Source organism: Marmota flaviventris, chromosome 9 (assembly GCF_047511675.1).
Source record: "Marmota flaviventris isolate mMarFla1 chromosome 9, mMarFla1.hap1, whole genome shotgun sequence".
In the NCBI taxonomy this organism is placed as follows: domain Eukaryota; kingdom Metazoa; phylum Chordata; class Mammalia; order Rodentia; family Sciuridae; genus Marmota; species Marmota flaviventris.
Genome location: NC_092506.1, coordinates 59,588,172 through 59,660,260, shown reverse-complemented (window position 1 = coordinate 59,660,260; position 72,089 = coordinate 59,588,172). Strand labels below are relative to the sequence as shown.

Below are 72,089 nucleotides of genomic sequence, written 5' to 3'. Positions count from 1 at the left end.
TGCTCTATTGTTATTTAGTATGTGAGTTCCTAGCAGACCTGCACATTTAGAAATTATAGGGCTGGATACTGTCTTTTTAATTTATTTTTAATCGGCACATTGTAGATACACATAAAGTGGGCTTCATTGTGATCATTTCACACATGCACCTGACATAGGTTGATTTCATTCTGTTGTTTCCTCCCCTTTTCTGTTCTTCCTCTCTCCCCCTTCTTCTACTCATCTGTTCTCCCTTCCATTTTCTTGAGACACTTGCCCTCCACTTTTAAAAATTCCTTATTTCTCTCTAGCTTCTTCACATAAGAGAAAACATTTGACCTTTGACTTTCTGCATCTGACTTATTTCACTCAGCATGGAGTCCTCCATTTTCACTCATTCACCGGTAAAAGACATAATTTCATTCTTATTAGTAGGTTGTTATAGTAGAGGACTGCTTAAGATTGCTGTGAAAGAGCTATTTGCATTTTATATTTAGACAAAATATCTAATTGAAGAATGATAGCTTCTAATTTGAAGTGTGAGGATGTTGAATATAAATAAGTAATGGTAGAGATTGCTGTGTCTCTGTGTGCACTCTGTCAAGTTTTAAATAAAAATGATTTCATGGATGTGTATATGTAGGTATGTATGCTTCTGAAGCCTCTTTCTCTTCCACGTGTCATATTAGGTTGAATGAAGTACTCATGCTTTATTCCTCTCTGAAGATGCAATGCATCTGGGGTCTTTGCTACCATATTCTTAGTACATCTCCCTTGAAGATGCTAGTAGAAAACTACTAATTATATTCTGATTTTTTGACCTGGAATAAATCTATAAAAAATAGGTTAATATAGATTTTCTTAGTATACAAATTGACATTTTAGGGGAAGGCATCTTTTATTGAAGGTAAAAATATGCCTTTGTAAAGAAGAGAAATTCACACTTGATGTGTTTCCTAGGTTCAATCAAGATTTATTGAGCCTACATTGTGTACTACTTACAGGTTTAAAATTGCACTCAATGTTGAGAAATATTTAAGAAGATTGCATATGTAGCAAAACAACTTGCCCTATAGAATATGTAATAATCCTACACAGCTATTTCAATAGGTGAATGTATAAATATTGAAAATTAAAATGTACAGCTATGCTTAAGAAACAATCAATGGTAAGGTAGTTATATTTGAGAGTTTGGGGGGATTATCAAAATGTTTGTTGGGTCCTCCTGCTTCACTTTGGAATTCAATATTTTTCACAATAGTTCATACATTGAAATGACCTCTCATTCTATCTTCTTTTTTCCAGAAGAAGGGATGCCATTAATTTTGGGTGGAAGATATAAGCAATGATTATCATATGGTACCAAACAAGGCCATGGTTCTCTTCCTTAAAATGGGGGCTATGTATGAGTGAAGACAAGGATGATAATCCCCAACGAGAACACAAATCAGCTTTTAGAATATCTCTCCCTCTACCTACCATCTCTGCTCCTACCACAAATGAACCATGCACTTTTTTTCCATGTGCTGCTAGAGGATCTCTACTAATTTTGGTTCACTATTCTAGAATATCCATGCCCATTGTATGCTGATTCAGAGACCATACACCATGGTCATTATGATCACCATATTTAATAGTTACTGACGTTCAAAAACAATTATGCTAAAGTATCAAAACAATGTAACTCATAAGGAGGTCTCCCTTCAGAACTTTGCATGGAAATTTCTCTTCTGGTTCTAATTGTAGTTGAACCGCCACCTTCCAGTCATAATATTATAGTGGGTGCAGAAGTCATGGATATATTTATTTACATTTATGTTTTCGTTCATTTATATATATTTAGTGGTACTAGAGATTGAGCCCAGGGCCTTGTGCATATTAGGCATATGCTGGGCCACTTCCCCCCAACCCCTTTTTATTTATTTTGAGACAAGGTCTTGCTAAGTAGCCCACACTGGTCTTGAACTTGCCGTCCACATGCCTCTGCCTTTCAAGTTGCTGGGATTTCAGTTGGGCACCACTTTACTTTGCTAAATCTACATTTTGAAAACTAAGACTCCAACATCTAGGTTGTTTTCTAGCTATTCTCAATCTTTGCATCTCAAAATTCAGCAACTATTTCTTGAACATCTACTATGTGCCTAGCCCTGATGAAACTAGGGAATGCATAAATAAATAAGGCACATCTTATGCCCTCTGGAAGCTTGGAATCTATCATAGAAAGCAACAGAGATGCAAATGCTGAAATTTTCAAGTGAGAATGATAATGAAGTTGATATGAGGTACACTGGAGATACAAGTGTGGGGTTGACAACATCCAAGCCTATGCAGTTTTGGTCACTCTTAGATTGCTACCAGCAGACCTAAAATGGATGGGTTTCTGGGATTAATTTTCTTTCTGATAAAGGGCTTCATAACTCAGAATTTAAGAGTTTTTCTTACTTAGCTGGGGTCAACCCTTAATGCCTTGGCAGAATACTTGAATTCTTGCTTTTATTGTTTCCATTCAAGCTTCTGCCAGGTATCTTATGTCCACTAAAAAGCAGCTACATTACTTCTCTGAACATAGCCATTCTCTTCAATCATTACCTTTTAAATATTCTCCTGAAAGTGCTCTTGCCTAAATACAAAAAATATTTACTAAATGTTGTGTAAATGAAAACATGAAAAGTAATATTAAATAGGCAGTGCCCTACTAGGGTTTCTTTCCTATAGTGTAAGTAAATTATATCAGGTTTTTCTCAAAAGTAATAATCCATTTTACTTTGTAGGGAGCAGACAAAATATAGCCTTGCGAATCTGTTTTGCTTTTACACTGTAGATAATAGGATTGAGCACAGGGGGCAGAAGCAAGCATATATTGGCCATCATTGAATGGACCATTTTGGGGGCTGACCCACCATAGCGATGTACCAAGGACAGGCTCATCAGGGGGATATAGAAAATAGCTACTGCTCCAATGTGGGAGACACAGGTGCTTAAAGCCTTCTGCTGTTCCTCAGGTGAGGCAATATTGAGGACAGAGCGAATTATCAAAATATAAGACAGAACAATGCATGGCATGTCTATCCCTGTGGACAGGATGAGAGCAAGCAATCCACAGATACTATTGGCTTGAGTGTCTGAACGTGCTAATTTAATCACATCTGGATGGTAGCAATAGGAGTGGGAAAGGGTATTTATTCTACAGAAAGAGAGAGGCTTAAGGAGCAATTGTAGTGGTAATATTAATATTATAGCACGCATAATTACCAGGAGACTCATCTGAATGATCCTGGAATTAGTGAGAACTGTAGTATATCTGAGAGGGTCACAGATGGCCACATAGTGGTCAAAAGCCATAGATACCAGCACCCCAGACTCCATGACAGAAAATCCATGAAGAAAAAACATCTGGACAATGCAGCTGTCCAGACTGACTTCAATTGCGTCAAACCAGAGGGTACCCAATGTAGTGGACATTGTGGAAAGAGTCAAGCCCAGATCTGTGGCTGACAGCATAGAGAGGAAATAGTACATGGGCTCATGAAGACTGTGCTGGGTGCTGATGACTAACAGGATCATGCTGTTCCCAGACAGGGCAATGGCATAAAGGCAACAGAAAGGAATGGAGATCCAGGCCTGGGCAGACTCTAGGCCAGGAATACCAGTCAGTAAGAATGTTGGAAATCTGGATGTCAAATTACTGAGGATGTCCATGTTGTCCTGGATTTGTAGCATTTCTCTTTACAAGGCTCACATCCTGTAGAAGTAATAAATTGCATTGTTATGTAGAAATATTTAGGATTATTTGCATTAAGGGAGTTATCCATAGTCATAGATAATGTCTCTGTCATTGAAAATACATTAAAATTATATTATAATTTCACATAGCTTTTATAAATAGGGACATTTAGGAAAGATATCAGGATTTTTATTTTTAAGTCTAATAAAATATGTTCACATAACTACACATTTTGATGATAATTATTGTAATATTTATAGCCTTTTAAGATCCTTCTGATTCTACAGATAGAGACAGTTAAGAAATATCAGTGCATTAAAATTTTAACATATTGCATTGTGTAATGAGTGAGAGAAATCCCCTAAAAAATGTCCATGGGTCTTAAATGGCCCTGTAGGTGTGAATATGCACAGATCTCTGGATTTTATAAGGAATATATAATATAGAAGTTATCCTTTAATTGTATGATTTCCATCCAACAGTGTGGGTGGACAACCTCAGATAGTAGACTCAAAAGAAATATAATGATGACAGAGCTTGGTGGCAGTTTTTGAAAATGATTGTATTCCTTAACGTTAGAAGAGAAAGACAACTTATGAGAAACTTAAAAACCAAGGGAACAAGATGCTGAGACTGATTTTGAATAAACAACAATGTCAACTTGTTGAAGCAGTCAAGTCTGGAAAAATTTTGAAAAATCAAAAGCAGCTTAGAGCACATTAGCAACCATGGAAAAAACAGTTGAACTTAAAGGGTAAAAATAGACATCCTGACACAGTGTCTTGAGGAATGGGTGGAAAAGTAAGTAGTGGGGTTTTGATGCGTTTTACTTCTAGTAACTTGGCAGTGAGAGCAAGGAGAGAAATAGACCATGACTAATGAAGCCGGGAAGGATGGAGGGTTTTTGAAAGACTGGAAAAACTTAGTGATGTGCATACATTTACAAGGTAAGATTAAAGTTACAGTAGAGGGTGGCAGAATAAGAATATAGAATGAGAGGGATTCATTGACATGTGGGTCCTTGAGGAAAGTAGTAGGTGACTGAATGTACAGCATGATAATAAAACACATTAAAAAGATGAGGATTAGAATTTCCATTTGAGTAATTTGTAAATGTGTAATTTGGTGGAGAGTTATGCAAAACAATTATCATCTGAGATGTCTACCTTTTTCTCTCTGAATAAATACAGAGACATTTCCCGCTATCCATGAAGTGTGGAATGATAGATGCTGGCTTAAAATAGGGCAGAGATCTGTAATTTACAGACAAAGAATTGTTATAGAAACTTGATCAATTATAATTCTACAAATATTTTTAAAGGTATATATTTATATAACTAATATTTAGCAAGATTTGAAATGAAATAATAGCAATTTTAGTTACTTATAATTCTAGTACTTTTAAATCAAGCTTTTCAAAATATAAACTTTATTTCATAAATCCTTTGTAATAAGTATACACATTATAATTTTTTAAGTGTCAGTTTTCAGTATTTTTGGTTAAATCTCTTATTCCCTGGGATTTAATTCTGATAAAAATCTTCCAAATTTTTAGTTATAAATCATTAGATAATGTTATATTATTGTGTGCCCTACTGGTTTTGAACTTTTCTGTAAGACTATTGGCATATTTGATAAGAAGCAATCAAAGCACAAAGTCAATACAATGAACATTTTTCTCTACCTTTTTTTTTTTTTATCAGCTACATGTGCAAAGAGGATCCTTCTCTGTCTTTGCTAGCAGATGGACTAAAACTCTGAAGCCATGGACTTTATACCCAGCTGGGATTGAACTGCGGGATCATCAGAAAGATGTGGATCTTCCTTGGGCCATGATCCAAGAAATGCTGAAATCCCTCTCCCCTATCTATAAACATAGCACAGTGCTGTGAAATCTCAGAAGGATTTTAGTTACTAATTCAAGTGAAGAGAGTCTCCAGGGACTTTTAAAATGCAAAGCAAAAGAAATAGTTCTCCATATGTATGTGTTCTCTGTCTGTAAATTCAACCAACCACAGGTGGAAAATATTTGGAAAAAAAATGACATCTTTTCTGAACAGATTTTTTTTCTTGTCATTATTCCCTAAACACTATAGTATAATGACTATTTATGTTAGCATGTTCATTGTAGTAGAGATTCTAAATAATCTAGAGACACTTTAAAATGTACAGTGGAATGTGCATAGGCTATATGCAAGTACAACACCATTTTATACAAGATATTAAAGCATCTGTGCCTTCTGTTGTGTGTGTGTGTGTTTGTGCGTGCGTGCATGTGTGTGTGTGTGTGTGTGTGTAGTAGAAGGGTCCTATAACATATTTCCCACTTACATTGAGTGATGAAAATAAATGGAAGGTATATTGAGTTCTTTATATTCTGGACATTAATCCTGCATCAGAAAACTAGCTAGCAAAGATTTTATAACATCCTGTAGGCTGTTTTCAGTCTTGTTTCCTTTACTGTCCAGAAGTTTTCAATTTAATTCCATCCCATTTATTAAGTTTTGGGGGGAGGGAGATGCTGCTGGGGATTGAACTCAGAGCCACTCAAACACTTAACCACATCCCCAATGCTATTTTGTATTTTATTTAGAGACAGGGTCTCACTGAGTTGCTAAGTGAGTGCCTCATTTTTGCTGGGGCTGGCTTCGAACTCATGATCCTCCTGCCTCAGCCTACCCAGCTGCTGGGATTACAGGCATGTGCCACCATGCCCGGCTCCATTTATTAATTCTTGATGCTATTTCCTGAGCCTTTTGGAGTCCTATTGACGAAGTCGTTGCCTAAACCTGTAGGTTGGAGTGCTGACCCTGTTTTCTTTTAGGAGTCACAAAATTGTTGGTTTAATTACTAGACTTTGATCCATTTTGGAAAATTTAGATTTGTTCTCACCACTGGGAAATAGGAGTATGCTTGCTATTGTCTTTGGATTTTAAGTATGCCAGGAAGATAGGAAAACAAACTACTGTTGATTGGGATACTTATGGTGATAATGAAGAGAGAGGAAAAGTTGTATCCCAGTCCCCAGGAGTCCTAGGCCTACACAATCATATTGACCTGTAAAGAGGATAATATGTCCATTCTCAAAGCCATCTCTCTTCAGCAACCTACAAGCTTTCCCCCCCAAAATGAGTCAGTTCCTGATCTTATCACAGGAAAGCAGGCAACTGAAACTCCAAACCTAGGCCCTTGAGTTCCTATGAAAGAAGATTTAGTCAGACACTAAGAGTCATGCAGGAGAACTTTATTAGAAGTGAAAGTAAGGTGAAAATAAAGTAAAAGGAAAGTGAGGCTTAAGCTAAAAGCACTCTCAAGGGAGAGAGTGGGCCATCTCCAAGCAGAGAATGACAGAGGAGACAATACTGTCCCCAACTTTATTACTATTTGATGTTTTACCAGGATAACTGGGGATCACCTTCTGTACTCTTTGCCAATCAGATGTTCAACTCCTCCTTCACCTTGAGCTGTGGAGTTTTTGACCTTAGTTTGTCCTATGGGGAAGTGTCATGGTGGCCATCCTATTTAGGGGGTTTCATCTACAAGTCAATGCCATGTTAATGTGGGCACTGGGGTCAATTAGCTGGTCAGAAGTTACCTTAGTGTGCCTGCGCTATTAAAGGAATTTTCCTTACCAGACAAATGGAGATACCTTTAGCCATAATCCCTAGCTTCACACCAACCTCAGTGGACATTGTCAAGATTTAGTCCCATCAACCCTTTTATCTTGATGTGTCTTCCCATTAGCTCCTTTTTCTTCTTGTTTATTTTCTACAAATTAACTACCACCTCTTGCTTTCTCATTTACTTTGGAAGTCATTTAAAGAAGGATCCTAAAGTAATTTAAAGAATATTTGTGACCTTGCCTGCATTTCATTGCTCATTGCTAGCTATTACCTAACAGTGTGATATATTATTTCAGCCCCATTGTACTCCTGTCTGGAGACACTGAGGTGTATGGACAATACTCATGTACATGTGTACTTGTTCTGTTACTTAATATTTTAGTGAAGTAGTAAGTTCAAGTTTCTGGACTTGGAGTGTAATGCCAGATTCATGGGACCCCAATAGACCTCCAGGAGCCGAATCCTATGCAATCACACAAGAGTTTTTATTGCAAGCTCGAGCCTGGACTCACAACCATTCCTGACACAGCAGTCCCAGGGAGTGAGTCCTAGTCCTTTGTTCAGTGAGATTTTATAGGTTTTCTTGGGGATACTCTATGCATCACAACATCACACAGCAAATCATTCCATACCACAGGAAAATCAAACAACAACTCTTAACATTGATTAGCACATTCGCTGGAGGTGAAGCCAGATTTAAAGTTAGGTAGTCAGTGTAGTTAGGTAAATCGGGTCTAATATCAAGTAAGATCCAAAATGGAGGCCATGTTAAGAATGAATTCCGGGAAAAGCAGAACAACTCTTGGAATGTTAATGAAGTCTGAGAAAAGCCGGAGCCCATCCCAAAGAAATGTTAATGAAGATTACTTCTTTGCCCCACCTGTGCCCCACCCTTTCGGGCCTTCCCACCTACATCCCATCACTGAAAGAACTATAAAAAGGGGAAACAACCGCACTTCCACGGATTCCATCTCTTGGGTCCCCTTCTTCCTCCGGGAGAAGTCTTTTCTGCTGTCCTTTAATAAAGCCTCTACTTTCCACTCTGACCTTGACTCGGCGTGCTTCTCTGGTGTTATTCTTCAACATTGGGGAAGCAAGGACTCACACCCGTCAACAGTGGTAACAGCGGGAACAAGTTGGGTAGGGGTGATTGGTTAGTACAAGAGGGGGATTTGTTTGAACTGATTGGTTTAAGCCATGAGGGGAGTAGGAGCTAAACTACATGGTTTACCAACATGTTATCAACCACCATAAATTACTGGGGGTTATCTGGCATCCCAGGTATTTTCCCTGTCTCAAGCTAGTTGGTGGTTGCTAGGGGGTTGCTATGGGTCTTCACCTAGCCTAACTGAGTCAGGGACACCTGGCACTGCAGATCTCTCCAGTTTTTTGTAGACAAACAACTCAGCAGGGTGGGTATGTGCCTTGGAGTGCTCTGTGGGTTTTTCCAAGGACAAGGGTCATGCCCCCTTCCTTAGGACAGGTCTTGAGGTAGAAGCTGCTGTTATTTATTTATTTTCAAAAATGGAGTTACATCAGTTTCTCTGGAGGAATTTGACCTCCCTTGTCAATGTAGGCTGTTGAGTAATGGAGGTAGACTTCTTTTTTTTAAAATTTATTTTTTAAAAATTATTAGTTGTTCAAAACATTACAAAGCTCTTGACATATCATATTTCATACATTTGATTCAAGCAGATTATGAACTTCTTGACATCCCAGCTATTCTAGGTCCACAGGAAAGGAGAAGATCCACACCTGAACATTGTGCTTCTCCTTTATAGAGAAGACACACATGGGGAAATATTATTGTGTTTCTTAGGTATCAATATCAATTTGATCCTCATTTAGCTATTTTTGTGTGATTATTATACACATGTTTTCTTATTTTAGAAATTTTAATGACAGAAAGCCTGAGGGGTTCAATTCAAGCACTGTAACTACATAGGCCTCCTATTGAGCATTTTCACAGATAAATATCAATAACAAAAATGGACTGTGAGCAAATCATTGTGAGCATTTTTGAGTGATTGTTAAAGAATCAGAAGGGTAACGACCCTTGCTTTCAAGGATCTAATAATCTCAATAAAGTTTATACCCAATTCTTTCTATACTGGTTTGATCAGGAAATAATGAAATGGTTTCTGATTATCTCTGCCTTCTTGTACTCAAGCCCCTGTGTAATCCTCTCATGAGATAGGAACTGTGACTGTCTTGTAACCAATAGGATATGGTGATGGTGATGGTTCTCACGTGCATGCTTCACATCCTGACTGGGGTGAAACAAGCTGCAAGTTGGGCATGTTCATATAGCAAAGCCTAAGGGCAGGCTCCAGCCATCAATCAGCCAGGAACTAAATGTGGCCTTCTACAGACATATAGTGAGAAATTGAGTCCTTCAGTTCAACAGTCCACAAGTACCCATGAGATTCTGCTCAGGACCATGAAAATTTTGAAGCATATTGAAATTGGTCTTGAAAATTAGGGTCGGGTCCTATTTCTTGGTGTTGAAGACTGAACACCCAGAAAATACCAAGGCAAGAGCAATAAGTTTTATTTAAAGGAGATGGAGGAAGGGAGGTAGAGAGGGAGAGAAACTCCTCCAGAGAGGAGGGGGTCCAGAGCTGGTGCCCCAGGGAGTGGGGGTGGCTTGCCCCTTTTATAGATCTTAGGTTTCCTTTGTTTTCATGCCACCTCCTCTCACCTTGCCCAAAAGGTGGAGTCAAGGGTGGGAATGTAGCTACCCAGGGGATACTCATTAACAACTCCTAGCTGGGAGGAGCAATTCCCTGGAAGCAGATGACCTTGACCATAAGTGAGGAAGAGCTCGGGGAAGTGACTTAAAAGTATCAACATTCCAATTCCTTTGAATCTGCGTCCATCTTCCTGACCTGACTTTCTGATCAAAACTGACCTTTGTTCTTACTTTCAAATCCTTCTTCAGCTAAGGCTGAAGTAAGATACCAGCCTTATTTTGAGGATTAAGCTGTGTTGTACTAGACTCCTGACTTAAAGAAACTGAGAGATAAAATGTTCCTGTTGTTTTGAGGCACTACTTAATGGCTTAAAGAAATGCAATTTGATTGTTCTTTGATACCCTACAATGTGTAGTTGCTAATGAGCATAGAAACATTAATATATAGAGTGACATTTATTGCAATATATGTTATATTTTCATTTTAATTAAATAATTACTCAAAGCAACCTATCTTCCTAAATCTGTGTCTTTGCAGCATCCCTGGGAAAATTAGCCCAAATCTAATCTATTCATACTGGATGAAAATGGCCCCCTATACACTTGGGATTTATTCTTAGATATTTTATACATCTAAATAATTCTTGATCACAGATAGGGAAGGTAAATTAACACATAGACCTTGGGCTATAATTTGCTTCATTTTTCATTAGCCCCACCATCTTTCTCTCAAGTTACTTTTCATTGCATCATTACTAAATTGCTTTTCTCCTATTTTGAAATGGGCTCTGAAAACTGAGTAGTTTATTCTCCCCAAGAGCACAGGAACTGGACATTTGGGAAGAGTGTGAGATAGGGGGATGGCAAAAATTGCAGTTGTCAGAGCATGGCTTACACTTGGAAAGTAGTGAGACTTTTATACCCAGATAAGGACTTAAAAGCCACACGCAGAGACAAAAGTCAGATATTATACTAAGAACATTGTTTTTTTGGCACCTACTTTTTGGTTATTAATGTGAGGTCATGAGAGTGTTCTTTGCTTGTAATTGATAGTATTTTGTAGCTTTGCCCACTTGTGCATGTATAGTTTAGTGTTTCTTAAAATTTAATTTTATAGATTTTAAACTTTATTTTGACATGTAATAATAGTACATATTTATGGGGGGTACAGTGTGATATTTTAATATGTAAACACAATGTACTAATCATATCACCTCAAACATTTATCATTTCTTTATTTTAGGGACATTAAAAAGTCTACCAGCTATTTTGAAGTTCAGTGTTTTTGAATAAAGAGCAAAAGAAATAGAAGAATCACTTGACTCTGAGAAAGGAGTATCCATTCACATTCACTCACATAGCTATGTTTTTAAAATATGTGTGCACACACCCAGACAGCTCAGTGCACAGATACAGACTTAGGGAAAGCACAAATAATAAATAATGAAAACTATGGAATTATTTTATTCAGATGATTTTTCTCTTAAAGAAGAAGAGATTTTAAATGGTTCCAATATGGCCTTCCTCCAGCCCCTCACCAACCTTCAGTAGTATACTTTAGTGAAGCTTTTTTTTTCATCAGTGCATTTTAATTATACAGACTAATGGGTTTCACTGTGGCATATTTGTATATGCATATAATATATTTTGATCAGGGAAGGTTTTTTTGATAAATGCTCTCTCAATAGGCAGATAGGTTGCTGCAAAGACTGGTGTGCTCATCTCTTGCAACATCTAGGAGGAAGGACCTGGCTGTGTGTTATGAATTTTCTGTTGCCCTAAGGGATGAATGAAAGAAGCAATGACCACTCTCACTCTGTCTGATCAGAATAAGAAGGTGCTTACAGTGGGCTTGTTTTCATTAATACTTGCATTATTAGGAAATATAAGAAAATCAGATGGAGATTTAAAAACCAATAAACCAAAAGAAATTTTGGTGTCTTGAATGAACATAAATTTCTGTTATCACATACATGATGTATTCTTGGATAAGGGATGATTTTTTAACTGCCTGAGATGGGGCTACAGATTTTTAGGTGGCCACACACAGAAAAAAAGGAATGGGGATTACATATATTGCTGTTTATGTGTTGTATGAGAATGTACTGGATACTCGTTAAAAGTCAGGTGCTTGATAGTTCATTTAGATGTTTCATTTCATTATAACCCTATTAAATGAGCATGCTGTCTTACATTAGTAACAGTAACAACAAAAGGATAAAATAAAAGAAGTAGAGTGATTATCTCAAATAAAACAGTTCATGAATTGCTGAGCTAGTTTGAGTTTCCTATCTTCCTGATAGCTAAGCCTATGGATTTTCCAGTAATCAATTTCCATAGGCCAGTGTGTGAAAATAGTATAAATGTCATGACTATTTGCATTTCTATTTTTACACAAGTTATTACATTTAATTTTTCCAATTACTCTTGGGTATAAATACAGGTGTTATTCTTTCCGGGTATGGTAACTAAATTGAATCTCATCTACCCTGAAATGTCAGTGGAGATTGCCTCTAGGGCCCTTACTGTGAGAACTAACTTTCAGATAAAAATGTTCTTAGGAATGCAAAAATGACCAAACCCTTCAATATTTCCTTCTTTCTCATATAAAACGAATTTATGGCTTTTACATCTTGATTCAAAAGTTATATGTTTGGTTGTGTATTTTTAAGTTTTATTTTTCTTCAATTAATATAAGGAAGAGTAAAAATAGTAAAAATATTCTAGCATGCAATTATTCTGTCAGTTGACCTAAGAACAGTTCTAAGTCTATGTAAAATCATGATAGATTAAATATTTTAAATCTAACGGTGAACCATTATATTTTTCATGACAAAGATTCCTGAATCCTTGCTCTTCAAGAGCATATTGAATATTTCCTCACTTAGATATGCTTATAAAATTTTTTTCTTAGATGAAATTTGATGATAGATAATGATTTTGATGAATTTGAGGAATATGGTTATGTATACCTCTTTGGCCCTTGTCTGACAAGAATGAGGAAAACCAAGTAGATGCTTCTATTATAGGAAAAATTTCCCACAACATTTCTCTACCATGGTTTCCTGGGTATGCTTAAACTTCACTCCAAAGATAAAGATTAAAGACATGGTTTTGGACATAGAAGGCACCAGTAGGCAGACTTTAAGCAGAGTGACAGAAACCACTTTGAGCTTAGGGCAGATAAAGCACTGGGAGAATAAAAAACAGAGCCTCAAGATACACTGGGACAGGATGACACAAATGTACAGACGTGTGCTAAATACAGTGGGCAGAAGTTTTCCAGAAGATAGCTACAGCACTGCCTGCACTAACTAATGATAGATATTGATAGCTATTATAATTGTATTGATAGCTATTGTAATTGTATTAATAGCTATTGTAATCCAACCACGGGAAGACTACAGGAGACCATAGGTATGATTTGGTGTGCGCATGCACCAGCAGAAGTCGAGGGGATGCCCTGGTTGAAACAGAACATAAAAAGGGGTTTATTCACAGAACACTTTATTGCCATCACTCTTCTTCATTCCAATAATTGGAACGAAATGATATGGTGGGGTAGAAGGTAGATGGCTGCCTCTATTGACCACCTGTGACTAGCAGAAGACAAACCATGGATGAAGCAATCCTAGAATGATCGAGGCAGGTATAGTGTTCAATTTTATAGGCTTAGAACCAATCAAATGGATAATGTCTTAGATGAAATGGACCTGAGAACACCTCCCCCATGTAAACTAGAAGGCACAGGAAGAATTGCATAGGTTCACAGAAGTAGTTAGTGCAGGCCACATAGAAAACGGCAATATTTCTCTCAACAGTCATGGCATAACTATAAAGATTGGAAAGCAGACCCAGAATTGGGAATCCTCCTACAATGGAAAGACACACAGGCAAGTGTGAGTGTGTGTGTGTGTGTGTGTGTGTGTGTGTATGTGTGTAGGGAGGTACAGGGTGCTTAATCCCTAGTGCTGGCATCAGAAGATGATGGTGCACTAGTATTTCAGGGAGATAAATACGCTTTACAGAGATTAACCAAGTAATAAGCACATTTTAGGAGGGCTGGAAACTATAAATATAAAGTGATTATAAAATGATCTAAACAAGAAACCACTTATCATATGCCAATAAAAATTTTTTTTTCTAAATTGAACCTAAAAATGTTGGGATATATCTAATTTCACCTAATAAATCACAGGCTCAGATTTATGAATGAAGAATAAAAATTTCAAACCATGAATCTTCGACAGAAATGAGTCACATGTGATAATGTCAGGGTGTAATCCTGGTGTTGTGTCATTACTAACAAGAATTTAAAAAATAAATTATGTATAAAGAAATAAATTACATTTACATTAGGCCTGTGTGCAGTTATGAACACTCTTACCTTTTATAAACATGAAATTAAATGAAATTGGAAAAATCAAAAAGAGGAGGGCTAGGTGCGGTGGCACACATCTGTAATTCCAGTGGCTCAGGAGGTTGAGGCAGGAGGTTCTCGAGTTCAAAGCCAGCCTCAGCAAAAGTGAGGTGCTAAGCAACTCAGTGGGACCCTGTCCCTAAGTAAAATACAAAATAGGGCCGGGAGTGTGTCTCAGTTGTGCCCTTGAGTTCAATCCCCGATACTCCTCTATCCACCAAAACAACAACAACAAAAACAAAAACAAGATGAGAGGGAGGGAGAAACAGGTGCTGTCAGAATTTTGCCTGTTCTCCTGATGCTCATTTGATTCCTTATAGCATCCTAAAAACTGATGCTGTGATTTGGTTCCTTGATCTGAGGCATGTTCAGGGTCTTTTTTTTTTTTTCTCTTGGAACTCAACTTTTCCCCTAAGCATTCCAAAAGAACAAATCCCCACTCAGAATTTGCTGAGGATTCTTTGGTCAAAACATGCAATGAGTAATCTCTGTCCTGTAAGCTGAAACCTAAGCTCTTCAGAAAGACAGAACCTGTGTTTTGCTCCACAGCCTTATTTGTCTCTGCAGCCACTTCCTTTGTCTTGATCTCTCTTGGTTCATGTCTACAGATGGTTAATTCCTCTGCCTCGAATTTCCTTTCCATTTTCATTCATTTGATGAATTCAAACTACTCATTTGGGACACAGAAAACTTATTACCTTTCTAGTGATGTCTTCTGATTCTCAGATCATTTTAACACATTTCTACCTTAAATTCATTTCACCCTAATTTCAAAGTCATTGTATTACTTGGAACACATACTTCCTATTTATTTATTAATTTATTTTTTAAAGCTCTATTTAGTTTTTTAAAAAATATCTTTATCTATTTATTTTTTATGTGGTGCTGAGGATCGAACCCAGAGCCTCACACATGTGAGACAAGCACTCTACCACTGAGCTACAACCCCAGCCCCTATTTATTTTTTTTAAGGTCTCTCTTTCATGACTGAATTGTAAGCTCTGATTTCAATACTAGGCTCTGTCTTTCCCATGCTCAGCATGAGGACTTGATACTTTCTTCCTAATCGGTAAAATATTCCAGCTTTTGAGTAAAGCATTATAGGTATTTCTGAATAATTGTCATTAAGTCCCTGCCCTCAAGTGGGGGAATTCATAAGTAGATAGACTCCTTGTGTATACATAAATGCTTTGTTCTAGTCAGCTTTCCATTTCTTTGATGAAATATTCGAGATAATCAGTATAAAAGGGGAAAGGTTTATTTTGGCCCGAAGATTCAGAGGTTTCACTACGTGGTTGCTTGGTTCTGTTGTTTTTGGCCTGTGACAGCACCCTGCATCATTGCAGGAGTGCATGGTGGAGTGTTGAGAGCCACAGCCGAAGGGGCCCCAGCAAACTTCCAGCTGCCGGCTGATGATTGGCTCACAGCGGCCCCAGCAACATCTAGCTGATTGGCTCCTCTGCGGTGATGCTCATTGGACTGTTTCCCTGCCCTTTCAGACCACGGAGCTGCTCATTGGGGGACTTTTTTGGCTCCGCCCATGTGACCCAGCCAATCGGCCTCAAGAGCAGGAGGATTGTGGGAGGTGGAGAGAAGCTTGTGTGGGAGAGAGAGGCTTGTGGAAAGCCGGTGGTGGCAGTTGAGGCTCTGAGGGTTTTTCCTGAGATGTTGTTTTGTTTGGCGTGTGTGGTTCTAAAAATAAAGTTAGTTTCTTTTGACAAGTGGCTCCTGATTGTGCCCAGCCAGACTGCGGCAGTGGAGACCTATTTACCTCAAGGCTATGAGAAAGCAGAGAGGGAGGAATGGGGTGGTTCCATTATTTTCTTCAAGGGTAAGCTCCTACTGACCTTCCACTAGGTCTACCTCCTAAAGGTTCTAATACCTCCTAATAGTGTCACAAGTTGGGGACCCAAGCTTCAACACATGGGTCTTTGGAGAATATTCAAGATCCAAACTGTAGCATACTTTCTGTTTGAGGGGAAGAAGGCAACGATTATGGTTTCACTCTGAGAGGTGAGGAAATGATGACTAAGGTATTGGTACTGAACAAAAGACCTGAACTAGGACTAGACCCCAGGTGACCTAACTCTATAGCTTTCTGCTCACTCACAACTACACCACGGGCAATCCTAGGCCTAACTTCTGGGAACTTTGGGGAAAAGGATGATGTTTCAGGGCCAGTTTCCTCAGTAGCTGCTGCTTGAAGCATGGCAGGACTAGTAGGTAAATAAACCAGCAATGCTGTTTAGATTTATGTACTTATGTATAGGCTGGTAAAAGTGAATGTCCACAGAGAATCTATAAAATGGATAGTTATATTTTAAAATCCTACACAAGACCTCTTTAGAACACACTATTTATCATTCAAGTAAAATTTGTCATTTAACAAATAAACTTTTCCTGCTTACACATTTACCCTATTCCAGGCTACCATTGAACTGTTAAACCTACACCAAAAAGAATAATTTGATGGTTTCCCTCAAAAAACCTCAGTGAGTTGAGAAACAAACAAAAAAGAAGGAAAATATTACTGTTGATGGAAAACAATACATAGAAATGTTCATTGAAGTTATGGGATATGTGACATAATTAATAGTCCTCCACGTGGATTTAATAAAATTAGTTTCGTTAATAAATTCTCTTGCATCTTCTGTGTATAGGGTCATGCCATCTGTAAACAGACATGATTTGACTTCCTTTTTTTTTTAAATACACGACAACAGTGGAATGCATTATAATTCTTATTACACATATAGAGCACAATTTTTTGTATCTCTGTATATAAAGTATGTTCATGCCAATATATGTCTTTATACATGTACTTATTTTTATTTTTTAATTTTTTTTTTTATTTTTGGTGGAGTGCTTGCCTCACATGCACAAGGCCCTGGGTTCAATCCCCAGCACCACAAAAAAAGAGAAAAGATTTGACTTCTTTATTTCCTATTTATATCCCTTTAATTTTCTTTTCTTGCATGATCACTCTGGCTAGAGTTTTAAGAACTATATTGAATAGGAATGTTGAGAGTGAACATCCTGGATTCATTTCTGATTTTACAGAAAATGCTTTCAGATTTTCTGTATTCATGATGTTGGCTTTAGAATTGCCATATTAGACTTTATGATATTGAGGTAAGTTCCTTTTCTTTCTAGTTTTTTTAGTGTTTTTAAAGAGAATGAATGTTGGATTTTGTTAAGGGCTTTTTCTGCATCTATCAAGATGATTATATGATTTTTGTCTTTGATTTCATTTTATATGTTGAATTTCATTTATTGGCTTTTATATGTTGAGCCAACTTTGCATTCCTGAGATGAATCCAACTTGATCATGGTATTCAGTCATCTTAATGTGAAAATTGATTGCAGATTGTTAATTCTGTATTTAAGATTTTTATATCTATGTTCATCAGGATATTGTTCTGTAGTTTTCTTTCTTTAATGTGTTTCTTTATGTGGTTTTGGTATCAGGGTGCTTCTGGCTTCATAGAATGAATGTGGGAGTATTCCTTCCATTTACATTTTATGTAAAAGTTTGAAAAGATTGACATTATTTCTTCTTTAAAAGTTTGGTATAACTCAGCTAAGAATCCATCTGGTCCTTGGTTTTTCATTTTTGGAAGGTGTTTTATTACTGTTTCAGTCTGTTACTGATCTGTTTAGGTTTTCTATATGCTCTTAGTTCAATTGGGAGGGTCATATGGTCTAGAAATATGTCATATCTTCTAGATTTTAAAATTTATTGGATTATAAGTTTACAAAACAGCTCCTAGTGATCTTGTGGGTTTTATAAATGCTATGGTAATATCTTCTTTTTTATCTCTAATTTTGTTGATTTGGGTATTTTTCTTTCTTTTGGTCAGTTCGGCTAACAAAATCAATCTTGTTTATTTTTTCAAAGAACCAAATCTTTGTTATGTTGATAACCAAGTTATGGAACAAGCCTAGGGGCTCATCAACAGATGAATAGATTAAAATATGTGGTTTATATATACAATGGAGTTTTACTCTATTATAAAAAATAATGAAATTGTCATTTGCTGGCAAACTGATGAATTAGAGAGCATTATGCTAAGTAAAATAAGACAAACTTAGAACAAACTTAGAAAGTCAAAGGTCAAATATTTTCCCTCACAGAGAGAAAAATAAAACTGGATTTCACAAAAATATAATGAAGCCCAATAAAGTAAAGGAAGAGGATTGAGAGAGAGGAAGGAGTGGAGGACATGGGGAAGTAATGGGAAATGAAATCTACTGAATTATGGTATCTCCAGGTATGACCATGATCATATATACATGTACATGTATATCATATGTATGCATATAATGTGGTATGACAACAGCAACAACAGAATGAAGATCAATAGGAAGAACAAGCAGATTGAGAGAGGAAAAGGGAAGGTACTGGAGATAAGATTAATCAAATTATGTTATGTGCATCTATAAATATGGCACAATAAATCCCACTATTATGTACAATTATAACACACCAAAAAAGTCCAAAGAAAGTTCTATTGGTAATTCAAGTCATCATCCCATTTCATCTGGAGTCTATATCACTGCATTTTAGACATCTATATTTTGTTCCAGAGAAAAATTATTCTTCCTTTGGTAGAACTTCCCTTTATACCATCTTTCCCAGAGCAGCCTGTTGCAGGTACTATGTTTTTGGTAGTAAGAAAACTGTTGCTGAAAGTCTAGTTTACAATATCCACTGACCCCTTTCCACTTCAGTCAAAAGACAATTAAAATGAAAATATCTGTTGAGGAGGTATCCTGTCCCTGAGCCCTTGATCTTCTTATCAAAGCATTAAGTTTCAAATAGTACTGGCACACTCAGGACACAAACATTGGTATAAATAAAGTGTAACTTTAAATTTCTTCCTAAGGCATCATTTTGCACACCTCTAGGAGCATCACTAGTATGAATTACAACGTGGATTTCTTCTCAGAGATAAGCAATCCATAGCCCTTTACTTATATCTCACTAAGACTTCTAGATGATTTCTCAGAAAGAGCCAATTTCTGCCTAGGAACTTGTTTTTTTATTTGTTTGTTTATTTTTTCCATTTCTGGTTCTCCTCTATGTTCTATCTCAGAAGTGAGGCCAAGGACATTGCTTAAATTCCTTGATTTCTGTATCCTTATCTAAAAAATATAATTAGATTATCACATTTGCTTGCCTGTGCCAACCTTCAGTGATGAGAACCTGTAGGAAATATTAGGGCTGCCATTTAGACTTCCAGAAACTAGAGAATTCCAACTCTGGAGAATTCTATGATGGCGGACACTTACGATAGATATACTGAGAACTGGAAACTGAAGACTTGAGACTCTAGCTTCATCTGGTTTGGGGTGGGTTTCAGGAAAGGGCCATCCTCTGAAAAATCAGGCATTGACCTCTGTTTCTTTCATTCCCCCTCTGATCTCAGAATTTCTGGCCTCGGAATATACCATAGGAGTAGCCAGGGTCTTCAACATCAGCACTCATCCTTCTATCAATCATGTAAAATAATGTTTTTGCCTTAATAATAAGTAGATAACATTCTTTGAAGTATCCACTGATTTAATACATGAAACAGTTTTCTTGCAATGGTAAACTTAGGTCAACTAAATTTTCATTATCCATCAAATCACTCAGATCTCAAGTTTTGGATATCCTGAGACTTGTGCCTATTTCTTCAGGAGGATTGCTAACTTCTGGGTTGGCTGTCCAGGACACGACTTTGTGATTATGCATAATGGCCTGTTAAAGTTTAATCATTATGTCCCCAGATCAATGGGGCAGCTGAGAGTATGAGGACATTGTGATCCTTGGCTCAGGGCTCTTTTCCACAGCACCCTCTGACAACTCTGTCCCTAATTTGTTTGGTTCTTACTCCATAGATGATGGGGTTGAGCATGGGAGGTACCAGAAGATAGACATTAGCAAATATGATGTGTACTAAATGGGGCACTTGATGGCCAAACCGGTGGGTGAGGAAGGTAAAAAGGGCTGGAACATATAAGGCAAGAATAACACAGATGTGAGAAGCACAGGTACCAAAAGCCTTGAGACGGGCTTCGCCTGAGGGCAACTGAAGAACAGCTCTCAAAATCATCACATAGGATATGCCAATGACAATGATATCGAAACCAACCACAGAGAAGGCCACAAAGAGCCCATATCCACGATTGACTCTGGTATCAGTGCACACCAACTTCAGCACAGCCATATGCTCACAGTAGGACTGTGGAATGATCTTGTTGGGGCAGAAGGGCATCCTGGAGATCATGAAGCAGAAGGGGCTCACCCACAGCAGCCCTCTCACCATCACAACTGACCCCAGTTTGATCACCACAGATGTGGTGAGGATACTAGAGTGCCTCAGTGGGAAGCAGATGGCCACATAGCGGTCCAAGGCCATAGCCATGAGCACCCCAGACTCCACAGAAGAAAAGGCATGGATGAAGAACACCTGGATGAGGCAGGCATGGTATTCAATCTCATGAGCATGGAACCAGAGTATGGCCAGCATTTTAGGCTGTGTGGAGGAGGAGAGGACCAGGTCCGTGAGAGCCAGCATGGCCAGGAAGAGGTACATGGGCTGGTGCAGGGTGTGGTCGGTCCTGATTACATGTAGGATGATGATATTGCCAGCTACAGCCACGACATACATGACACAGAATGGGAAGGCAATCCAAAAGTGGGAACTCTCCAGTCCTGGGATTCCAAGCAGGATGAAGGACACGGGATGAGAAGAGCTGTTCCCTGAAGCCAACATCAGGGGATGGATAATATTTTCTCTGGTGCAAAAGTTATTTATTCTCTGCAGATGATAATAATCAAAGCAATTATTATTATTTATTGGTCTTTTGATTCCACAATTCGTTGATAGGGCAGGTAGGCTCCCTAATACCTGGAATAATTTCAACTCTTACAAGAAATAAAATTTTGTAATGTAAAATGATGCTATTCATTATTTAAAGTGAGTTTAGGACATAGTAGCTGAAAGTATAATTATTTCTTGCATAATCAATACTTTCTTAAATGTAGAGTCTGCTAAATGAAAATTATAATGATAGATAATGTCATGATAATTTTTGCACTTGTATTCTTTACAACTAACTGATCACTCAGCCTTTCCCATAAGTCCTTTTTTATCCCTCTGTTGAATCTCTTAAGTTCCATTTCAGGGTCAGAAGTCAGCCTGGCTTAAAGGACCATAGGAATTTACATAATGATGTTAATTGAACTTGGACTCAAAGACAATTCATAAGGATTTGAGATTGAAGATAAATGATGGACAAATTGTACACATGCAATTACATGTAGTGTCTTTAGTCTATGTCACTTTCTAGATTTAAAGTTGGAAAACTTCTGTAAAAGTTCAGAATATAATTTTTTAGGGATTCTAGGCTATATAGTGTCTATTGAAACCAGTTAATTTAGCTGTTGTAATGCAAAAGCCGCCATAATCATTACATATTCATATGTGTGGCTGTATTCAAATAAAACTTTATGTATGGAAACAGGCTGGAACCCAGGTTTGTGCAGGCTGTTATTTTCTAAGGGCTATCCTAGATCATACATTTTCCATGAGGTCAACCTTGAATTCTGTAGTAGCTAGGACCTCTGTGCTCAGAACAGATTAGGGGTTTCATAAACTCTTGCTGAAGGAAATAACAAATGCCATTATTCAGTTGAAAAAAATTATTACCTGATTAACAATATCATAGCAATATCAAGATAGAGCCATCTTGCCTCTACTTTGAGTATAAGACAGTTATGTACTTTCATCAAATGGAGGTGGCCTGCTGCCAGTGAGCACACTATTTGTACCATACTCTGTCTGCCCTTGCCTTATGTGCGTTGTCTCTACCATTTGATCCCTATGTTGGATGCAATCCATAAGGACAGAGGTGACTTTTTTCATTCCCAATACCTTTTCACTTCTTAATCTTAGTGTTTTATGCCTTGATTTGAAAGACTTAGTTGTTACTCTATTCAAAATAGAAATACTGATGAAAGAAGAATACCATTTCCAAACCCCTTTAATACATCATCTGTGGGAACTAACAAAATTTCATTTCCCTAAACTGAATTGTTTCCCACAACTGTTTCTTTAATATCATAGTTAGGCCAAGCCTCTTTTAAATATTTCCTAGATTATAATAGTATGAGAGAAATGGGGATCAGGGTTTATAAGTTTTGCTCTATACCAGAAACTATACTATCCTGTCTTGAAAAAGGCTGTAGGTTAGCTCAAGACAGATGTTCTTTAGAGCATGGTGACAATTCATATATACACATTGTCTAGAGCCTAGAACCTCACTTTTATTTTCTTTTGCCTGACCTATCTTCCCAGCATTAGATTTTCTGTTGGAGTCAGAGATATTTTTTTCTTTTTCTTTTTCCTCCAGACCTGCCTTTTGCCACCTGCATTTCACTCTCGCATTGTGGGGACATAGTCACTGAGGCTAAGTGAATTGGAAAATCATACTTATACCATCCTCATTCCTTCACCAGATCCTGGAAAAGGTATCACCTAAAGGTCCACTTTCTCACTGTCTTTGATCAGCTGTGGAATGGGTTGTTATTTTTTGAGACACGGCACTGCAGGTTCTTAAATATTTATTATTTCTAATTAAAATAAAACCTCTGCATCCTCATTTTACAATGATAAAATAGAGTTGAGAGTCATTAGATCATTTTCCCATGAAATACCAAATTACTGTCAGGGCTCATGGTTCTATTGTCAGGGCTCCTAGTGGTGGACACTGCTGCCATTGCTACATAGTGAGTGGTTGGGACTCCCATCCTGGCTTGGTGTGGCAGAGATGGCTGACTTATCATGACAGAAGCAGACATGAAGGGGGTTGTACAATTGTCTACTGAATTGGAGAAAGATCTGCATTTGGATCCTGGATCACCGCTTCTTCAATGAACTGCTGACTCTGGACCAGGCTGTAGCAATGCCTGCTGGCATCTGTGTCTCAGATGACATCTTCATTGGTTTTTGCCCATGAGCCTTAAGGGAAAATTAAATTTTCCTACCCTCCTTGTGAGCAGTGACTCCTTCACCACCATATTTCAACTGCTTACATGGTAAGCCCCTTTCCAAATCCACTTTCTGTCTTCCCCTCCATTCATACCCATGCTTTTTCAAATTATTATTTTAGAGGCCAGAACTCCCCTGTTAAGAGGTGTCTGTTAGTTTTCCTCATTGATTTTGTGGGCTCTATCTTCCTTCTGACTTTCTTGCTTGGGCTGGTGATGTAGGAACAGGGAGGATCTTAGAACTGCATCTGAAATGGGAGACAGGGCCCTTAACAAATGGCTTTATTTTCTCTCTGGCTGTTTCCCTATTGTTCCCTGGAATCTAGAGTCTTCACTCTTAGAAATTCCTGTGCCTTTTCCTTTCAGACTTAAGAACTGAACACAGACAGATTTAAGGCTACAAGTCATGTTTAGTAGATACCATGTTGACCAATTATTAGTCATTTTTGTCTAGCATGTGAGGTTTCCAAATAAGAAAATCACAGCTTTATTAGTTTGCTGTTGGGTTTAGAGAGGGAACTATGAATTTCCTAAACTATAAGAAAAGAACAATATAATTTCCCTTCTTGCCTAAAACTTCTGTTTCAAAACAGAAGGAAAATATTAATTCTCACAGTGCAGATCAGTCAGCCTTCAGAAGACATGGCTTATCCAATACAAACCCCAACATAACCCCTGTTTGATCTACTCTATCCTGCTATTAAATTTTTTTTCTCCCTCATCCCAGCAAGAACTCTTATTAGCACAATACATATTGAAAGATTAAATTATGTTACATACCTTTTTTTTTTTCCAAAAAATATTTATTTATTTATTTATTTTTATGTGGCTGAGGATTGAACCCAGCGCTTTGCACACGCTAGGCGAGCGCTCTACCGCTGAGCCACAACTCCAGCCCCTCTAATGTTTGCTTTTCAAACATTAGAGCTAGAATGATTTAACTTTTGATTCCATGTTTTTCTGTTCCTCAAACTATAACTTGCAAAACCTGTATGTAGCTGTTATTTGAGGAAATTTGGTTATACAGCATTGTTCTCACACTGAGTAGCTTTCATCTATGCATATGGCTTGACTCCAGCTCTGGTACCCTTGGCTTAATTACTTCTCCCTTGTATGGAAGTAGTTGTACCCATCAGTCAGCTGTGTTTCTGAAGGTAGCGAAGTGACAGAGGTAAATGGGCTGAGATCTTGCTGAAGAATAACTTTGGGGACCTAGACAGTGTTTTCTCACTGTAGGGCATTTGAAACTGAGGTGTAGAGCAGATGGGGTTCAGATGGCACCTCCTTCACAGAGAGTTTGAGTGTAGCAGCAGCCTTCCTACCTTTCTAGGTCTCCTTGGAGGACAGAATGGGAATCCCGATTCATCTCCCCATCTCAGAATGAAGTCCAAAGGTCGTGGCTATCAGGATCTGGGGTTCTCAGTGAGTCAGGCCTTTCTGCACAGTACATCTCTTTGCCTTCCATATTCTCGGAGATAGTGAATTCCACTGTTGTCTGGGAAGGGAGGAGGTACCTATGGCACAGGTAATCACTCACTCTGAGCTCTGCTCTTTGGCAAAGCTGAGCATAGCCACAAGCATATCTAAAGAGGTCCTAGGACATAGTCTTTGGCAAAAACCTTAGATCATTGTCTATTTAAAGGACTATGACTAGTCTGTCCCTTCCCCAAGCATTGGTTTCCTCCCTCCCTCTAATTCCCACTGCTTTGTATTCATACTGGCTCCCTCTGAGAGTAGAAGATAAAACTGGAAACATTAACCCCTAACTTTCCTCTCTTCTCTGTTTACAGGAATGCAAAGAGGAGATTTGAGTGCATGTGCAAGAAGGCACATTGTTGGGATTATATATGTGTGAAATTATCTGTACAATTGTATTTTTTGTTAGTGAGTTTCTATGTATCTATAAATAAAATAATATTTCATGCAATTTGAATATGTATTATTTCATGTATATTAATGCATGTATTTGAGAGGTGTAACAATAAATAGGTATGTAAGGAACTGAATTTACATGTAAATGTATATGTGTCTAAGGTTGCATATATGTGAAAGAATGGGGAATTATTTGTTTTAAGTATGTATAATTAGCAATATCATCATTTTAGGATGAGCAGTCACTAAAAGCACATGATTTGTGAAAGCACTTGCCCTGCTACATACCTGAAAGTGTGAGATGGCTCATGAGCATACATATATATGGGTATGTATATGTAAGAGGTGTGGGCTTGATGAGGATGTTGATAATCTATTCATGCTTCACTGTAACAAGGCAGCCAAGGATGCAAGTTCCCTCACTTCTGAATGGGTGATTATCCAGCGAGGGAATTCTGATGAAGTGTTGTGGTTTGGATGTGTTGGGTTCCCCAAAACTCATGGGTAAGACAATGCAAGAAAGTTTAGAGGTGATGATTGGGTTAGGAGAGTTATAACATAATCAGTGGTTGAATCCATTGATGGATTAGTTAGGTGGTAACTGTAGGCAGATTGGGTACAGCTGGAGGCAGGCCACTGGGGTCATGCCATTGGGAGTTATATTTTGACCTTCACTAGCAGAGCTCTCTCAGCTTCCTGTTGTCATGTCCTGAGCAACTTTCCTTTGCCAAGTCGTTCTGCCATAATTTTCTGCCTCACCTTAGACCCAGAGATATGGAGTCAGCTGACCATGGACTGAGACCTTTGAAACTGAGTCAAAATAAACTTTTCTTTCTCGACATTGTTCTTGTCAAGTCTTTTGGTCACAGCAATGAAAAAAACAACTAAAGCATAAAGATTCTTCCATATTTATATTTGAAAATGTCTGAGTCTTGAAGGCCCTCCACTAAACATGGATAGTTGAAGTCTTCACAGAGCTCCCTGTCTTTGTCAATCCCTATGTAGGACTGTTGGTGTTTTCTAGTTTATTTTTTAAACATTCCCTGATTTCTTTTATTTCATCTTTGATGAATGTCAAAGGGATATTTGAGAAAGAAGTCTTTACAAACAGAAAGAATAGATTAATTCTCAGAGTGAAGATCCATCAGACTTTAGGGAATACACCTCACAAAATACAAAACCCAACATACACTTTTAGGAAAATAACACAAAAGCTGACAAGGTTATCAAGTTAACATTAATAGTCATATGGTAGATTGAGATAATCATATGTAGATATTAAACATCCAACAAAATAAAATTAGTGGTATAATTAATGTTTTTAAGAAGTTCATGCTTACAGAAGACATTTAAGCTTTTCTGTATCAAGAATAAAGATGCCATTACAATTGGAATTTTAATTTTTTATCTGTGATTGCATATTACTTTTCATTGTTGTTTCATTTAACTTTAGTAATATTAACTCTCAGTATAATGAAGACAAAATAAAATTCATGTCTCATTCCTCCTTTTTTTTTTCCTCCTTCAAAGGTCTTTTGCCTCCCAATATAATGGAACTTATGGGGTTAGGTACAGCGTTTTTCTCATCTCCTGGTTTTTCCATAATCCTGATTGGCACAATGACTCTTAGAAAAAAAGACACATAACTAAGGAAGGTACTTCTTAAATCAACCACATTATTTTTCAATTTGAGGTGGGAATAGCTTGCTGTGAGGAGTGTGGAGCAGAAATCTCAATCTTTCCACACTGACCATCTTACAGGGTCTATATCATTTATGTCTTTCAAAAACTGGTAATTCTGGGGCTGGGGATGTGGCTCAAGCAGTAGCGCGCTCCCCTGGCATGCATGCGGTCCGGGTTCGATCCTCAGCACCACATACAAAGAAAGATGTTTGTTGTGTCCGCCGAAAACTAAAAAATAAATATTAAAAAAAAATTCTCTCTCTCTTTCTCTCTTTTAAAAAACAAACAAACAAACAAAAAAAAAACCCAACAACTGGTAATTCTACACAATGCACTGAGAACTTAGGGCCCTGGCCTCCAGTCCTGTCCTGAAGTTCAGTCGCCAGTAGATGCACAATGATTTACGTTATGAGCCAAGTTAAAGTGCTAACAGTGAATTTTTGGGCTTATGGAAGTGGGGCAGAGAAGGATGTTTAGGAGAAATTTTTGTGATGAAAATGTTGTAGGGGATGATGTCATAAAAGTCCATGGACTCTTCACTATGTTCTATATTCATGTATAAATCGTGGTCACTTCCATCGCCTTACAGTTCTTATATCCTCCCTTCTGTTGAACTTTATGCCATAGTACCACAGTCAAAGATGTATCAAGATGGCCTGGCATTGCAGTAAATCAAGAACAATAGGTGAATAAGACAGACATGGAAACATGGAAATAAAATTGTCAATATATAGAGATGATATGATTTTGTTCATAGAAATACAAAATAATCAAAAGATACATATGAGAGCTTAGCAATGTTGTGGGATATGAAATTTAAAACCTCAATATGTCAGCAACCTATCATCATAAAATGTAATCTCTAAAAACAGACACCATTTACAAGCTCATTAAAAAATAAAACATTGCTCTGAATCAATCTAAAAAAAAAAAAAAAAAAGATGGCCTGGATCTAGTCATAGCTCAAAGATACTGGGGATTTGAATTTTTAAGCATTTTTCTGTTTAAATATAGCATTCTTTTTTTATGCATGAATGGTTTTCCATATCATCCATTCAACCATATATATATATATATATATATATATATATATATATATACACACATACATACATATACACACACACACATATATATAGGATAGATTATTACCATATATATACAAACATACATACATACACAACACATATATATATCACATATATATATATATTAGAATAGATTATTATATAGACATAATATAACAAATAAATATGTATGTTTACACACACATATATTTTCTTTCCTTTCTTTTAAAGAAAATTGTTTTATAAAATCTTCTTCATCATTTCAACTTTATTCATGAGAATAACCTCTACTATCATTTTTCAGCATAGTTGCCATTCAACACATTGCTGTCTCCTGCCACTTCTGTACCACTGGCAACTGCTAGAAACAATCATACATGATTAGTTTGTTCTGTTGCAAGTTCATGGTGACCAGCTTTATCCATACTTTCCAAATACCCAAACTTATTTTTGCATCCTCTCTCTTTAACTGTGCAAGGACATGATATTAGAAAATGATAATGAGGGGCTAGGGCTGTGGCTTAGCAGAAGCACACTTGCTGGGCTTGTTTGAGGCACTGAGTTCGATTCTCAGCACACATAAAAATAAATAAAATAAGGGCCTGTCAACAACTAAAAAAAATAAAAAAAAAAAGAAAATGATAATGATAACAATGTGTTGAATTGCTGGGTAAGATTATTATAAAGACTCTGTTTCCTAATCTATGGTAAGTTTCTTTCATTATTCTCTGCATCTCCTAAGAAAGCAGAATTTCCAGGCATGATGTTGAAGATAAACCTTCTCTCTCTCTCTCTCTGCCTAGAGAAGTGTTCCAGGCTTTGTTCATTTCAATTCTTCTCATTCACCTAAGCATGGTGCTTTCACCACCACTGTCTCTATAACCTAGGGCTCAGCACCACTTTCTGGTTAAAAGAAATCTGGCTGGGAGAAATGTCTGGGTCCAGAGGCTGTCTTCTAATTTCTGGGGTCATCAGGCTGATGGCAACATTGTTGGGAAGGTTACAGAAACTGCCAAAGCAGACCAAGACTCTCTATGTGCTCTGATTGAACAATTATTATTGATAAATCATGTCTTCCCACAATTAATTTAGTTTTAATTAATTTATTTTTGCAAAAATGTAATGACACATATGTTTATTTTAATGTAACAAATATTTTCTTAACCTAGCTTCAGAAATAAAATGCATTGGCTTTGTATGGAAAAATGAGGCCATCATGGCCTAACAGAAAGTAGAATTCATGGTATTGTCCCAAATTTCATATGTTAAAGCCCGGATGGATGCCCAGTACCTCAGAATGTGGCCTTATTTTGAAATGGGGCAACTCTAGGTGAAATTAGTTAGGACAAGATCAAACTGGAGTATGGTGAATCTGGATACAGAGATGCACACATAGTGAGCTGGCAATTGGACAAGAATGGAGAGATCCGGGTGATGCATCTATAAGCCATGATTTCCATTAAACCATCAGAAGCCAGGAGAGGGGCATGGAACAAATTCACCCGAATAGGACCCAACCCATCTAATACCTGAGCTTGAACTTGAGGCTTCCAAAACTGTGGGAAAAAATGAGTTTCCAGTTTAAGCCCCTTGGTTTATGGTAGTTTGTTGTAGCAGTCCTAGTAAAATAATAAAACAGATGCATATCTACTTATTGTTCTAAACTGTCATCACCTATAAATACTATACCTCATATTGGATAGTAGACTTTTAAATTCAGTTTTAATGAAGTTATTTATAATGACAGAGATCCTTCTAAACATTTGTCAAGTGACCCACATTCTCTAGGGGTGGGCTTGTATTTATAAATAGGGCTGCCCATTGTTGAGAAATGATGACGAAACCAAAAATAACTTCTTTAAACATGTAATTAATTAGTTATCCACAGATAAATCAATGCAATTCAGTGCAGAAAAAAATGTCTTGGTAGAGCTAAAACATCTTATATTGTGTGAAAAAACAAACATACTCTGATTTCTATCTAAAGGTTAAAAATCTTAATATGAGATGTAACATAGAACCAAAAAGTATAAAGATAAAGCTATAAAGTTCAAAAGAAAATGAAATAAACTTGGAGAATGCAAAGATGTCTTATATAAGAAATAAAATGCATTAATCTAAAGAGGAAAAAACTTCAACATTGAATTTCATCAAAAGAAAAAGGCAGATCTTCAAAAGATACCATTATGAAAGCGAAAATGAAAACCAAAAAGAGCATATATCTGATAGAGAAAGTTCCAAATCAGTTAATAAAAAAGAGCTTATTAAAAATACAGGCAACTGGTTTTTAATTTTTTTTTCTTTTTAGTTGTACACAGCATTAGGATTCATTTTGAAATAATTAAGATAGAATGGAATATAATTTGCTCAAATTCAGTACCCAGTATTTATCCTTTCTCACCCCTCTTCACTCTCCTTGTTCCCTTCGCTCTATTCTATGGATCTTTCTGCTATTTACTTTTAGTTTTTTAAAATTTTTTATTTTTGGGGTTACTGTCTGTATATATACATAATTATGAGATTCACTGTGGTGCATTTATTATATATTTACATAAGAAAGCTAGATTCTATTTATTCCTCTGTTCTTCACTTACCTTTATCCTGTTTCTTTCCCCTCCTCCTCATTCCCCTTCATCTAGTCCACCGGTCTTTTTACTATTTTTTATGGACCCCCCCTTGAATTTCCCTTTCTCTCTCTCTCTCCTTTTCTCTCTTTTTAGTTTTCCTCTTTATTTTGGACTAACTTTGGAATATCAGAGAAAACATTTGGCCTGTGGCTTTCTGAGTCTGGTTTATTTAACTTAAGTTTAGATAGGCTATATTTCCATCCATTTGCTAACAAATGCCATAATTTCATAGTTCTTTGTGGCTGAGTAGTACTCAATGTGTATATATACCACATTTTCTTTACTCATCTGTTGAAGGATAACTTGGTTGGTTTGATAGCTTGGCTACTGTGAATTATGCTCCTATAAATATTGATGTGACTGTGTCACTATAGTATGCTGATTTTATTTTTTTATTTTTAATTTTTTTTAGTATGCTGATTTTAGATCATTTAAATATATATTGAGGAGTGGGATTGTTGGGTCATATGGTAGTTTCATTCCTACTTTTTTGAGATATCTTCATGCTGCTTTCCAGAGTGTTTGCACTAATTTGCAACTGTTTTAAATAGACATTTCAAAAAGGAAGGTATACAAATGATTAACATATGCACGTGACAGTGTGCTCAGCATCTTTATTCATTAGGAAAATGGAAATTTATGCCATGAGGGGATCCCATTACAAGTTCATTAGAATAGGTCAAATTAAATATACCTACAACACTAGGTATTCAAAAGAATGTGGGCCACTTGGAATATTATCTATTGAATACTACCATATCAGCAATTTCCTCCTCCTCATACAGTCAATGTGATTGTTAAGTATAACAAGAAGAAAGGAGAGAGGTTCTAGACAAACAGAAACACAAACAATTCATCATTTTTTCTCCAAAATAAATTTAAAAAGAAACCTAGAATATGTACTTCAGTGAATGAAATAAGGTATACAATAAATTCAGCTTTTGATAAAGTTCAATTTACAAGTTAAATTTACTTTCAACCACTATGTAAAGTAATCTCATGAGAGAACAATTCTGATATTCTTAAGAACAAATAACAATAAGTTATTTGAGAGAAAAATGAAGAAAGCTTTTCCTTATTCTGCTATTTGACAAAATATAAAAATCTGAATTTCTGAAAAATCATAAAAGTTCTTCTAGAAAGCCATGGTCCAAAATGAATTAAAAAGAAATTTGACATAGTGATGGGCAGCTGAACCACTATACCAGGCAAGAATCAATATTCTTTTAAGGGCTCCTTCATTTATAGTGATAGATGTTTAATTATAGAGAATAATGTGCTATTCTTTTTTTAACCACACCATACATATTCTGTATTCTTTGTCAAATAAATTTATTTAATCGTATTTCAATCAAAGCTTATGTAGTACTGAAATTTAACAACTTAAAACAAAAATAGACTTATGACTGTAAGACAGTAAGTTATGTATCTTGTCTACAAAAATATTATGCTACAGGTGACTGAATTTGGAAAATGGGAAAGAAAGGAAAGAAATATGGGGACGTTTATTCTCCAGACTTTCAATTTTAGGAATTAAAATCTAAAGATAATTGAGTAATAAAGAACATTATATTTGAAAACATTAGAAAGATAGTAAAATAGTTAAAAAGAGATGCAAACATTATTTTGACCTGTTTCAGTCTCGTGTGAGGAGCCTCCTGGGAAATTTTAGCTGTCACAATTAGCGTGAAGTCCTCAGCGTCTCTTAGCAGCAGGGTTATACTACATTATGTGATCCTTTTAAGAGGACCAGGTCTGTGAGTCAGACATACATAGAGCTGACTGTCTGGATAGTGGATAGGTCTTCTCTCCCTCTGTTGGAGCCAGGTAAGATACTAGGTCCCAGAGAGGAAGCCCATAAGAAAAAGACTGTGGAATGCTAGATAGAGGGGAGGGGAGGGGAGGGGTAGAGTAGAGAAATAGGGATGCAGAGGGGTGATATAGGTGCTTAGAGGCAAAGGACTGTGAATCAGAGTGAAGGGTAGAAATACTGGGGAGAGGAGTTCAGAGTAACAGGCTCAAGCGGAAGGTTGTGGGATTAAGTGAGATCAAGCGAGATATTTGCAACCACATATTTTTTTTTTCCAGAAAACTCAAAGCCCAGTATGTCAAGGGAATTGGGTAGACTTATTGTGATTCATGGTGGTCTTAAATATGATATTTATTGTATATTTTATTTCTGCTTTACAATTAGCTTATCTATTATTTGTCCTTATTTGTTATAAAATAAGCTTTTGTAGGCATATTACTTGGCATCAGCTCTGTATTTCTATAGGATCCTAGTATTCCAAGCTCTCTCTGACTCTCTTAATAGTACCTATTCATTTTTAGAAGGATGTCCCTCAAATAAATCTTCACATTTTTAACCAGCATGGAATTAACTGGAAATAGGCAGACCAGGGATATTTTTAAAGTCCAGGGTTTATAGGTAAAAGACCATAGATGGTAATGAGTTACCAAGTTCCTACTTGTATTCAACAAGGGTGCAGAGTTCTATCTTTATGTTTATTATTTTCCTTGGCCAGAATAATCATGTATTCCAATTTCTTCCACGAACAAAACTTCTGGATACTGACATCTATATTTAGTATTGTGGCCCTCTGAGTCTGCCCTACCATCAATCAAACCACAGAACATTACTACCCCCCAACAAAAACCTAAAAACAACAACAACAACAACAATAACAACAGCAACAACAGACATATCCAGCTTAATAGAAATATGTAGGATACTATCCCCAGATATTGGGTTTATTTTTTGTTTGCTGGGATTTGGGCTTTATTTTATTTTTGTAAAGGGATCAAACTCAGGGGTACTTTGCCACTTAGCTACATCCCAACCTTTTTAATTAATTTATTATTTTTTTAAATTTTATGACAAGATCTCAATAACGTTGCTTAAGGCCTTGCTAAGTTGCTGAGGCTGGCCTTGAACTTGTGATTCTTCTGTCTCAAACCTCCCTATTTGCTGGGATTACAGACATGCATCACATGGTTTTGTGTGGGTGCACATCTCATAAATGTTAATTCAAACACAGAAAATAACTGTAAAATAGAGTTCATACTCTAAAAAAGGTGGTAGCTGATTGGACAAATCCTTTAATCACATAATCTGTTCTGTTTTTCTAATGCTAGAAGATACCATTGTCATCCACATTTGCATTTTTAGGGAAGGAATACTCTTTTCTTGGGATACATATTCTTATACCTCTGTCAGTAATATACCTCATTAGTTCCATTAGCTTTATATTATATTCTGATATGTTAAAGGGCCAGCCCACTCTCTTTGTTGTCTCAGCATTTTAATAAACAGGTTTGCATATTCATAGTGCTTACTATACTGTAGGATCTATTATTTTCAATTAAAATTCTTAAATGTTATTGATAAATAATGCTTTGAATTTATGTGTTAATGGAAAAATTCCTATACATTTACTATGGCAGAATCCTGGGTTCAAGAGAGGAATTAAGAAATAAGGGTAATTCTTAAAGTTCCTTAGTATATTAGTACAGACCTCCCTCTGCTGCATAATACAAACTTAATAGCAATAATTTTTCTAGCTTTACACCTTTTGTGAATAAAGCCTATTTCTATAAAATTTTCTCAAAGTGATGAATTTTATAAAATCTATTAATTTGTAATTTTGATTTTTATCTAGTTACTCTTATCAATTCTAGTTTGAGTTTATAGTATATTTTTTAGGGTTTTCAGAAAAAAATATCAATAAAAACCTCAATAAAGACTTTTAAAATTTATTTTCAAGATAATACATTTTCTTCCTATTAGCTTACCTTTCTCCTTTGTTGTTACTATCTAAAAATGTTGAATAATAGTTGTAATAGTTTATGTGTTATCTCACTTTAATGAAAACAAACTTTGAATGAAAATGCTTTTAGTAGATATTTCACTAATATACATGTTTGCTCTGAATTTCTGGAAGATACTCCTCACTGGAAAACTTCCTATTCACAATTTTTTTATGAATCCCTATTGAATTTCCTGGGTTTCTCTCATCTCTTAAGAAACTCATGTTTCTTCTTATATTTACTCATATAATCACACCATTGATAGATTTCTTAATTTGAGTAATTTTTTTATTCATAAGACAAGGTCTGTAGTATAAATATGAACTATTATTTTTAAAAGAGTTGTACTGAGTTGCAAATATGGTATTAATAGTGTTTGTATCTCCCTTCATAAGTGACTAGATGAATAACTTTCTATCTTTTCATATTCTCTAGAATTTTTCAATCTTGGTACTATAGATATTTTGGGGTGGACATTTCTCTGTTGTAAGGGGCTGTCTTGTGAATTTTAGGATACATAGCAGCACTCTTGGCCTCTACACACTAACTGCCAGTAACACTCCCTTCCTCGTTATGATAATCAAAAGTGTTCCTAGGCATAGTCAAATGACCCCTGGACCTCTTTTCCCTGCTTTATGAATTGTAATAGATAAAACACTCATTTTGTTTATTTAAATCAAAATACATGGTCTCTGTCCCAAAGCACCGTACATGACTTGAGTCTTTATTGGGATTTTACTTTCTAAACTAGTTTGGTGATTGATATTTTCCTATAAAATTATCTACCACATACATGATGTCAAATATATTGCTATAATTATGCATACTATTTAAGTATGCTTAATGGTATATTTCTCTCTAGTTTTGTTATCTTTTTAATTTTTTGTGCTTTTAAAAAATTTCCTGGATGAGTCTTGAAATAAGTTATTTTAAAAAATTAATCGGCTCTGGTTTTGTTGTTAACTAATTCGTTTTTATCTTTATTTCCATGATTTTCTTCTTTTGATGTTTTAAAAAATATTTTCCTAGCTTCTCATATTGCAAATGTAGATAATTAATATTTCCATTCTGGTTTTCTAATGGATAATCTTCAGGTACTTCAATGATCACAAGTGGTTATCTTACTGCTATTCTTCTTTAAAGGTTCTTTTTCTCAATTATATAATTTTTCTGGCAGAGAGAAAATGCTAATAAATGGAAGTTGTTATTGCTTTGAAGTCCTTGCCATTTATATTATTACGTAAATATTATTATACAAATAAAATAACAAATTATTATTATTTTCCAGCTAATTTAGTAGTCCAGTTAGACTATGTCAAGATTTATAAGATATAGTTTTGTACTCAGCTAAAGTTGAGGTAGACCAAGAGAGAAATATTAGAGGTTAAGTAGAAAATACATGGTAATTGATTGGAAGGAGTTAAAAAATAAAGAATTGTGATAATTGGATCATTTTTGTGAAAATTTTAAGTTTTAACTAATAGAATAATGGGCAGTTATAGAAGAAAGTGATCAATTTGCTTTTGAACATATTGTTTGTTTTATCTGTGAAAATCCATATGGAAATGCCTAGAAGAACGTTCTAAATTCAGGTCTGGAAACTGGAAACCAGAACTGGCATTCAGATATTTATTAGAAATTCGTCATAATATAGGTGAAATATAAAGCTGAGAAAATCATAAAATTATTCTCTTTCCTATTCAATGTGAAACACTGAGAGAATGAGAGAGAAGGTTGCAGCTCTAGGAAACTTAGCAAATAGTAAAGTTCTTTGAGAATTAGTAATAATAATTTAGTGAAACTTGGAGTGCCAGAAATATGTGCTAAGTGATAAGTTATATATTTATTATGTGTTGTGTTCAATTATTCAAATATCCCTGTCTTCGCAGTCCTTCACTATGTTGGTCTTCAATAGTACCAATGCTCCCCCTCTGATCTTCTTCCTGACGGGTATCCCAGGCCTGAGAGCAGGCCAGGTCTGGATCTCCATTCCCTTTTGTCTCCTCTATGTCATCGCGCTCTCTGGAAACAGCATGATCCTGTTGGTGGTCCTCCATGAGCAGAGCCTCCACGAGCCCATGTATTATTTCCTCTCCATGCTTTCAGCCACCGACCTCAGCTTATCCCTGTGCACACTTTCCACTACCCTTGGTGTTCTCTGGTTTGAAGCCCGAGAGATCAACTTAAATGCTTGCATCACCCAGATGTTCTTTCTCCATGGGTTTACTTTTATGGAGTCTGGGGTTCTGCTGGCCATGGCCTTTGATCGCTTTGTAGCCATCTGTGACCCACTGAGATACACTACCATCCTCACCAATGCCAGGATTGCCCAGATTGGGGTAATCATGTTGATAAGGAATGTTGCTGTCATGTTGCCAGTCGTGCTCTTTGTCAAGAGGCTGACCTTCTGCAGTTCTTTGGTCCTTTCCCATTCTTACTGCTACCATGTGGATCTCATTCAGCTCTCTTGCACAGATAACAGAATCAACAGCATCCTCGGTCTGTTTGCACTCTTCTCCACGACAGGGTTTGACTGCCCTTGCATCTTGCTCTCTTATATTCTGATCATCCGATCTGTTCTCAGCATTGCTTCCTCAGAGGAGCGGCGGAAAGCCTTCAACACCTGTGTATCCCACATCAGCGCTGTTGCCATCTTCTACATCCCTCTCATCAGCTTGTCTCTTATCCACCGCTACGGCCATTCAGCACCTCCATTTGTCCACACCATCATGGCCAACGTCTTCCTGCTCATCCCTCCTGTACTCAACCCTATCATCTACAGTGTGAAGACCAAGCAGATTCGAAAGGCCATTATCAGGATCTTATTTCAGAAGCAGAGCCAAATCTAATCGCATTATCTCAGAGTGATAAAACCATTTATGAAATAATGCTCTGGAATAATGGGGTGAAATACCAAACATGCCTCAAAAAGTCCAAACTATAAACATATAGGTTTTACTATATTGCTTACTCAGTTTCTTTGGTGGTAAATATATACCAATACATCTAAATTATATGTATTTTTCAATGTAAAGTGGGATTCTATAGGTGGTTAACCATTCATATTTGAAAACAATGTTAGACCTGTATTAATTTTTAATTCAGACGCTGCATACAATTTTAAAAGTTCAGAAACAATGTGGGAAACCTTTTATTTTGAGGGGGGGATACTGGGAATTGAACTCAACCACTGAGCCATATACCCACCCTTTTTTCCCCTGTATTTTATTTAGAAACAGGGTCTCACTGACTTGCTTAGTGACTCACTGTCACTGAGGCTGGTTTTGAATTCAGATCCTCCTGCTTCTTCCTCTTAAGCTTCTGGGATTAAAGGAGTGTGCCACCATGCCCAGCTCAATGTGGGAGGTAGACCAAGAGAGAAATATTAGAGGTTAAGTAGAAAATACATGGTAATTAATTGGAAGAGAGAGAGAGAAGAGGGATAGAGAAACTCCAGGTTTTATCCCCGGTGAGAAAGACAGACACCTGCACACAAATTTAGTAATATTATTGGTAACATTTCAGAAATGAGAAAAACTCTATTTTCCAAATCTTTAACTTTAGGCTTTGTGGAAGGGAACTCATAGTTTTGGCTTATGTTTGTCACTCATTCTACCATTATGAGGTCATTTATGGGCCCAATGGGATAGCATTGGGGAAGCAAGGCTGGTTGATATCCATATACAGTTATTTTTTTTTTTAACCTGGCTGTTGAATTTCTACTCTAAAATGGGTGCTGTCTGGTGATTAATGTGAGATACAAATATTTTTGCCCTTTGTGTCTATATCCATATGCCTATCACATTTCCAGACTTCCTTATTTCTCTTCTTCCAAAGTTGTTGGTCTCATACCCTAAGCAACTACTGAAGCCTATCAGCAAAATCTATTTGATTCTACTTAAATAATTCCTCTTTCATACTGTGTCAGTCTACATTTTGTCACCATGACCAAAATACCTGACAAGAATAACTGAGAGGAGGGAAGATTACGTTGGCTCATATTTTCAGAGGTTTCAGTTCATGGTCAGCCACTTCTATTTCTCTGGGTCTGAAGTGAGGCAGACCATCATGAAGAAAGGGTATGGCAAAAGTAGAAAGTGAAGATCCAGGGACAAAATATAAACCCCAAAGGCATGCTGCAGTGACCTACTTCTTCCAGTTACACACTACTTGCCTACAGATATCATCCAGTTCAGTAATCCTTTCAAATTACAAACTCATCAAATGGATTAAACCACTAATGAGGTCATAGGTTTCATACTCTAATCATGAGGTTTTGGGGGATGCCTCATATCCAACCCATAATGCATACCCAGGTTAATAGCCAAAGATACTATTCACAACTTTGCCCATTAAAAGGATTTTCCTTCACCACTGTTCTTTATGGTCACCCATATTGTGTCATAGTATTTCATTTTTTGTTAGCACCAATTTTTTCACCAGTGAATCAAACCTATATTTTCTTCTTTTGGCACTGTTTCAGGAACCCCTGATGAATCTCTGCATATGATTTCATGGAGTGACCATCATTTGGCATTGATATGTGCCATGAAATTTAGGACCAACTGTTTAGATGCTTTTTTGACCTTGTATTTTACCTGACTGTCATAATATTTCAAATGCCACAGACCTGGGTAGAACATGAGAATTTTTTTCCAGCAGCTAATGATACTATCTTCAATTATACAATTTAGCATGGAAGTGAACACTTTAGCATTTGAAGAATAATCACAGCAGACCTGAAAAATAACTGGACTCACTCTGAGACAAATATTTTCCACAACTCTAATAATCATTCCTTCTCAATAATATTACAATAAAAAAAGAGCTTGATGACATTTTTGGTGCTTAGTATTATAGCCTATATCCAACAGTTCTCAAAGAGTCTGGGTATTATTCTTTCTACAATGCAGCAATTATATTTTTAAATGGTCATATATTCATTTGGGGAAAATTTTGGATAATTTTTAAATTTTATTCTGGCAGTGGCATTGCAGGCTACTTCATGGAGGAGACAAAGCCTTATTTTCAACTAATGGATTCTGTATACATGGAGTGACTTAAATATTTACACAGTCTGAGGGATCCTGATTTCTGATTATGATGGTCAAGATCAATCTAGAGCCCAGGAGTTCTCTAACTAAATGTTTGCTGAATAACATCATAGTTGACTATCTACTTGGCTTGTTTCCAGGAACACCATTATCTTTGCAACAGATTACTACATGTCTCATGACCCTGATTGACTTTCAAGTGTTGCTACCCTCTGCAATTATTGTATTATAGCTGATTATCGCTGATTATTAAGTACTGCCAATGTGGTCTCAAAATCCCTTTATCTTCACTATTCATGAAGATCCTATTTCCATTGAAGCAATCTTCATAGATAAGTCTAACTATGGAAAAAAAAGAAAAATCAGCTGCTGAAATTTAAAATATTTCAGATTCCTTTACAGAAACCTATCCTTTATTGCTCCAGTGCAAGAGTGTTCTTTCTTCTCAGAAAAAAAATTATCTGTCCATTATAATATGTACATCTTCCTGATATATGTGTATATGTATTTTATATATAAAATACAAATATATGTATATGTAATTTGAGTTTTTCTCTCTCTTCATTAGCTTGGCTAAAGGTTTATCAACCTATTTTTTTTCAAAGAACCAACTTTCTGTTTCATTGATTTTTTTTGTTTCAAGTGCATTTATTTTGACTCTGATTTTAATTATTTATGTCTTCTGCTTCTGGTGTTGATTTGTTTTTTTTCTGAGGGCTTTGAGATGTAAAGTTAGGTTATTTATTTGGTAACTCTCTAATCTTTTAATGAGTGAGCTCAATGAAATGAATTTTCCTCTTAGAAAATAGTAAAGAAAATTGGGAACCCATCAAACAAAAGAGGTAAAAGACCTCTACAATGAAAACTACAGAAAACTAAAGAAAGAAATTGAACAAGACCTAAGAAATGGAAAGATCTCTCATATTCTTGGATAGGCAGAATAATATTGTCATAATGACCATACTACCAAAATCACTATACATATTAAATGTAATTTCTATTTAGATTACAATGAATAGAAATAGAATAAGAATAAAAATAGAAATAGAATAAACAGTCATGAAATTCACTTGGAAAAATAAGAGATCCAGAATAGCCAAAGCAATCCTTAGTGAGAAAAGTGATGCAGGAGGCATCACAATGCCAGACCTTAAATTATACTACAGAGCTATAGTAACAAAATGGCATGGTATTGGCATAAAACAGATATGAAGACCAATGGAAAAGAATAGAAGACAAAGAGACATACCCACATAAATACAGTTATTTCATACTAGACAAATGTGCCATAAACCTACATTGGAGAAAAGATAGTGTCTTCAACAAATGGTGTTGGGAAAACTGGAAATCCATATATAGTGGAATGAAATTGAACTCCTATGTCTCACCCTGCACAAAACTCAACTTAAAGTGGAGAAAAGACCTAGGCATTAAATCAGAGCCCTTGCACCTACTAGAAGAAAAAGTAGCCCCAACTCTCCATTATTTTTTAAATTTATATATGACAGTGGAATGCATTACAATTCTTATTACACATATAAAGCACAAAATTTTCATATCTCTGGTTGTATAAAAAGTATATTCACACAAATTTGTGTCTTTATACATGTACTTTGAATACTAATGTCCATGACATTCCACCATCATTTCTAACTTCTCCCACTCTTCTGCTCTATCTAGAGTTTGTCTATTCCTCCCATGCTCCTCCTTCCTACCCCACTCTAAATCAGCCTTCTTATATTAGAGAAAACATTTGGCATTTGTATTTTTTGGATTGGCTAACTTCACTTAACATTATCTTCTCTAACTCCACCCATTTACCTGCAAAGCCATGATTTTATTCCTTTTTTTTTGCTGAGTAATATTCCATTATGTATATATGCCACTTTCTTTTTATCCATTCATCCACTGAAGGCCATCTAGGTTGGCTCCACAGTTTAGCTATTGTGAATTGTGCTGCTATAAACATTGATGTGGCTGTGTCACTGTAGTATGCTGTTTTTAAGTTCTTTGGGTATAGACTGAGGAGAGGGATACCTGGGTCAAATGGTGATTCCATTCCAAATTTTCCAAGAAATTTTCATACTGCTTTCCATACTGGCTGCACCAGTTTGCAGTCCTACCAGCAGTGTATGAATGTAGCTTTTCCCCCACATCCTTGCCAACACTTACTGTTCTTTGTATTCATAATAGCTGCCATTCTGACTGGAGTGAGATGAAATCTAAGAATAATTTTTATTTGCATTTCTCTAATTGCTAGTGACCCAGCTCTCCATTATGCCGGCTTAGGAATCAACTTCATCAATAAAATTCCTAAAGCACAAGAAGTAAAATCAGACTTAATAAATGACATAATATCACACTAAAAAGCTGCTTCACAGCAAAGGAAACAATTAATAGCATGAATAGAGAACCTACAGAATGGGAGAAAATCTTTACTGCCTGTACGTCAGATAGAGGATTATACTGAGATTCTAGTTCAGTCCAGTCAGAATGGCAATTATAAAGAATACAAGTAACAATAAATGTTGGCGAAGATGTGAGGGAAAAGGTTAACTCACACATTGCTGGTGGGACTGCAAACTGGTGCAACCACTATGGAACACTTGGAATGGAACCACCATTTGACCCTGTTATCCCTTTCTTTGGTATATACCCAAAGGACTTAAAATCAGCATGCTACAATGATGCAGCCACATCAACATTTATAGAAGCTCAATTCACAAGAGCCAAGCTATGGAGCCAACTTAGGTGTCTTTCAATAGATGAATGAATAAAGAATATGTGGGACACACACACACACACACACACACACAATGCAATATTACTCAGCCATAAAGAAGAATGAAATTATGGCATTTACTGGTAAATGGAAGGACCTGGTAGATATCCTGCTAAATGAAACAGAGCAGTCCCCCAAAACCAAAGGCCAAATGATCTCCCTGATATGTTGATGCAAATCCACCACAAAGGAGGATGGGGAGGGGAAGAATAAAACAAAGGGGAATGGAGGGAAAGGTGGAAGGAGGGAATAGGAAAGACAGTAGAATTAATCAAACGTATCTTTCCCATCATTGTGTATGAAACACAACCAGTGTAATGCCACATCATGTACAACCACAAGAAAAAGATCCTAATTAGAATAATTTTTACTTCTTGTATATATAATATATCAAAATACATATACTGTCACGTATGTTTAAAAACATTTTTTAAAAAATGACACAAGCTTCATTGCTCCAAGTATGTCTTATTAGCATTTGGATGTATTTCCTAAATATTTTTTGTACATGTCTTCCTTCTTAGAATTGGCATCAGGCAGGCTTCATGGGCAATTTTTTTTTTATTTATTCTAATTTAATGTTATATCTTGATCATTTTTCACAGTTCTCTTTACTTGTTGCACACACAAGTGGAACATGATGTTCAGCTACACATTGTGTCTCTTGGTTTATTATAGTATCATATTTCAATAATTCCATTTTATTTTTACAAATAGTGACTTTATCCATGTCTTTATTCTTGTTTTGTTTCACAAATTCTGTTTTTACACAGAGATTCCTTGGGAGAAAATGTCTTTCTTTTAACTGATGCAAATTTCTGTATTGTTTTTAAACAGTGTTTCATACTTCTACTGATAGCATAAAGATGTTTTTACCTCACTAGGATATAGAAGATGGCATTCTTTTAAAATATTTACTGATTTAATACACAAAAAAAATTTTCTGGTGATAATGAACATAAGTCAATTGAGTTCGCACTATGCATCATATTTCTCAGATATCTCTTATTCTGGGGTATCATGGAAACTGTTCCTCTTTCTTCTGGACAGTTGCTTTATTAATAACCTTTGCATCACTGTGACCAAAGTACCTGAGAAGAACAATTTAGTTTTGAGTCCAAAATAAACAACTTAGCTGTTCTTGTTTATTTTTGTCCCATGGCCTCAGAAGTTTAGTCCATGGTTGGCTGGCTCAGGCATATACCCCACGACCTACTTTCACCAGTTACCATCTACTACAGTAGTACAGTAGTCCTTTCAAATGATCAATCCATCAGATAGATTAATATACTCATTAGGTCACAGGTTACAGCTCTCAAAACCTAATCTTCTCGCCTCTGAACATTGCTAGATTATCTATCATATGAGCTTATTGGGCAGCTCCTTGTATCCAAACAATATTAATTGATGGCCTTTGAGCTAGTTGTCCACAGAGATAAATTTGTGATTGTTTTAGTCTGCTTTGTGTCTCTGTGATCAAAAGACCTGACAAGAACAACTTAAAGGAGAAAAAGTTTATTTTGGCTCATGGTTTCAGAGGTTCAGCCCATGTTTGGTTGGCCACAGATCTGGGCCCAGGGGAGGTAGAACATCATGGGAAAAGGGTGCAGTAGAGAGAAACTGCTTTATTCAAGGCAACAAGGGATCAGAGAAATGGAGAAAAGAGGCAACAAGGAAGACGTACCCTTCAAGGTCATGCCCTCAGTGACTCATCTCCAGCTATGTCCCAAATGCCTACAGTACCAGCCATTCAGTTCATTCAAACTAGGATGGACTGATTATGTTTGAGCTCCCATGATCCAATCATTTCACCTCTGGATATTCCTACATTAATAGAGGAGTTTTTGAAGGATACTTCATATGGGAACTATAACATTGATGATATGTAATGGCTTATCAAACTTTAATCATTATGTCAGATCAATGGAGCAATTGAGAGTGTAGGGACACTGTGATCCTTGGCTCAAGGCTCTTTTCCACAACACACTCTGACAACCCTGTCCCTGATCTGTTTGGTTCTCACTCCATAGATGATGGGGTTGAGCATGGGAGGTACCAGAAGATAGACATTAGCAAATATGATGTGTACTATATGGGGCACTTGATGGCCAAACCGGTGGGTGAGGAAGGTGAAAAGAGCTGGAACATATAAAGTCAGGATAACACAGATATGAGAACCACAGGTACCAAAAGCCTTGAGACGGGCTTCACCTGAAGGCAACTGAAGAACAGCCCTCAAAATCTTCATATAGGATATGCCAATAACAATGATATCAAAGGCAGCCACAGAGAAGGCCACAAAGAGCCCATATCCACGATTGACTCTGGTATCAGCACACACCAACTTCAGCAAAGCCATATGCTCACAGTAGGACTGTGGAATGACCTTGTTAGGGCAGAAGGGCATCCTGGAGATCATGAAGCAGAAGGGGCTCACCCACAGCAGCCCTCTCACCATCACAACTGACCCCAGTTTGATCACCACAGATGTGGTGAGGATACTAGAGTGCCTCAGTGGGAAGCAGATGGCCACATAGCGGTCCAAGGCCATAGCCATGAGCACCCCAGACTCCACAGAAGAAAAGGCATGGATGAAGAACACCTGGATGAGGCAGGCATGATATTCAATCTCATGAGCATGGAACCAGAGTATGGCCAGCATTTTAGGCTGTGTGGAGGAGGAGAGGACCAGGTCCGTGAGAGCCAGCATGGCCAGGAAGAGGTACATGGGCTGGTGCAGGGTGTGGTCGGTCCTGATTACATGCAGGATGATGATATTGCCAGCTACAGCCACGACATACATGACACAGAATGGGAAGGCAATCCAAAAGTGGGAACTCTCCAGTCCTGGGATTCCAAGCAGGATGAAGGACACGGGATGAGATGAGCTGTTCCCTGAAGTCAACATCAGGGGATGGGTTCCATATTCTCAGGTGTAAACATAATCTACACTCTGCAGGTGATAACAAACAAATCAATCATTGTTAATTATTTTGAATGGAGCAATTGGATTCAGTGATAAACCAAAACCAATTTCACTATTTTAACATGTAAAATTTTGTAGCATAAGATACTGCTGCTGCTGCTGCTCAGTATTTTGTATTCATATTAATGACATTCAAAATGGACTTTGAACATACCATCTTTGGGTATAATTATACTTCCACAATCAATATTTGTTTTGATAGTAAAATATGCTAAGGAAAATACATCTTGGCAAATGTGGTTTTACCCTTTAATTCTTCACAACAGGCATCTGATTGTTTAACCTTTCCCATATGTCCTTTTATTCCTCTGTTAATTTTCTGAGGCAACATTTTAGGGTTTAAAAGCAGCAAGGATTGAAGCACCAGAGGTATGTATGAGTGATGTTGAGTTTGGGTTGACTCTAGGATGGTTACCTTGAGGATTTGGGTTTGGAGATAGCTGAGGGACCAATTGTTCATCTATAAATAAACATCTTTAACGTAATGACTTCTTGCTTCTTTAGAGGTAACATCTGACCTGTCAAATTTCAGATTATAAATATTTTAGCTTCTGTGCCATCTAATCAGTTTATACTTTATATGCAACCAGAGATATGAAAAACTGTACTGTATATGTGTAATATGAATTGTAATGCATTCTGATATCATTTATTTTTTTAAATTAATCAATAAAAAACAAAACAACAACAATAACAACAAAAAACTTTGTAGTGCAAAATCAGCAGCTGTGGTCCATACATAAATGCATATGTGTGACTTTATTCCAGTAAAAGCTTATTTAAAGATCAGGATGCAGCTGGATTTGGCTTTCAGGCTATGGTCTGGCAAGGGCAGTCCTAGCTGTTGAATTCACATGGAATCAGTGTGGAACTCTGCACTATGCCTAACGCTTCTGTGCTTTGTACCAAGTAGAGGCTTAATAAATATTTGCTGAAGAAAATAAAAAATAAGTGTCATTATTTTGTGGTAACAGCCTTTTATCTATATAACAATATCCTAAGATACCCAGAAGAACCCACTTAACACTACTCTGAGTTCTACTCATAAGACAGATCTGTTTCTCATAATAGAGGTGGCCCTGCTGACAGTCAGCACACTGCTGCACTATCCTCTATCTGAACTTGCCTTATGTGATTTGACTCCATGTTAGATTCCTCTGATGAATGTTCCCTACTTCAGAATCCATAGGACACAGGTGACTCACCTAGCACCTTATCACTACTTAACTTCAGTTTTCCTATGTCTTCAATTCAAAGCTTTAGCTTTTATCACTTTCATAACAGACACATCAAGGCAAGAAAAATATTACCTCTGGATATGAGTATATGTTTCATTTTACTAGAATGGCTATTCTTATAAATGATATTTTTGAGACCCCAAATAGGCTGAGACTTTTTCTTATTTTCCCTGGACCTATAACTATGAAGGAAATGAGATTCAGACTTTTGAGGTCTTTTCTATGCCTATAAATTTTCCCAACCTGCCCATATAATAGGCATAGGTTTGCTTAAAACAAATATCACTACTAAGCATATTCCCAAACTTCGTAAATATATTATTTGGAGCCTGGGGCCTCTGTGTTTTGCAAGGCCTGATCTTCTCAGTCTTATGTTTTCTGTTTGAGACAGAAACAGTACAGAACACATAGGTTATCAGATTTGCTTTGGATTCAGGGAGGGGAATGCACATTCCTTAAATGGTAAAAATAGAAGAATGACATAGTTTCTCATCTTTTGCAACACTCCTTCCTTCTCTACCCTGGTATTAAATATGTTCATTTCTCTTTTTTCCCCCCAAGATAAATTCTTTTAGCACAATGCACACTGGAAGCTGAAATTAAGTCATATTCCTTTCAAAGATTAGATCTAAGGTGATTTCACTTTGAACTTATGATTCAATTTTTTTCTCTTCTCCCAAATAAAACTTGCAAAGACACTGTGTAACTTTTAGTTGAGGAAATATAGTTGCAAGAACCATTGTCCACAAATTGAGTAGAAGTTGGTTATCCTCTGGGAATATGGGTTTGAATCCAGGGATGGCTGGCTGGCTCTATTGAACCGGTATTACTCCACCCACTATGTGGAAGTAATTGTGTCCTTCTGTTTCTTGTGTTGCTAAAGACAATGAAGGAATAGAAGGTAAAATGGGCTGAGATCTTGCTAAAGAACAGCTTCAGGGAAATTTAGACTGTTATTTCAGTGTGGGGAACCAAAAACCAAGGTGGAATGCAGGTAGGGTTCAGCTACAACTTCCTTTATGGGGAGGGGTGTGGGGAGGCAGCCTGCATACCTTTCTAGGTCTCCATGGGGGACACAGATGAAGCTCTGCTTCTTTGTCCTCATCTCATAGTAGAGTTCAGCGGTCATAGATCTCCGGACATGGTTTTCCCAGAGTCTGACCCTTCTGCACAGTGCACTTCCTTGCCTTCCAGCTTCCTGGAGGCTCTGAATCCCACTGCAGTCTTGTGAAGAGCACAGGTGCCTGAGGGACAGAAAATCAGTCACACTGAGCTGTGCTCTGTCTCTGACCAAGCCACATATATCCATAAGAGGATTTTAACAGGCCCCTGGGATTCAGCCTTGGCAGATACCACAGAGTAGAGTCTATTTAAAGGATATGCCTGTTTTTTTCCTCCCTCCAAGCATTAGTTCTCCCCCCACCCCAAGTTCCACTGCCTCATACTCATACTGGCTTCCTCTGAGACTGGAGATCAAAGCTAGAAGGATTAACCCCTAACTATCCTCTCTCCTTTGTGTACACAATGCAAAGACAAGGGATTTTAATTCATGTGTAACAATGTGTGAAATTACATGTGTGAGCTTATCTGTACACCTATATTTTTGTTTTTCAGAGTGTATATATATATATATATATATATATATATATATATATATATAATTGAAGGGATATTTTTTGTAATTTGAAAATATATTGATATTTCATGTGTTTTAGTATGCATTAGAGAGGTTTATCTATAAATATTTGTATCTGGGACTGGATTTGCATGTGTGTGTGTGTATGCATAAGCTTGTGTTTTATGACAGAATTAAGTACTTCTTTGCTTTAAGCTTGCAGTATTATTATGACAACGTAACTCTGTTAGTGTGCAGTCACTGAATGCACATGCTTTATGAAGGCACATACCTAGCTACATACCTAATAGTGTAAAATGGCATACTGGCATGCATGTATATGAGTATTATTTTAGTTATTTTTTATTGCTGTGAACAAAATACCCAACAAGAACAATTTAGAGGAGCAAAAGTTATTTGGAGCTCATGGTTTCAGATGTCTCAATTTATAGAGGGCCAACTGATTACTGTGGGCCCTAGTTGAGAAAGGACAACATGGAGGAGTTGAGGAAAACTGCTCAATTCATGGAAGTGTTGGGAAGAAGAGAGAGGAGGATGGGGAGAAGGAGCCACAGGAAAGATGTACTCTTTCAAGACCTGTCCCCAGTGAAACTATCTCTTCTAGCCATGCTCCATCTGCCTAGAGTTTCCACCAAGTCAGTCAGTTCAAACCAAGATGAACTCAGTAAGTTATAGCTCTCATAATCTAATCATTTACTTAGACTATTCCTTCATTAATGCAGGAGCTTTTTGAGGAACACCACACTATAATAAGTGTTTATATATAAGGGGTATGGTCTTGATGAGGGTGTTGATTACCTACTGGTGCTTCACTGTGTACTGAGGTTGACATAGTTCCAAGACCCTCATTTCTGAATGGTTGATTATACAAAAAGAAATGGAATTCTGCTGGAGATACTGCTATGGTCATTTTTGAAACTTCCTGAGGCTGTGATGCTCTCCTCCCTAAAGCTAAAGAGTTAAAACCTGTAGAGCTCTCTCTCCCAATTCCTACATAGGGTCCTGTTGAGTTTCTCATATTAATTGTTTTTGCACACCACTGACTTTTTGAAATTTCATCTTACATGAATTGTCAAAGGAAAGTGAAAAAAAAAGCACTTGAAAACAGAAGATTAATTTGCAGAAGGGAGAACTGTCAGACTGCAGAAGACACAAAAGCCAACATATATTTTTAGAAAGAAAATTGCCAAAGTTATTAAGATTATATTAAGGTGCTTATGGTAGATTATGATGATCTCTTTCACAAAGGTCAGGACATATCATAGATATCAGAATAACAAAATCATGGAATAAAATTGTATTTTAAAGGGGACTCTGGGTTTACAGAAAACATTGAAAATTGTATTATATTATGGAGCAGGCTGAAACGGTACATTGGAATTTTGGTTATCTCAGTTTACAAATGTAAATTATTTTTGTTTGTCTAGTCTTTTGTTTAGCTTTGATACATTAAGTCTAAGTTTAATGAAATCAGGTGAGTTTGCTTTCACTTTTTCTTCTTCCTTTTTTTTCTGGCTAATACTTTTATTTATTTTTTATTTGTTCTGTTAAACATGACAGCCGATTCTTCTTCCCTTTTTTTTTTTTAAATCTTAGAAGAACTTTTGTCCCCAAACATATGTGACTACTGGGAGCAGAACTGGTGTTTTCACATCTTCTGATTCTTTCCCAGCCTGAAAAGACAGTGACCCCAAAAAGATATGATGTCCATTCTCCTGAAGAAATTACTTTAGTAGGTCAACCACACTACTTTTCAAACTTATTACAAGGAGTAAATTTCCTCAAGGACGGAATGTGTAGTAGAAAGTTCAGTATTTCCCCAGTTGGCTATCTTATGGTGCCCTTATCATTTATCTTTCAGAAGCTACTGACTCTACAGGATGCATTGAGAACTTAGGATCCTGGCTCTCAGCCCTGTTCTGAACTTGTCTCCAGTAGATGCACAAAGATTTCTGGGCAGTATTACAAGCCCAGTGAAACTGTGATTGTAGGCTTATGGAAGTGGTTCAGAGAATGATTTTGGAAAGAAAATTTTGTGGAAGAAAATGTTGGTGAGGATATTAACATGAGGGTCCTGGGACTCTTCAATATATGTATGGAGAAAACTTGGTCACCTTTGTAGCTTCACAGTTTTCATATTCTCACTGTCATTGACCTTTGTGTCTATAGTACCTCAGTCAATGATGTACAAAATTGACCTGAACCTAGTCACAGCTCAGAAATACTAGCACTCTGTATTTTTGAGCACCCTCCTATTTAACTACCATATCCTTTTTTCCTAGTGCTTTTGCTCATCCAGTGTTCTTCCTCATCATCCATTCCACACACATTATGTGAATATTTGTACATGTAGTATATGGTATACAATATGAAGATCATTATAAACATTTAATACACATTTAATATATAGTGATAGCTGTAGCATGTGTGTGTGTATGTGTATATATATATGTATATATACATATATATGTACTGTCAACTTTTTTCTTAAATTTCTTTGTATAAAATCTAATTTTTATAGCCTATCCTTTCAACTCCTCTCATGAACGTCCTGAAGAACTATTTTCCATCACAGCTCCCATTCAAAACTTCATTGTCTACTGCTACTCCTGTACCACTGAGCTACTGCTAAAAATGAAAACACAAATGAGCAGTTAGTTGATGTTGCAGGTTCATAGTGTCCAGCCTTATGTGCACTTTCTAAACACCCATAGTTTTAGGGTAAGGTTTAGGTTTAGAGCTAGGGGTATTATAATGGTCAGGGTCAGGTTTTGGGTTTGGGTTAGGTTAAGGTTTATGGTTAGGGCTCAAATTAGTGTTAAGGTTAGAGTTAGGGTTAGGGTAATGGTTAGGGTTAGGTTTAGGGTTCAGGTTATATTTAGGGTTCAGTTAGGTTTAGGGTAATGGATAGGGTTAGGGTTAGGCTTAGAGAAAGTAAATATTTCTTAAACAGGTTACAAAAACCATTTAACCATGAGAGGAAAAAAAATCAACAGTGAACTTTAATATTGTTTTTCTTCTAATATATGGTAATTACTACAAAGCAGGCAAATCCTTCTCCAACTAAAATCTTGCTTTCTATAAATTTAATTTTATTAAATTTATAGTTCATTTTATTAAATTTATATTTAATTTTGAATTAAATATAATTTTTTGAATTAAATATAATTTTTGATTCAATATTGAAGGTGGGGACAGTGTTGCTAAAAGACATTTATAAAAAGATTATTCATTAATTTTCTCTTAAAGACCAAACATTTAGAGTGCTCTAGGGTGGAACATGGAATGCTTAGGTATAAGGGACACTTGATGCTGGTGCAATGTAAAGATCTCAGTCACCACCTGGTAAGGTAGATGTTACAAATAATCTGCTCACTATAATTCATTTACAGCCCTGGTTCTCGTTCTTATGGTCTTCATTAAAACTGTCTCTGGAGTTTTTCAGAAAAACATTGAAAAGTGTGAATCAGAAGGGGTCTTTGATAATTACTGTAATATTAGAATGACTTCAAGAAGGCAACAGTGACATAATATATGGCATTAACTCCCAGGAGTTGGTCCGTAGGTATAAGGTGGAATAAGAAGAAATGGCAGTGAGAGTGGACTTATCTTCAAGGCACTGAGAGCCCTTCCATATCCTGAGAGACCCCCATTTGTCTCCACTATAACCTTGGATGTACTAAGAGACATCTTCAGTGCTGAGCAGTTGGATACAGGTGCTGTTCCATAGATAAATTTATCCATTAATGGATTAAATACCTAAAAGATAAAGATATCAAACAAGGTACTTTATGAAATATGGATAAAGTAAAGTACCTATGTGTACTTTAGGGAATTTAAGAACAACAACAATAAGCATAGCATTTGAGGCTGAGAAATACAGCAATCTAGGGAGGCTGACTGACTCCCTAGGTGTGTTACAGAGGTACATAGCCTCCAATATTTGTGGTCTCCAGACTATGTGGGAGGTTGGAATGTAAGGTAACATTCAGTTATGCATATCCCTGTGTTCAAATTGTTTCTCACTCTGTGTCTTTGCTGGGATGTCATGGGATTCAGCTTTGTCTGAGGAACCTGGGGATGAAGACCACCAGCAGAAAGAAGGCAAAAACCAGTCCACTTGTGGGGAAAGAAGATACCAACACTGAAAGTTTTAGCTTCCCCAAACTGTACCAGAATTTTTGGTAGAACTATGCTATACAATTTTGAAGTATCCCTCAACCATAAGTTACATCATCAAAGTAAGCTCCAAGTGGGTTTTAAACTGTGGTATTCATTTTAGGGTCCTTAATAGCTAGCTTTTAAAGACTTTTACCCAATTCCTAATGCTGCATGCTTCTTCGTAACCCTGGCCTCTACTGAACCTGTGGTTGTATCTGCCTTCTCCCCATTTTCTTTTTCAGGAACCAATTTAACATTACTGGAAACTCATGCTTCCAGCTCCTGTGGGTGTTCTGATATATTGTTTCACTTAGTTTTGGTAGGAAAGATCAGAGAAGAGATCATCAATTATAGTGCAGTGACTCAAGAGGAAAGAAGTTTTTCAAAACTACTTAAAATATTAAAGGCTGGTGTTGTGGCTCAGTGGTAGAGCACTTGCGTAGCATGTGTGAGGCACTGGGTTCAATTCTCAGCACCACATATAAATAAATGAATAAAATAAAGGTCCATTGACATCTAAAAATATTTTAAAAAGTTAAAGGGTTAATATTTTAAATGCTATAAAAATTCTAAAGAATTTCCTAAAACCTTGAACTGTGCAATATATTACCTTTAGAAGTGGGTCTTTTTCCTTAATTTTCTTTTTAAAATTTCTCCTTCATTCTGAAATCTTTTGTACTTAGGGACTTGGCAAATTTGTGTAGAGACCAATCTTCATTATTAGCAGTCTCAAGAAGTTATGAACTAGTAGCAATTTTACATCTACATTTGTAAGCTTTTGTGTATGTTATCATTATCCCTTGTCATCCAAGTTGTCTGCTTTATTGGCTTAAACTTTGGAATAAATTATCCTCTTGATATAGTTTTGTTTTTCATAGTACCATCAAAGTCTGTCAGTTCAGTGTAATTTTTTTTTTTCTTTTGCAGGGGGAGAGTGTACTGGGGATTGAACTCTACCACTGAACCACATCCCCAGCCCTATTTTGAATTATACTTAGAAACAGGGTTCTCACTGAGTTACTTAGTGCCTCACAGTTGCTGAAGCTGGCTTTGAACTCATGATCCTCTTGCCTCAGGCTCCCGAGTCACTGGGATTACAAGCATGTGCCACCACTCCCAGGTTTCAGTGTAAGTTTTGAGGACAGGTGTTGCAATATCACACTGAACCCTCTTAGTATGAAAATTGAAACATTAATCAAAATAAAATGTTTTTAAAGGGCAAAAGAAAAAAGAAAGTGCCACAAGCCTAATTTATCCAAGTATCTATTATTAGCCTTTGTATGTATTTCCCAAATAATTTTTTATATACGTGCCTCCGATTTTGTGGGCAGTTGTTTTATCTTTTCTTCTTTTATGTTATATTATATCTTGATCATTTTCCGTGACTTTATTGTCAACTAAATTAAAATATAGTAACTAAGTGACACATGATATTTAATTTTACATTACTTCACTTGGATTCTTGTGGTATTTGATACTGTTCCTTTTTACTTTGATAAATAATGATTCTGAGCATCTCTTTAGACATGTTTTTGTTTCACAAATTCTTATTCTTAAAAAATTTCCAGATAGAGAAAATGTACTTATTTTTATGTGGTTGGTGACCATTTCTGTATATCTTTTAAACTATGTATCAACTTACACTTCTACCAATAATATTTTCACCTATATAATACAAAGATGACATACATATAAAATATTCACTGATTTACTAGTTGAGAAATATTTATCGTTTTCTTGTGAGGATGAACATAGATCAACTAGGTTTGCATTTTGCAACATATTTTTCAGAGTTCTCTTGTTTGGGGAATCCTGAAAATTGTTCTTTTTTCTTCTGAAGAGTTGTTGGATTCTGGGATAGTGATACATGGCTTTCTGATGATGCAAAATGGCCTGGAAAACACTTTTTATTATGTCCCCACATCAATGGAGCAATAGAGAGTTTGGGAACATTGTGATCCTTGGCTCAGGGCTCTTTACTACAACAACCTCGGATAACCCTCTCCCTAATCTCTTTGGTTCTAACTCCATAGATGATGGGGTTGAGCATGGGAGGTACCAGTAAGTAGACATTAGCAAACATGATGTGCACCACTTGGGGCACTTGACGGCCAAACCGGTGGGTGAGGAAGGTAAAGAGGGCTGGGATATAGAAAGCCAAGATTACACACACGTGGGAGGCACAGGTGCCAAAAGCCTTGAGACGGGCCTCGTCTGAAGGCAATTGAAGAACAGCTCTTAAAATCTTCACATAGGATATACCAATGACAATGATATCAAAGCCAACCACAGAGAAGGCCACAAAGAGCCCATACCCACGATTGACTCTGGTATCAGTGCACACCAACTTCAGCAAAGCCATATGCTCACAGTAGGACTGTGGAATGACCTTGTTGGGGCAGAAGGGCATCCTGGAGATCATGAAGCAGAAAGGGCTCACCCACAGCAGCCCTCTCACCATCACAACTGACCCCAATTTGATCACCACAGATGTGGTGAGGATACTAGAGTGCCTCAGTGGGAAGCAGATGGCCACATAGCGGTCCAAGGCCATAGCCATGAGCACCCCAGACTCCACAGAAGAAAAGGCATGGATGAAGAACACCTGGATGAGGCAGGCATGGTATTCAATCTCATGAGCATGGAACCAGAGTATGGCCAGCATTTTAGGCTGTGTGGAGGAGGAGAGGACCAGGTCGGTGAGAGCCAGCATGGCCAGGAAGAGGTACATGGGCTGGTGCAGGGTGTGGTCGGTCCTGATTACATGCAGGATGGTGATATTGCCAGCTAGAGCCACGATATACATGATACAGAATGGGAAGGCAATCCAAAAGTGGGAACTCTCCAGTCCTGGGATTCCAAGCAGGATGAAGGACACGGGATGAGAAGAGCCGTTCCCTGAAGCCAACATCAGGGGAAGGATACTATTTTCTCTGCTGCAAAAGTTACGTATTCTCTGCAGATGATAAAAACAATTATTATTATTAATAAGCCTTTTTAATGGGGTAATTGAATTTAGTGACAAATCAAAATAAATTCCATTATTTTAGTATGTGAAATCTTGCAATAAGATGCTGCTACCCATTATTTTGTGTTCACACTATGGCATTCTAAATGGTGTTACAACTTACCAGCTCTAAACATAATTAGTGTTTTAGAATTACTTTTTGTCTTAAAATGTTAATATCCTGGAAAATTACACCTTGTCAAATAAGGTCATATTAAGATTTTTACTTTCATTCTTTACAACAATTGTCTGTTTAACTTTTCCCATGTGTTCTTTTTATGCCTTTGTTAAGTCTCTGGGGCAACATTTCAAAGTTGAAAGGCAGCAAGGAAGAATTAAAGGATCAAAATAAGGTGGGAGTGGAGGAATAGAAGTTCAGTGGATGAGACAAAGGAGAACAAAAGGAAGGGGGGATAGGAAAATGAAAGACAGTGAAATGCATCTGACACACCTTTCTTATGTACGTATATGAATACACCACAGTGAATCACAACATAGTGTACATCCACAGGAAATTAATTAAGAAAAGCTTTGGGTAAATGGAGGGAAGATCAACAGAGGGAAGGGAGCAGTAGGTGGGAAAAGGGAAGGGGAAGAGAGGTTTTGGGGGCTGAATTAGATTAAGATATATTCCATGCTTATATAAATGTCTCAAAATGGATTCTACTGTCATGCATAACTAAAAAGAACCAGTTTTACAGAAGGGACGAGAGTGATGTATGAGTGATGTTGTGTTTGGGTTGACTCTAGGATGGTTACCTTGAGGGTTTGGGTTTGGAGATAGCTAAAGAAGCAATTGTTCATCTATAAATAGACATCTTTAATGTATGGCTCCTGTTTCTTTAGAAGTAAAATCTGACCTGTCAAAGTTCAGATCACAAATATTTTAGCTTTGTGGGCTATGCAGTCTCTTGTGCATCTAATCAGTTTAACTTTGTAGTGCAAAATCAACAGTCATAGTCCATATATAAATGCATGTGTATGACTTTATTCCAGTAAAAGCTTATTTATAAAAGCAGGGTACAGCTGGATTTGGCTTTCAGGCTATGCTTAGCAAGGCCAGTCTCAGGTGATGAATTCACATGCGTTCAGCCTGGAGCTCTACACTATTCCTAGCACCTCTGTGCTTTGTACAGGGTAGAGGTTTAATACATATTTGCTGAAGAAAATAACAAATAAGTGTCATTATTTTGTGGTAACAGCCTTTTACCTGTATAACAATATCCTAAGATGTCCCACCAGAGCCCACTTAACCCTACTCTGAGTCCTACTCACAAGATAGTTCTGTTTCTCATACTAGAAGTGACCCTGCTCAGCACACTGGGGCACCATCCTCTGTCTGTTCTTGCCTTATGTGAGTCGACTTTGTGTTGATCCCTTTGATGAAGGCAGCTACCTCAAATCAAAGTTACCTTAGGACACTGGTAACTTTTTCTTAGTTTTTATTTCTTACTCTCAATTCTGTGTCTTGCATCTATTTTCACCTCCTTCTAACAGATACATGCTGGCCAGGAGAGTATCCATTTATATTCCTCTAAACAAATCATTTTTGGGAACAAACAAATGTTTCATTTTACTAGACAGATTGGTTCCTAGAAATGGGTAAATACCATTCTACTTAGATAGTAACTTTTGGTTTACTCTAAACAAATACTGTGGCCAAGAATACTATGAAAATTCATAAGCAAATATTGTTTGGCCCCCAGGGTCCTTGCTTTGTCTCCTCTTGCCAGGCCTGATCTTCCTCAACATTCTCTGTTGAGGCCAGTCTTTTTCCCAACTTTGCTTTGTTCTACTCTTTGTCACTTTTTCCTTGTGGGAATCCAGTTACCATGTGTCATAGTCTCTTGGAAAAACATTCTAGACCACCTTCATTCCTGTGCCAGTCACTGGAAGAGGTGCCAGCTTAAGCTATGGTTTCCCAATGTGTATAATAATCTCATTAACTGTGGAAGGGATTGCTATTTGTTGAGGCCCAGCACTACAGACTCCAAAAGTTAATTGTTTCTAAGTAATTGTTTCTAAAATATCCCCACCCTCATTTTACCATGAGAAAAACAGTTCAGAGTCATTACATGATTTGCCTGGCATCACTTTCTAAATTTTTCTCCGAGTGTGCAACCCGATAGCAGGGGCTTCTGGTGATACTGAAGCCATTGCTACTTAGTGAGTGATTGGGGTTCCCACCTTGGTTGGGTGAGGCATGGAAGGCTGCCCTGTCATGACAAAGGCAGACATGAAGGGGGCTTGCACAGGTGTGCGCTCTGGATTAGAGACATATCTGCAGTTGGACCTGACATTGCTGCTTACCCGGGCTGGGTCTCTGTACCAGCCTGTGGCATTGCCTGATGGATCCTCTGGGGGATTTGCTACTTTGTCTGTGATCACATCACCATTGGCTTCTGCCCCTGAGCCTTAACAGAGGATTTACCTTGTTAGTACTCTCCGAGGGTGGTAACTCCCCTCTTGACCACATTTTAGCTACCTCAACTGGGCAGTCTCTTTCACTATTCCGACTTCCTCTTTCCTTTCATTCATATTCCAGTTTTGATGAAGGAACTTTCCACTGGAAAGAGCTCACCCATGAATAGACGCCTCTCAGTCCCCCTCTTATTCTGCTCTTTCAGATTTCTTCTTCTCAGATTTTCTTTCTTAGGTGGACCCTGAAAGAGCAGAGCTGAACTGGGACCCAATCCTTGATCAGGATGGAGCCTTAGTTTTGAGCCTCTCTTTCTTCTCTGAGCTTTCCCCTGTTGTCACATGAAATCAAGTGCCTTCATTGTCAAAAATTCCCTTGATTTTTTTCCCCTCAAAAACTTAGGAGCTCAACACAGGCAAATTTAAGACTGTGCCATGTGAAGTAGACAGAGATATAACCACTCCTTGGTTATTTTTGTATAATGTGGGAGCTTTTCATTATGAAAAGACAGCTTGCTTTGGCTTTAGGGATAACAATGTGCATTCCTCAATAGTAGGAAATAGACTGCTATTAATTACCCTTTTTATTCAACTTTCCTTCCTCCTCTATCTTGTTTTTTTTTCCTTTTTCATAGGCCAGAGTCTTTATGATCATAATGTGTACTGGAAACTGAACTTTATGTATCTCCATAATGCACTAATAAGAAAAATAAAACCATGTCATGTCCTTTATGAATCTTATGTCAAGGACAATCACACTTTAACTTCTGATTCATTTTTTTTCTCTTCTGCCAAATAAAATCTAACTCATAAAAACTCTGTAGATTTTGGTGAGGAAATTTAGATATGTGAACAATGTTCTCCCACTGAGTAGAGCTCAGCTTTCACCTGTGCTTTTGAATCCAGGAATGGTACTGCTGGCTCTGTTGGACCTCTGCTGCTCTGCCCATTATGTGGGAATAGTTGGTTCTATCAGTCAGCTATGTGCTTGAAACCAGAGAAAAATTAAAATATAAAATGGCCTAAGATCTTGCTAAAGAATAGCTTTGGGGAAGTTTTGATGCTCTCTTCTTGCTTTAGGATATCTAAGACTAAGTTGTAGAGCAATAATACTGGAGCAGGTTGGGTTCAGATGCAACCTCGCCTCAGGAGGGGTTGTCTAAGGGGCAGCCTTTTTACCTTTCTAGGTCTCCCTCGAGGACGGTGGAGTCATGATTCTTTCTCCTCATCTCCTAGTGAAGTTCAGGGTCCATGGACCTCTGGACCTGGAGCTCCCCGTCATTCAGGCCTCTCTGCACAGTGCACCTCCTTGCCTTTCAGCTTCTGGGAGACTGTGCATCCTACTGCTCTCTGAGAAGGGCACAGGTGCCTGAAATACAAGGAATCACTCACACTGAGATCTGCTCAGTCTTTGCCCAAGCCAGATATGCACATAAGCATTTCTAAAAAGCCCCTGGGACTTAGCCTTTGACAGAAACCTCAGAGCAGAGTCTATTTAAAGGACTATGCTTGGCCTTTCCCTTTCCCAAGCATTAGTTCTCTGCCCCCGCTCCCCTTCCTAAGTCCCACTGCCTCATACTCACACTGGCCTCCTCTGAGACTGGAGACTAATGCTGAAAACATTAACCCCTAGCTTTCCTGTCTTCACTGTAGACATGAATGCAAAGGCAGGGAATTTCAATTCATGTGCAAGAAGGTGTGTTGTAGTGATTACCTGGGTGTGAGCCATATATACATGCATTTTTTTTTTTTTTTTGTTAATCTGGTGATGTGTATTTACAATCAAAGGAATATTTTCTGAAATTTGAAAGTGTGTTGATATTTCATGCATATTGATGTGTGAATCTGAGATTTGCTTATAAATATGTATGTATATGTAAATATGTATGAGACTGGGTTTGCATGTGATTGTGTATAAGGTTGTTTATATGTGATTTCATGAATAATTATTTGCTTTAAGTGTGCATAATGAATGTGAAACCATTATTCTCTGAGTGAGCTATCACTAAATACAGCTGCTTTGTGAAGGCACATGCCTAGGTACATACCTGATAGTGTGAGATGGCATATTGGTGCATGTGTATGATTATGATATGTGTGGGGCTTTATGAGGGTTGGTAATCAGCTTCGATGTATACTGAGATGGCTATAGTTCCAAGCCCCCTCACTTCTGAGTGGGTGATTATCCAGAGAAGGAAAAGAAATTCTGCAGGAGATCTAGCAATAGTAATTTCTGAACCTTTCTAAGGCTGCGATTTTCTCCTCAATCTGAAGATTAAAGTCTTCACCAATCTCTCTTTCATCACTCTTTCAAGCCTTGCTGGTGTTATTATTTTTCAGAATTCCCTGATTTTTAAAAGATTTCATCTTTGATCAGATGTTCAAGGAAGATGAGAAAAGAGCATTTAAAAACAGAACAATAAAGGTTAATTTGCACAGTACAAAGCAGTCAGACTTCAAAAGATGCGTTTCACAGAATGAAAAACCTAGCATATATTTTCAGGAAAAAAACCCACAAAAGTTGACAGAATTATCAAGTTTACATTATTGTGCTTATGGTAGATTATGATTATCATATTTTAAAAGGGCATGATTTGCTTTTGGATATCTACATAATAAAATAGTAGGGATACCAGTTTTTATTGGGGGTCCAGGTTTTAAAGAAATGTTCTGGGTTTTTGTAATTTTGCAGATAAGGCTGACATTATACATTGAAATTTTGTTATTGTCTCAGATTGAAATTTATATTTATTTGGGGATTTTAATTTAATTTAATTTGGGGATGCAAAGTGCTCAGTACAATGCAAGCAGAAAGCTCAGGTCTTTTTGATTCAGTTTTTTTCCTTACCTTTTTTTTTCCTCCAAGGAAATTTGTCCTCAAACAGAATGTGATATTTACAAATAGGGCCTGTGTTTGCCCATCTTTTGACACTTTAATAGTCCCAGATGCACAGTGACTCCAAGCAGACATGGCATGAAGTCTCTTGGAGAATTCAATTCTCATGTTAGCCACACTAATTTTCAGTATTTGAGGAAGGCTTGCTGTAAGGAGTAGGTATTAGAAATTGCAACCCTTTCATGATTGGCCCTCAACAGGTACCTTATAATTTGTACCTTTCAAAAGTTGATACCTCTTGCAGAATTCTTTGAGAACTCGGGAACCAGGCTTCCAATCCTGTTTTGAAGTCTATTGTCTATTAGAATACACAAAGATTTCTAGGTAGTTCTGAGAGTTCAGTTAAGCTTGGTTACAATAAACTTATAGCTACACCAATCTGTGATTGTGAGGTTACAAGGGTAGGGCAGAAAAGGGTGTTTAATAAGGAAGATTTTTAAATTGCTTCTTTTTTGGTTATATATAACAGTAGGATATGTTTTGATATAATTATATAAGCATGGAATATATCTTACTCTAATTAGGACCACATTCTTTTGGATGTACATGATGGTGAAATTCACTGTGGTGTTTTCATATATGTACATAGGAAAATTATATTAGATACATTCCACTGTATTTTCCTTTCCTATGCCTATTCCCTTTCCTCCATCCCCCATTGTCTAGTCTAGAACTTCTATGCCCTCCTTAACATTGTGTTAGCTTCCACATATCAGTGAAAATATTCGACCTTTGGTGTTTGGGGATTGGCTTATGTCACTTAGCATGATAGTCTCCAGTTCCATCCGTTTCCTGGCAAATGTCATAAAATCATTCTTCTTAATGGCTGAGTAATACTCCATGATATATATATGTCACATTTTCTTTATCCATTCATTTGTTGAATGGTACCTATATTGGCTACATAGCTTAGCTATTGTGAATTCAGCTGCTATAAACATTGATGTGGCTGTGTCACTGTAGTATGCTGATTTTAAATCCTTTGAATATAAACTGAGGAGTGGTATATCTGCATCAAATGCTGGTTCCATTTCTAGTTTTTTGAGGAATCTCCATACAATTTTCCATAGTGGTTGCTCCAATTTGCAGTCCCACTAACAATGTGTGAGTATAACCTTTCCCCCACATCCTCACCAACATGAAAGAAAAGGATACTGCAGATATTGATATGAGGATCCTGAGTCATTTTACTGTATTTATGTAGAAACTTGGCCACATAGTTCCTGTATTTTCACTTATGATGACCTTTATGTCCACAGCACCTCAGTCGGTGACATGGAAATGGCTTGGGCCTAGTCACACCTCAGAGATACTAGATCTCTGAATTTTTAAGCTTATTTTACTTTAACTACAGCATTCTTTCTAGTTATCTCACTTGTCCTATGTTCTTTCAAGTTATCCATTCATTATGTGTGTGTGTATGTATTTGTGCATATAGTATTTGATATAAAGTCTAAAATTATTATTAACACACATATATAATGCATATATAATATGGAGTGATAGATATTTTATGTATACACACAAATATCCTTTTAACTTCCTTTTAAAATTCATTTGTATAAAATCTAGTTCTTATAGTCCATCATTTCAACTATACTCATGCTAATTACCTGTACAATTATTTTCCTATCATAGCTACCATTCAGTATATCACTGTTTCCTGCTACTTTTTTAACCACCTCTAAGCTGCTGGAAACAGTAACAGAAACAATCAGATTCTTGCCATTGCAAATCTGTGGTAACCAGCCTTACCTGCACTTTGCAAATGTCCAACATATTTTCACATTCTCTTTCTTTTTTATGTATTTTTTATTTGTTCTAATTAGTTATACATGACAATAGAATACATTTTGACACATCATACATTGATGGAATGTAACTTCTCATTCTTCTGGTTGTACATGATGCAGAGTTACAACGGTTGTGTAATCATATATGCACATAAGGTAACAATGTCTGATTCATTCTACTATTATTCCTACCCCATACCCACTCCTCTCCCTCTAATCCAAAGTACCTCTATTCTTTCCTAGCCCTACCCTCTTGTTGTGAATTAGCATCCTCATATCAGAGAAAACATTAGGCTTTTGTTCATTGAGATTGACTTATTTCTCTTAGCAGGATAGTCCAGTTCCACCCATTTACTGGCAAATGTCATTATTTCATTCTTCTTTAAGGCTGAGTAATATTCATTGTGTATATATACCACAATTTCTTTATCCATTCATCTATTGAAACACACTTAGGTTGGTTCCATTGTTTAACTATTGTGAATTGAGTTGCTATAAACATTGCTGTGGCTGTGTCACTGTAGTATGCTGATTTTAAGTCTTTTGGATATAAACATGGAGTGGGATAACTGGATCAAATTTTCTGAAGAATCTCCACACTGCTTCCATGGTGGTTGCACCAACTTGCAGTCCCATCAGCAATGTATGAATGTACTTTTCACATTCTCTTTAACTTTTGCAGTGAGACAATGTTTAAAATGTTATTATAATAATAATAATAATAATAATAATAATAATAATAATAATAATAATCTGACCTTCTTGCTAAGTGCATTGTCCAGACTTTACCTTTTATACGTGGTAAATTTCTTTATTTCATGTTTCTCATTAGTAAAGAGAGCTTCTAAGAATGCTGTTGGCCTTCAGGAGCATATCAGACTTTGCCTACCTCAATTTTTCCTTCTCACCTAAATAAAGATGGTGACCTCAACATTTTCTTCTCCTCCACTTTAGGGCTCAGTACCATATTCCAAATGAAATCAAATCTGCCTAGAGGGGAAATGACTGGGTCCATGTGCTGCCTTCTTATTATTTCAAGGAGATTCTTGCTGTTATCAGCTGTGAAATAAAGTTCATAGATATCTTAGAAAAACAAGATAATGTCTGAAAATGTTTGTGTCTTGACTGGACAATTATTTTTGGTGAATTTTATTCTTCCCACAATCATATTCTGTAGTTCTAAACCCCAGTACTCAGAACGTGATTTTATTTAGAAATAGTAATTGCAGATTTACTTGCTACATTGATGTCATTGTGGAGCATGCTGAGTTCCTAATTCAACATGACTGAAATCTGTAAATAAAGGGGGAGATGTGGATGCAGAGATAAACAGTGAGAATGCCATTGGACAAGAATGTAGAAAACAAGGCGATATATTTATAAGTGTAGGTTTCCATCAAATCACAGGAAACTAAAAGAGAATCACAGAATTACAAAACAGATTCCCTTAAAAGCCAAGAAAAGGAACCAACCTGCTAACACTTTGATCTTGGACTTGCAGCCTCCAGAATTGTCATACAACAAATTTATCTTGTGTAAGTCACTTGGTTTGTGGCAGTTAATTGTAGCAAACCTAGCAAACTGATAAACAACAAATATATTTTTAGCTATTATCCTAAATTTCTATCTATAAAAAGTTATACCTCTTATGTGCAATTGTAATTTTACATAATTTAACTCTAATTGTTAATCTAGACAGGGACCCTAAAAACATTAATGTCAAGAGTCCCACATACCTTAGAGGTAGACTTATGTTTACGCAGAAATAAATCAACTCATCATTGGCAAAATGATGAAGAAACCAGAAACAGTTCTAAACATATAATTAAATATGAATAGAAGATTCAATACAGATCAGTGACAGAAAAATGTTATTATAATGCTAAAACAACTGTATATCTATGCACAAAGAAAGCAAGATGGCCCTCAATCTCTATTTCACTATAAATTTTTTTTTATTATAGATATAACATTAACCTGAATTTCAAAGCTAAAATTACAAAACTATAAAATACCTAAAAGAAAATAATATGATAATATTTTCATGAAATTGGGGAAAGCAAAGACATCTTACACAAGATAAAGGCATTAACTATACGAAAGGGAAATCTTCAACAATTGAAGTTCATTAACATAAAAAAGTCTACCTCCAAAAATACTTTTATGAAACTAAAAAACACAAGCCAGAAACAGAGAAAATATTCACAACACATATAGCTGATAAAGAAAGACTCACAATCAAATAATAGACAACCAACTCATTAACTATACAAGCACTTCACAGAGGGTAATAGATGAATCATGAATACCCAAATAAAAAGTTGCATAATATTCTTGTTTGTTAGGAAAATTAAAATGTAAACCTTGAGGAGATGCCAAGAGAAACTTGTCAAAATAGCTAAAATTAATACATGGACAACTCTAAGTATTGACAAGAAAGTGGAGCAGTCTGAGCATTCAGGCCTTGAGCATGGTCATAACTGCCATTTTTGTGGCAAATTCTAATAAAATCAGACTGCCATGTGAACAAGAAATTCTATTTCTAGCTTTATACTCCAAACAAATGCTTTATATATCCACCAAAAATGTCTAGGAATGTTTAGCAACTGTACTCCTTAGAGTTAAAATGTGGAAACAACTTGATTATCTGACAATTGGAGATGAAACAAAAATTGCTACACTTATCACCTCGACAAGAAGGAAAACAAATAAAGAACTGAAAGAAAGGTGTATGTAAATTAGTATTGTGGAATTTGAAATTGTCAACCATAAAAAGTAGAGATTGACACTCTAAATAGAGGGTGAAAGAAGACCTATAAAGAAAATCAAATAAGATTAGTCTTATTCTACATGGGTCTCGCTGTGAATTGGTGAGATTTTTGTAATAGTTTCTACATGAAAATTTATATTTTAAGGGCCATTAGGATTTAAAAATTTTATCTGAATACTTTTATTGTTTATTATATATATATGTACAGTATATGTATAGTGAATTTTCTGTGGCCAGCATGAAGGCCACATTTACTATAATTACACTAAGACTGGAAATTGTCCAGATAAAAACATTTAAAACATAATAATTCTATACGTAGACAATCATATTACATAAAATTTATCATTTATGTACACTTATTCTCTGCAATAAAAAACCTGGAGTATGTGCTTCAGTGAATGAAGTAAGTATGTAATGGATTCAATCTTTGATAAATATAAATTCCATTTACTCAGAGGTGCCATGTGAAGTGGTCCCAGGAATAACATAATCTGACATACTGAGTAAAACACAGAGCAACTTATAACCTTGAACAAAATATGGCCTCAGAGCAACAGTAATGTCAGAAATCAGAAGAAGCCCCATTTCAGACCTAATGGATCAGAATTTTCATTTTAACAAGATCCTGAGAATATTTGTATGCTCACCATACTTTTATTCTCCTTGTGAACAAATCATTAGTGAGATAATGAAGAAAGCTGTCTTTTATCCTGTTAAGAAACAAAAGAAAGATAATTTGAATTCCAGAGACAACGTAAAAATTGTTCCAGAAAATCATGGTTTAAAATAAATTAAACAGAAATTTAACATAACTTTGGGCAATTGAATCAGTATAAAAGGAAAAACAATAAATTTGTTGATGAATATGTATCTTATAGTGAAATGTGTTTAGTAATATAGAATGATATGCCAGTTCTTCTTTCTAGTCCCATGAAGTATTCTGTATTCCGTGTTGGATGAGTTTTATTTAATTAAATTTCAGTCAAAATTTATTTGCTTTCAAAATTTGAATAACCTAAACACAAAAGAGTAAACAGCTATAAGGCTTTATGTCAATTTATAGGTCTTGTCCAGGGAAAAGTTATGTTGCATGTAATCAAATCTGAGAAAAGTGGGAGAAGATTAAAAGGGAAGTTTAAGAGCCTTTATTCCCTGGATTCTACATATCAGGAAGTAGACTAAATTTAATTTAAAAAATAGAATTAAAAACTCTTAATATCATGACATCAGGGAAATTCCAATCAAAACTACAAGGAGATCTCACTGTTATCAAAACCAAAAAAAAAAAAAAAAAAAAAATGCTGGCAAGGATGTGGGGGGAAATAATTTAATGCACAGTTGGTGAGAATGTAAATTTGTACAGTTATTATGGAGAACAGAATGGAGATTCCTCAATAAAACTAAAGATACAGGGCTGGGGTTGTAGCTCAGTTGTAAAGCACTGCCTAGTGTGTGTGAGGCCCTGGGTTCGATCCTCAGCACCACATATAAATAAATAAATAAATAAATAAAACAAATGTGTTGTGTCCAACTACAACTAAAAAATAAATATTAAAAAAAACCCCAAAAAACTAAAGATACACTTATCATAGGACCCTGCTCTCACACTCCTGGAAATGAGTTAAAAAAAAATTAAATCAGCAGGGTGCTATTCATAACAGTTGATATGGAATCAACCTAGGTGCCCATCAACAGAGGAATGGATAGAGGAAATGTGGTCTGTATACAAAATGGAATGTATATCAACCATTAAGAAAAATGAAATCCTGTCATTTTGCAGAAACATGAATGGAACTGGAGGTCATTATGTTAAGTGAAATCAGCCAGACTCAGAAAGGAAAATACTGCATATTCTATCTCATACATGAAAGCCAAAAAATGTCAATTGAATGTAATTACTAGAGGCTGGGAATTGTGGAGGTGTGGATGGATGAATTGGGGAGGTGTTAGATAGCAGGTAATAAAACACAATTATAAGGATTAAGTTCTGATGTTCTACAGCACAATTCGTTAACTATAGTTCACATATATCTGCACACACACACACACACACACACCCCACACACACATATGAAGGTCTGCAAGAGAGGAGCATGAAGTCCCCAAACCTAAAAATTTATAAAGAGAGGGTAATGCTTATTGCCCTGATTTGATCAGTACATATTATATACATATGTTAAATCTCATTAATATGTGTAATTAAAATAGAGTAATAAAAATAAATTTTAAAATATTATAAAGATAATAAAATAATTTTAAAAGAGATGTGAATAAGTATTCGACTTGCTTCAGCCTAGTGTGAGGAGCTTCCTGGGAAATTACAATTGTCATATCTAGTGTGGAGTCCCCAGGGTATCTTGGCAGCAAAGGAGAGTTACATGCTGGGATCCTTTAAAGAGGGCCAGGTCCAAGAGTCACCTACAAGCATACCCTAGGCAGGAAGTGGAAGAGGCACCTGTCCCTCTGTTGAGAGCCAGGTAAGATACTAGGACCAGAAGGAGGAAGCCTGACAGAGACTGTGGAATGCAAAGCTACAGGAAGAGATAGAGCAGGGAAACAGGGATCAGGGGGCAGACAGGTGCTTAGAGGCAAAGGACTGAGAGAATCAGAATAAAGGGTAGCGATACTGGGGGGTGGGGAGGGTCAGAGTAACAGTCTCAAGAGGAAGGTTGTGGGATTAAGAGAGATCAAGCAAGAAACTTACAGACGCATATTTCTTTCCAGGAGAAAACTCAAAGCCCATGCCAAGGGAATGGGGTAGACTTATTGTGACTCTTCATGGCCCTAAAATATGATGTTTTGGGGGTAGATGGTACCGGGGCTTGAACTTAGGGACACTGGACCACTCAGCCACACCCCCAGCCCTATTTTGTATTTTATTTAGAGACAGGGTGTCACTGAGTTGCTTAGTGCCTCACTTTTGCTGAGGCTGTCTTTGAACTCACTATCCTCCTGTCTCAGCCTCTAGAGCCGCTGGGATTATAGGCCTGTGCCACTTTACAGGGCTAAAATGTGACATTTATCACACATTTTATATTGGCTTCACTCCTATTTTTAGTTAGGGTGCTTTCTGTATCCCTGTTTATCAGGAAATAGGTGTTCTGAGTCCTTTCATCTGGCATCAGTGCTACCTTTTCACAGGAACTCACACTCTGAGCTCTCCTCTACTTTCCTCCATTGTGACCATTCGTGTATAGAAAGACATATAGCAAATAAATCTTGACTTTTTTGACCATCATGGAAACAAGTGGAAACAGGTACATCAGAGATGTTTTTAAAGTTCAAGCCTATAGATGGAAATGAGTTGCCAAAGCTCTTACTTCCAGCCAGTAAAGAAGCGAGGACCTCTGTCTTCATGTTTGTTATTTTGCCAGAATAGTTACAGTGCCAGTGTACACCACTTCCTCCACAATCAAAACTCCTGGACAAAGAAATTCTGTATTTAGCGTTGTTGCTTCCTGTGCCAACCTCCCTCACCATAAAGTAAACCACAGAACAACAGATACACAATTAGTTTAATGCAGATGCATGGGCACTATCACCAAATGCTTAGGTTCATATGACATGGGCTCAGATCTAGGCTTAATATTTTAAAAGCTTCCAAAGTGATTTAGTGTACATGTGTGATTCACAAGTACTGATCCACTCTACCAATTATATTAAGTTTTAAGAAAAGTCAACAAGATGTGTGCTCTTCATTGAATTCATAAATATGTTTTGAAGCAAGTTGCCAAGATCAATACTTGCTTCACCACCACAATGGCAAGGATGATGAGGTCCTGGAGTAATTTTCTTATCTTCTTCCTTTTAATTTTCTTTACATATATGTTTGCATCAATATTTGTATTTAGTGCAGATATTTTACATAATGGCTTAAATGTAATCCTAAGAAAGTCATAAATATATTTCCTTTTTAAAATTCTAGTATTATTATAAGGCTATCTTTGCCCTGAACTTTTAAATCCAATGCAAGGATGTGTAAAATAGGAAATTTTAACTGTTTTTAAGAAGTGTTAGTGGGGCTGGGGTGCACTTCAGTGGTTGAGTGTGGAGGCCATGGGTTTAATCCCCAGCAACCCAAAAAAGTATCTGTTAATTGTCTCAACCTCATTTATAACATCCTGTTCTTTTCTCCAGTGATATAAGGTATGATTGTAATCATATTTTTTTTATTCTCATTTACAGTAATTTGGAAATACTACTCATTTCTTGAAACTTTTATTTTATAGCTTAGTCAGCATTATACTTTATTAATTATAATAGCTTGATAAATTTTGATATGAAAAGTCTGACTTTTCAATTTTTTTCTTTTACTTTTTAATTTAATTTTTATTTTTTATGGTACTGGGGATTGAATACAGGGGTTCTACAGCTAAGTTACATCCCCAGCCAATTTTATTTTGTATTTTGAGACAAGGTCTCAATAAGTTGCCCAGGCTAGCTTTGAACTTGTCGTTCTCCTTGACGGCCTCCTGCATCACGGGATTATAGGAGTGTGCCACCATGCCCCAGCAAGCTCTGCATTTTTGTTATTTGCTGTATCATGTTGAATACATTTGCATACTTATAATATATGCAGAATACATTTCAGGATCTCTCCATCATTATCTATTAAATTTCTTGGGTGCCATTTGAATGATATGCTTTGAATTTATGTGTTTCTCAATGGGAGAATTCCTATCTGCTTACTATGAAAGATTCCTATCTTCAGGAAAGGAAGTAACCAACTAAACCTTAAGATTTGTTTTTGTTTCTTTTCAAACATATAGATTCTTTTATTTGCTTGTGTTTTTTTTGTTTGAAGCACTGTTAATAGTAGTTGTGATAGTAGATGTAGCATCTTGTTAATTATTTTGATGAAAATGCATTTAATAGATCACTAATAAACAAATATTCACAGAATTTCTGAAAGGTACTCCTTATTAGAGAACTTTTATTTTCTTCATAAATATTAAGAATTTTATCTTGAATTACTATTGGATTTTATGGGTTTTCCTTGTCTCTACAGAAAATTAGTATAATCATACCATTGATGGATTCCTTAATATGAATAATTTTTCATTCATAGAACAAAGTCTACAATGTGAAATGCAATAGGCATTGGAAGTTTGCATCTGACTTGCTAATATGTTGTTTGTAATGTTTGCATGTGTCTTCATTAGTAATTAAATGAATATTTTTTTTTATCTTTTATGCTCTAGAATAGGGTTTCTCAGCCTTGATGCTCAGAAAATTTGAGGCTACATAATTCCTTGTTGTGAGGCGCTTTGTGAATTTAGGATTTTGGCAGCATCCATCCCTGACCTCTGCTTTCTAGTTGACGGTTATACCTTCTTCCAGTTATGACAACCAAAAATGTCTCCAGATATTGCCAAACGATTACTGGCAGCTGGAGAGAGGTTGCAAAAATATTCCTTCTGTGCTAGAAAGTTTTGTAGAAGATGGAAATGTATTTTTTTTCTGCTAACCCTTATGGTTTGGATATGAGGTGTACCTTAAAACTGTATGTGTGAGACAATTCAAGATTGTGCCGAGATGAAACATCATGAGAACTGTAACCTAATCTATGGATGAATCTACTGATGGATTAGCTGGGTAGTAACTATAGGAAGGTAGGGTGTGGCTGGGGGAAGTAGGTCATTGCATTGGTGTGCCTCTGGGGTTTATATTTTATCCTTGTGAGTGGAGCTCTCTCTGCTTCATGGGTGTCGTGCTCTGAGCTGCTTTCCTCTACCATGCCCTTCCACCCTGATGTGCTGCCTCATCCAGAGCAATGGCGTTGGCTAACCATGGTCTCAGCTTCTGAAATTATTAGCCAAAATAAAGCTTTCCTTTTCTGAAGTTGTTAGATCTTTTGGTCACAGTGAGGCAAAATTGGCAAAAATGCTAATATTATAGAAATAAGGATAACACTGTTTTTCAAATCCTTTACCATGACAAGTCCTAGTAAAAGAGAATTATGTTTTTGACTAATTTTATCTGTATTTCTGTCATTATGATTCCATTTACGAGCCCACTGGACTAGCAATGGGGTCCATGGCAGGATGATATCTTTTTATAAGTACCTTGTTGCTGAGTTCCTCTGGATAATATCTGGTGAGTATTAACAGCCTGCTGTCTCCATTTTCTTAGCAAGCTCTTTATTTGACAGTCAGTGATGAAGCAAGTAGTGTCATATTTCCAGGACACTAGGTGTCTGTAAATTCCCAAGACTATGTGCTTATGCTAAAAATAATACGAGATTATAAATAAGATGTGGATTCCCACCAGCATGCTAGATCAGATTACCAGCAGAAGCTGCAGAATTTGGAGCCTTTCCACCTTTGGTTTGGAATAAAGCAGCCACGAGCCTGGTAGTTGTCCTGGAGTCCCACATTAAACATCCAAGGAAAACACGTTTTCTTTTTCTTTTTCTTTTTTTTTTTTTTTGGTACTAGGGACTGAACCCAGGGCTACTTTACCACTGAACTACATCTCTGGTCCTTTTTTTTAATGTTTTGAGACAGAGTCTATCTAAGTTGCTAAGGGTCTTACTAAATTGCTGAGGCTGGCCTCAAACCTGTAGTCTCTGGGATTACAGCTACCATGCCTGGTGGGAAATATTACATTTTCTAATGAAAACACTGCAATTCATAGAGATCAACCTTATGTCTTTCAGAAGGCTGGAGGTAAAAAGTCTTCCTAAGTAATCAAGCTAATTTTATGGAAGAATTTATGGTTGAAAAGATGGGGATCCATATGTAGGATAGGCTATTTATTTGCATTTCCATGATGAATGTAGTTGAAAAGCTTAATATTGTCAATAGTAACGTTT

The 72,089-nt window shown here is 36.6% G+C and overlaps 5 protein-coding genes across 5 annotated transcripts; 1 reads left to right on the top strand and 4 right to left on the bottom strand.

Moving 5' to 3' along the window:
• Nucleotides 1–2,739: 2,739 nt before the first annotated feature.
• LOC114098509 (olfactory receptor 51F1-like) lies at nt 2,740–3,699 on the bottom strand. Its single transcript, XM_027942759.2, has one exon. It carries the CDS (start codon nt 3,697–3,699, stop codon nt 2,740–2,742), a length of 960 nt encoding a protein of 319 aa, XP_027798560.2.
• Nucleotides 3,700–20,254: 16,555 nt separating this feature from the next.
• Nucleotides 20,255–21,199, bottom strand: LOC114098587 (olfactory receptor 52R1). Its single transcript, XM_027942828.2, has one exon. It carries the CDS (start codon nt 21,197–21,199, stop codon nt 20,255–20,257), a length of 945 nt encoding a protein of 314 aa, XP_027798629.2.
• Nucleotides 21,200–36,429: 15,230 nt separating this feature from the next.
• On the top strand, nt 36,430–37,380 carry LOC114084297 (olfactory receptor 51F2). Its single transcript, XM_027925423.2, has one exon. The coding sequence runs from the start codon at nt 36,430–36,432 to the stop codon at nt 37,378–37,380; it is 951 nt and encodes a 316-aa protein (XP_027781224.1).
• A 6,950-nt stretch (nt 37,381–44,330) lies between these two features.
• On the bottom strand, nt 44,331–45,275 carry LOC114084295 (olfactory receptor 52R1-like). The gene has a single exon (XM_027925421.2). The coding sequence runs from the start codon at nt 45,273–45,275 to the stop codon at nt 44,331–44,333; it is 945 nt and encodes a 314-aa protein (XP_027781222.2).
• Nucleotides 45,276–54,354: 9,079 nt separating this feature from the next.
• Nucleotides 54,355–55,299, bottom strand: LOC114084298 (olfactory receptor 52R1-like). Its single transcript, XM_027925424.2, has one exon. It carries the CDS (start codon nt 55,297–55,299, stop codon nt 54,355–54,357), a length of 945 nt encoding a protein of 314 aa, XP_027781225.2.
• Nucleotides 55,300–72,089: the final 16,790 nt, after the last annotated feature.

Excerpts from the sequence above, each read along its gene's own strand:
- LOC114084297 (XM_027925423.2), top strand. The coding sequence starts at position 36,430 with ATGTTGGTCTTCAATAGTACCAATGCTCCCCCTCTGATCTTCTTCCTG.
- LOC114098587 (XM_027942828.2), bottom strand. The coding sequence starts at position 21,199 with ATGTTGGCTTCAGGGAACAGCTCTTCTCATCCCGTGTCCTTCATCCTG.
- LOC114098509 (XM_027942759.2), bottom strand. The coding sequence starts at position 3,699 with ATGCTACAAATCCAGGACAACATGGACATCCTCAGTAATTTGACATCC.
- LOC114084298 (XM_027925424.2), bottom strand. The coding sequence starts at position 55,299 with ATGTTGGCTTCAGGGAACGGCTCTTCTCATCCCGTGTCCTTCATCCTG.
- LOC114084295 (XM_027925421.2), bottom strand. The coding sequence starts at position 45,275 with ATGTTGACTTCAGGGAACAGCTCATCTCATCCCGTGTCCTTCATCCTG.